This window comes from Ranitomeya imitator, chromosome 1 (genome assembly GCF_032444005.1).
Source record: "Ranitomeya imitator isolate aRanImi1 chromosome 1, aRanImi1.pri, whole genome shotgun sequence".
Classification (NCBI taxonomy): Eukaryota; Metazoa; Chordata; class Amphibia; order Anura; family Dendrobatidae; genus Ranitomeya; species Ranitomeya imitator.
The window spans coordinates 544,111,378-544,183,466 of record NC_091282.1 but is presented as its reverse complement, the minus strand read 5'-3'; the positions used below and the strand labels follow the sequence as shown (position 1 = coordinate 544,183,466).

At 43.6% G+C, this 72,089-nt stretch overlaps 1 pseudogene; it reads left to right on the top strand.

Annotated features, from left to right (window-relative positions):
- Positions 1 to 30,155: 30,155 nt before the first annotated feature.
- Positions 30,156 to 31,468, top strand: LOC138676114 (ubiquitin carboxyl-terminal hydrolase 1 pseudogene; annotated as a pseudogene).
- Positions 31,469 to 72,089: the final 40,621 nt, after the last annotated feature.

Below are 72,089 nucleotides of genomic sequence, written 5' to 3'. Positions count from 1 at the left end.
ATTGACACACTCCAGAGTGTCGGAGTGGTATGCATGGCAGTAGTCTTCTACAAAGTGTTCCTTAAATTCATCCCATAAGTCCCGAGGTTTAGCTGGAGGACCAAAAATACAAATGTAAGCAAACATGTCACGTAGCTCTGCTGGCATGTTGAGAATACTGGCATCAAGTAATGTATTTCTCCACAGACTATCATCAAATAGTAAGCCAAGAGCTAATGCCGCATCTTTGAAGGTTTCATGTGTGACTCCGTGTACAGTTTTTATGCTGTCAAAACTGGTTGCACCTTTGACATGTAACAATAACAATCTTAAATAGTAGCGTTCTTGGTCTTTCACACTGACAGTATACATTCGTCCAATCACAGAACCACCTGCTCGCTTTCTAACTTCCCAAGAACCTTCTTTCCAAACATAGTTTTCGGGAATTTCACGGTATAAATAAATATGAGCATGATGGTCGTTCTGATTAAGCTTGAAGTAGGCCATAAGTGTAGAATTTTGATGGAGCTTTTGTTTGATGTTTCCAATAGAGTCATCCTCATGAAAATAGAGTGGCTGAGAATGCGGTAGATGTACAGCAAGGCGAATGATGCTATGAGATTGTTTATGCATTGGATATGAGAATATTCGCCAAGCTGCCTCTGGTGCACTGACATATCTTGAATCCATGAATTGGTGTGTTTCATCATGTTGGATGTTAGTCTGGCAGATTTCAAGATTGGCTTTATCATGTCCTTTGTAGACGTATTTAAATAAATATTTCACAGCCTGAATGGAACCACAAACTTCGACATTTATATGGCACTTGTATTTTAATAGCAGGAACGGATTATATGGAACCACCCACGAATTATCAATCATGTTAGAATGGTGTTGAAAAGATGGGCCAAAGTGTCTGCGGTAAGTAGGATAGGCGTCCTTAGCTATGATGGTTCTTGGTTGCAAATCTTTAGGGAAACCTTTTGTACACTTCCCCAGATCCATACAGGGAGAATTTGGGTTGTGTTCTCCACACGGACCATGAATCATATGTTGGAGAACAATTTTATGGAGCTGAGGGTAGTGGGTAGGATTGGGAATTTCAGCCCACACTGTATTGTCTATGTCCTCCTCAGTCCTTAATTTGGAGTTGCTGTCCAGAATAATCAAAATGTGAGCGTGTGGAAGGCCACGTTTTTGAAATTCAATTACATGAACCATAGCGCAAACTTTCCCAAATAATCCATTGTTAATGTCTTTTAAGAGTGCTTCCAGTTTTATTTTGAAAACACGTGCCACCAAATCAGGTCTATGTTCCACACGCTGCCAAGGTTCCAAATTCTCAGTAATCTCATTCCATTTCGGATTACAGGTCATGGTGATGAATAGATCAGGACGACCATATTTAGTCACAATAGCCATGGCATCCTGGTACCGCTGCTGCATATTCCTGGGACTGCCTTCAAACGACGATGGTAAAATGACCGTTTTTCCAATGGGGATGCCCTTCTCAATGGATTTTTTCTGGAGATGTTCCTGGAGTACACAATAATCCTCTACTTTCAAATCCTTTTGGTGTTGACGGATATAATTTAGGCGATTTGCCTCGATTTTCACATAAGCATCCACTAAGTACTGCTGAGTGAGTTTGCCACCATTCAGGAGTGGATTAAACTGATTATGGACAGACAGCACATAGCAGTAATATTGCAGTTGTGTAACTCTGCGTGGACTTTGCCCTTGTTGCTTGAGGCCATCATGCCAGCCCTGGTCTCCGTAAGGGAAAAATAAAGGATAGAGTAAAGCATCTAAATTACTGTGTAGAATGCTGACCTGTTGTGTTCTTGGCGCCAAAGGATTTTTGGGGTCCGGTTGTAAATGTATTAAATATCATGATTAAATGGTGGCTCTCCATTGTCATTTTCAAATACGACAGCAACTTCATTGACAGTTGGATTATTATATCGGCGAGGGTCTTGATTCCGATCTTGTTTAAGGGCCATGATGATATTTGGCATGAGAGTGCCATTAGCTTCAGCTTTAAGATGTTCTTCATGTTCCACATCTCGTAACATTTTGTTGGCAGCAACAAAGGGATTCACATTGTCTAACTGAAGAGCAATTATACTCATCAAAGTGGGATGACATTTTTGATTTTGTTCACAGTTTAAACGTTGTTCATTCGCGGTAGCGGTATCCAAAATATACAGTTGGGCATAAGCTGGAACTTGATCATCACTGGGATGTAGAGTTACAGTACGATGATATATTTGTCCATGTATACGGAAACAGTAAGGGCCATGTCCAGGTGGAGGGGATATATTGGCACCCATGGAGGCGAAAGCAAATGAGCTGTTAATACTACGAATATTTTCCATGAGATTCTTACTGAACTCACTCTCCCCTGTCAGCAATCGTTTAAAGACCTCGGGATATTGGGGTATAGGTATATGCACTTTACTCTTGTGACAACACAGAGTAAAATTTTTATCTGCTGGTATCTCAGCATTAAAATGTAATGCTTGACAATGTTCACATAAATAGTTCATAGGACCACAGGAGTGTTCTACTATGGTACTGTCATCATTAGTAAAACCTGTAGGATGTTGAGGTACAGGTTGTGATAACGGAGCATTGGAATGTTTCTGTAAGCCAACATATATAAAGCGTGGACCTGGTAGAGGATCTTCACTGTCCACAGATTCAATCACTGAGGAGTTGGAAGGTGTATCGTGGTCAGAGTTTATTAATATGGAGGTGCAAGCGGTTTTTTTGCGCCATTCACGGCGTGCACCAGCTGCATTTGGTAATGGTTTGTTTGTTGCCTTAGAAGAGTCAGGTGTGAAGCATGTCTTATAAGCAGACTTAACAGTGTGCAGGCGACGGCGTTTATCATTTGGAGTGTAAGTAGGACAGTGTTTGCGCTTACGTGCAGATTTACCAACGGTTAAAGGAGCTTCAAGCTGCACACATTCTATGAATGGAGACAAAGAAGCTGTATTGTGGGCAGAATCTATGACTGAGGACGTGGAAATATTATGTTTGCAACGTTGAGAGCGTGCAGCAGCAGCTTTATTACTTAATCGATTAGTTTTGTCCTCAAAAGACTCATTAGTAATGCGTTTATTGCAAGCAGCATTAACAGTGTCCAGGCGCTTATGTCTGTCCTCTGTAGTCTCGTTAGCATGCTGTTTGTGCTTACGTGCGGCATCGGCGGCTTTTCGCTCAGCGTCATTGGTATACTTATTATCAGACCTGATGTTACGTGCGCCATCAGCAGCTTTGGGCTCTGTGTCATTAGTATACTTAACAGTGTCCAGGCGCTTGCATCTCTCCTCTGTACTCTTGTTAGCACGCTGTTTGCGCTTACGTGCGGCATCGGCGGCTTTTCGCTCTGCATCATTACCATACTTTATATCAGACCTGATCTTACGTGCGCCATCAGCAGCTTTGGACTCTGTGTCATTAGTATACTTAACAGTATCCAGGCGCTTGCATCTATCCTCTGTACTCTTGTTAACACGCTGTTTGCGCTTACGTGCGGCATCGACGGCTTTTCGCTCTGCATCATTACCATACTTTATATCAGACCTGATCTTACGTGCGCCATCAGCAGCTTTGGGCTCTGTGTCATTAGTATACTTAACAGTATCCAGGCACTTGCATCTATCCTCTGTACTCTTGTTAACACGCTGTTTGTGCTTACGTCCGGCATCGGCGGCTTTTCGCTCTGCATCATTACCATACTTTATATCAGACCTGATCTTACGTGCGCCATCATAAGCTTTGGACTCTGTGTCATTAGTATACTTAACAGTGTCCATGCGCTTGCATCTATCCTCTGTACTCTTGTTAGCACGCTGTTTGCGCTTACGTGCGGCATCGGCGTCTTTTTGCTCTGCATTATTAGTATACTTTCTATCAGACCTAATCTTACGTGCGCCATCAGCAGCTTTGGGCTCTGTGTCATTAGTATCCTTACTATTAGAGCTCATGTTGGCTAAGCTAAACAGCTTTAAGCGTGGTGGTGGCAAACAACAGGTTAATAAGAGGCAGTGTCAGGTAGTAGGAAAATAGCCAGTTAATAATAGGCAATAGTTCTTTGCAGGAATGCAGATATTAATAAATAGGCAGTTTATATTGCAGAGAAATTGCTGGGCAATAATGGACAATGTCCTTATGTGGCAAATAATAGAGCAATATACCCAATGTGGCAAAGAAGAGGTTAATAAACGGCAGTCTCTCAGTATAACAGTCAGTGAATAATAGGCAGTATATGGAGAAAACACCAAACAAAAGTTCAAAATTGGTGTGAAAATGTCACTGAACCACTTCACAACTAAATATATATAGTTTTGGTAAATGGTATTATCATTTTTTTGACGAAATTCGGCAGGAGCTTGAAGAGCAACGTCACTGGGCCCGCCTCCACGCAGTAGAAACTTGCTGTGAGGTAAAAATTCAAAAATCACACCAAAATGGCGGGCGGAGTGTGTCACAGTACGGCACGTTTCTGATTGGTCGCTCGCAGCAGGCGGCAACCAATCAGACACTGGACACTGTTGACGTCACTTATCTCCGGACATTAGCTCCGGACATTAGCTCCGGACATTAGCTCCGGACATTATCTCCGCACATTAGCTCCGGACATTAGCTCCGGACATTAGCTCCGGACAAAGCCACGGAAGTTGGCACAAATTGCAGGAAGTAGTATTCTAGGCAATTAATCTCCGGACATTAGCTCCGGACATTAGCTCCGGACATTAGCTCCGGACAAAGCCACGGAAGTTGGCACAAATTGCAGGAAGTAGTATTCTAGGCAATAATATATTAGATCTTATTTTCTTAGTGGTTTAAATGTTTGTAAAAGAAACAATTAATTTTGAGTGGTTTGAATTTTTTTTAACATTGTTTTTGAATTTTGAAATATTGAAATATTTGAATATTTTGAAATATTTAATGTGTTTGTATTCCTCAAGTCCTACAGGGAAGACTATGGGAACAATGTGAGAAAAAAAGCATACCGAAAACATGATGCATTAAATAGAATAAAACTACTGACCCCCAAAACATTACAGAAGTGCCAAAACTCCAAATATTTGGAATGCGTCCAATTTTTCAGTATAGAAAAATCAACTGGCAACAGTATTTTTAACATTGAAGATAAAAACACATTGAGTCCACTTTCACATGTTGAGTGGTGAGTTTTTTTTACCTCGGTATGTGTAAGCCAAAACCAGGAGTGGGTGATAAATACAGAAGTGGTGACGAGTTTCTTATACTTTTCCTCTGATTGTTCCTCTCCTGGTTTTAGCTTACAGATACTGTGGTAAAAAAAAATCACCAAATATTGAACATTGTGCACATGCTCTAAAAGTTACAACGAAAACACAAACAAAACTCTACAAAATCCTATCCTGGAACAAAAAAAAAATCTACATTGTTTATTTTCAGAATTTCCAGATCATTTTAAATTAAAAATAAAATAAGTTTGTAACGATGGTGCAGCAGCGCTAGTGAAAACAGCATAAAAAAGCAGCCAGTATAGCCCTTAACCACACAGGGCAGAGAAAAGACTCTATGAAATACAGTGATTATTATACCTGCGCTAAGACATGCATAGAAATTAAATAATAATTATTTACCTGTTAAAGGGAAGATGGTGCTGAAAGCGATATGAATATTTGTATGCAGATAAAGTTATGACATTCGGACTCTGAAACTAAGGGTAGAGAAGGAAAACGGGTGTATATATAATCCTCAGAAAAAATATGTTGCTATATGCTCGGCAAACTAACAAGCAGACCAATATAAGGAGAACTACTATAAAAAAAAAATGATTTTAAAAACAACCAGTGATATAGAGGCTTGCAGAGTTGTGCCCCCATATATAAACACACAATGATAATCCAGGAACGGTTATACGTACTATCGGGTGCACAGACACATAGGTCCGGAGAGTATCGGCAGGAGCAGCACACGTGGAGCGGTAAGATGTTAACTTGGTATTTACTTCCCTTGAGTTGTTCAGCGGTGTTCGGAGGTAATGATTCCTCGGCGCGCTGTCCCAGCCGGTGACAGCCGCCCTTGCGGCAGGAAGTAGATGAGAGCTGAGCGCTCTATTTCGTTGCAGCACAACAGCAATGGGCCACTTTTTAAATTCATCGCAACTTTTTTCTCCAACTAAAGTTAGTTTTTTTAAAAGAGTGCGCAGTATTTATCTTAACACATAATGTTTTTAAATATAAGGCGGACTACTACGCCCAGCAGTGGGGCACAGCCATGGGGACCAGGTTCGCGCCCAGTTACGCCAACCTCTATGTGGGTATGTGAGAGGAGCTCCACATCTTCCAGGGGGGTTGTCTGCGCGCGGGCCTGGCCCTATGGCTACGATTCATAGATGACATCCTCTTTATATGGGAGGGGGATGATGTCTCACTGAATCAGTTTTTAACTAATATTAATACTAATGATTTTTATCTTCAATTTTCTGCTGAACAACTCAAGGGAAGTAAATACCAAGTTAACATCTTACCGCTCCACGTGTGCTGCTCCTGCCGATACTCTCCGAACCTATGTGTCTGTGCACCCGATAGTACGTATAACCATTCCTGGATTATCATTGTGTGTTTATATATGGGGGCACAACTCTGCAAGCCTCTATATCACTGGTTGTTTTTAAAATCGTTTTGTTTTGTTTTTTTATAGTAGTTCTCCTTATATTGGTCTGCTTGTTAGTTTGCCGAGCATATAGCAACATATTTTTTCTGAGGATTATATATACACCCATTTTCCTTCTCTACCCTTAGTCTCAGAGTCCGAATGTCATAACTTTATCTGCATACGAATATTCATATCGCTTTCAGCACCAACTTCCCTTTAACAGGTAAATAGTTATTATTTAATTTCTATGCATGTCTTAGCGCAGGTATAATAATCACTGTAAAAATAAAATAAGTATTCATATGGAGTTGATATAAAAATGTCTAGCTTTTTTCAGCTGTCGGCATAAATATACTTGCTACAGGACAAAGAGAATGAGGGGTCTACTCAGTTGCAAGAACATTATACTTTTATGTAGGAAATAAAAGTTGGTTAGTTTTCTGTTAACCAGCGCTACAACAATGGTTCTCTGATATAAGGTGCTATATCTTGAAGTATTGCTACAGCTGCTGCTGTTTAAGTTCCCTGTCAGTAGGTGGTGAAGGTCCATCTCATTGTATAGCTCTCATGAAGGCCGTTTTGTCTCCATCACACCAGACAACAAGCTCTGTGTAGTCTGATCCAGCAGTGAAGAGTTGGCGTGCAATCAGTGGATGACCTAAGGCGCTGGTGGAAGGGGGTGGTGAGCCCCTAAGACATCGAGTACAAGTAAATTCACTGCACACTTAAGTTGGATGCAAGTTCTTACTGTTTTTATTTCAGAATACACACAAGTTCAGTATAGGTATAGAGGAATGGTTGTGAGTGGGACCTATAGATGTTTCGACCTCATGTTAGGGCTAGCGGAACGCACCAAGAAATTAGAAGGATGGTATAAGGTGCGTTCGCAGCCGGGGGTCCACCGTGCATAGATTGTTGCTGAGTAATGACAGACTATATGGCGGTATAATGTGGATAGACACACAGGTTAGGTTCCCCCGTTATGAAGGAAGCGAACCCTGTTGCATCACAGGGCCGCGGTACCGCACAAAGAGCGCAAGCAAGGAGTCACAGAACTCTGTACCAAGACTCAGAGAAAGAGTTCCTCTAGACCTCTTGCGCTCGACACCGCTACTGGGGTGTCAGACATTAACAGAAATAATAATTTAATGCACAAGGGTGCGTGAAGTGCCGCTCTGGCGGACACCACTAACCACCCAGACTTGGGCCAGGAAAGCGCTCTATTAGGCTACGTTCACATTAGCATTGCGCGCCGGTGCGTCGGCGACGCAACGGCGACGCAACGCTCGACGCACAAAAAACGCGCGCAAAAACGCTGCGTTTTGCGACGCGTGCGTCGTTTTTTGACGAAAATCGGACGCACGAAAAATGCAACTTGTTGCATTTTCTTGCGTCCGACGCTAGCGTCGGAAACGACGCACGTGTCGAAAAACGCAACCAAAAAAACGCACGCGTCCCCTATGTTAAACATAGGCTACGTTCACATTAGCGTTCCGCTAATGTGCGTCGCTGTTGCGTCGGCGACGCAGCGGCGACGCAGCGGCGACGCGCCCCTATGTTTAACATAGGGGACACGTGCGTTTTTTTGGTTGCGTTTTTCGACACGTGCGTCGTTTCCGACGCTAGCGTCGGACGCAAGAAAATGCAACAAGTTGCATTTTTCGTGCGTCCGATTTTCGTCAAAAAACAACGCACGCGTCGCAAAACGCAGCGTTTTTGCGCGCCTTTTTTGTGCGTCGAGCGTTGTGTCGCCGTTGCGTCGCCGACGCACCGGCGCGCAACGCTAATGTGAACGTAGCCATAGGGGCGCGTCGCCGACGCAACAGCGACGCACATTAGCGGAACGCTAATGTGAACGTAGCCTCAGCGCACCGCGCTGCACTGGCAGTCACTGCTATCAGACGCTGTATCGTGTGCTAGCTGTGCGGGATAGCACTGTCAGGCGCTAGGTAGCTTCCACCATTCGCAAACAGTCAACAACACTAGGGATGGGAATGATTTGGAGCTTTCATCCATCAACAGGCATACATCCACACACACACGTTAATAAGTTTATACTAGCGCATGGCCGTGCGACCATGCAAACCTTTTATAGCGGAAGCTCTCCAGGACCTTCCTATTGGTCCAATAGGAGCTGCTACAGGGCCTGAGCATGTGACCCCCAACCTCCAATGAGAGGTCGTCCCTTGGGCATGCTCAGAAGAAAAAAGCAGGACTTAGTCCCAGGGACGCCTGCCCGCCGCTGATCAATACTGGTTACAATGGCTGAGCCTGGAAGGACAGCAGTAACCAGCCACATCCAGCCGTACAGTATCAGCTTGAGCCAAATGCTGGGACCGACGTCTCTGCTGAGCAGGCTCCACTGTGGCTGGAGGTGAATGGGAGATCACAGCGGAGATGGTTTGAGATTCCCCCTGAGCAGCGGCGGGAACTCGACACCTAACACCTGGTCCTGGGTCTTGCTCAAAGAGACACTCTGGGTGGGAGGGGAAGAGATAGACAATATTAGAACTCCTATACAAACAACATGTACAAGTTATATACATATATACAGTAGAGACCCAAAGTTGGAGTCTATGGTAGATATAAGCAACAACAACGTAAATTTTCAGCTTTATCACATATTGGAAAATGTTTGATTAGAGGTACATTATTCTTGTGTCTTTAATACAAATAGTGATCCTGAAGGTATGTAAAAACAGCAAAAGCACAAATAGTATTAGAGGTGCTACAGTTACAAGGTGGAGTGGACCGCCGGTGTTGGCAGGGGGCCAGCTTGGGGTTGGCCAGTACAGAGAAAGAAGAAGGAGGGAGTGGGGTTACGGAAGACTGTGGGCTGGTGTAAGGCTACTTTCACACTAGCATCGGTACGGGGCCGTCGCCATGCGTCGGCCCGACGTACCGATGCAAACTGCGAAAAAAAACAACGTGGGCAGCGGATACAGTTTTACAACGCATCCGCTGCCCCATTGTAAGGTCCGGGGAGGAGGGGGCGGAGTCCCGGCCGCACATGCGCGGTTGGAAATGGACTCGACGCACCAAAAAACGTTACATGGAACTTTTTTTGTGCCGACAGTCCGCCAAAACACAAGCATCCGTCACACGACGGATGCGACGTGTGGCAATATGTCGCAATGCGTCGCTAATGAAAGTCTATGGAGAAAAACGCATCCTGCGGGCAACTTTGCAGGATGCGTTTTTAATCCAAAACGACGCATTGCGACATACGTCAAAAAACGCTAGTGTGAAAGTAGCCTTAGTAGGTGCAAATGAAAAGGAATGACCCCACTATATATGTGTGAAGAGGTCACGTCTGTAGAAAAGATAAGTTAGGCTACTTTCACAATTCCGTCTTTTCAGATCCGTTGCAATGCGTCGTTTTGGGGAAAAAACGGATCCTGCAAATGTGCCCGCAGGATCCGTTTTTTTCCCATAGACTTGTATTAGTGACGGATCGCAACGGATGGCCACACGCCACATCCGTCGTGCGACGGATCCGTCGTGTTTTGGCGGACCGTCGTCTGGAAAAAATGTTCAATGTAACGTTTTTTGTCTGCGTTGAAAAAACGTACAGCGACGGATCCTGCGACGTCCGTCGTTGTCTAGAATGGAAGCCTATGGGCGCAGGATCCGTTGCTGTCTGTCAAATGGCGGAATCCAGCAACAGATTCCGTTTTTGTACACTGAGCATGCCTGGAAGGATTTCTATTCCTTTAATTTAACCCATTTTTCCTGCAGCTGCTGCATCGACGGATCCGTCAAAAAACAGGATCCCGTGCATCCGTTTTTTACAATCTGCACAGGATCCGTCTTTTGAAAACTTTGACAGATTGTGACTGATTCTAAAAGATGGAAGTGTGAAAGTAGCCTAAGTCCTTTTAGGCTATGTGCACATGTTGCAGATTTGTTGTGGATCCGCAGCGTTTTTTCTGTGCAGAATTGCACTAAATCTGCAAAGGATTGTTCAAGCAATGTTAATCAATGGGAATCCAGATTTGGTATACACATGCTGCGGAAAATTCCTTCCTGATTCTCACAGTTTTATTTTTCGCAGCATGTCAATTCTTTATGCAGATCTGCAGTGTTTCTGCGCCCATTGACTTACATTGAGTATGTCAAATTCGCAGCCAAACAGCAGTTGTAAAAAGGATTGCCGATTTTCTGTGAATTTGCATGCCAAAAACATTGCAGAAAGGAAGGAGGAAAAGTGTGTGGGCGGAGAATATGTGTGTAGGTGGAGAATATGTGTGAGCGGAAAATATGTGCATGTCTGTCTGTGTCTGTCTGTGGGTGTCTGTCTGTGGGTGTCTGCAAGTGTCTGTGTGTGTAGCAAGGCGTCGTCTGATGGGACTACTACTCCCATCCGGCTATATCTGCTGTCACATATAGAAGTGACAGCATGAGCCCATGATGAGACAGTAGTTCCATCATCTGGCAACTGTGTTCAATTGTAAAACAAAAAAAACATTCATACTCACCAAACGCCTATTCTCCGACGCCCGTGTCTCCTGCAACAAAAATAAAATAATAAACCACCACATACTCCTTGTCCAACATAGTCCAGGTAATCCAGATTGTCCCACGATGATCTCACGTGTAGAACAGTCACATCAGGAGATATGACTGCTCTACCTGGCCTCCTGTGATACACTGACAGGAGGTGATTCCTCCCGCACTGCCGTGACATTTCACCAGAGTACATCAGCTGATCAGTTCCGGTTCTCACTTGCTGCACCGCTGCATGAGAAAATTCTCAATCAGCAGTGCCATAAGTGAGAGCACAAACTCCGGTGAACTCTCAGTGATACACTGCGGGAGAGATTATCTCCTGTCAGTGTATCACTGGAAGCTGGGTAGAGCAGTCACATCTCCCGATGTGACTGTTCTACACCTGAGATCATTGTGGGACACTCAGTAAATGAACTGTGCCGGACAGGGAGTATTTATTTTGGTTTATAATTTTATTTTTGTTGCAGGAGATCGAGGGAGTAGGGGATTAGGAGATGCAGTAAGTGTGGTAAATTAAGATTCAATAAAGGAGTCTGTGTGATTATTTAAATTAAAGGACTTTATTCTTGCCGTATCTTTATTTACCATTACCATATAACTATAGGATTAGTAATGGATAGGTGTCTTATAGAAAGCTCTCCATTACTAACCTGTGGGCTTGATGTCACCGGACAATACAAAGGTGACATCAACCCCACAAATATTATCCCACTTGCCACCGCTACAGGGCAAGTGGGAAGAGTGAGGCTAAGTGCCAGAATTGGGGCATCTATAAGATGTGCCATTTCTGGGGTAGCTGAGAGCTGATGTTTTTTAGCTTAGGGGGATGCCAATATCCATGGCCTCTTCCTACATTATTATCATCAGCCCGCAGCTGTCTGCCTAGCCTTTGCTGATCCGATTTTATAGGGGGACCCCATATCAATTTTTTTTCAGGGGTTCCCCTGTAAACTAGTTAGTAAAGGCTAAGCAAACAGCTGTGAGCTGATATTAATAGCCTGGGAACCTTTATGGCTGTTGGCTCCTTCCCAGAATATTAACATCAGCCCTCAGCCCTCAGCTTTCCCTCTGCTAGTTAAGAAAATTACGTGGAAGCTCATGCAATTTTTTTTTTTTTTTTTTAAATAAATAGATCTTTAACTCTGTATGTACCATTTCATTAATGAGGGTATCTGGCTGACACCAGTTCATTACTAAACCACGGGCTTGATAATATATATATATATATATATATATATATATATATATATATATATATATACACTGCTCAAAAAAAATAAAGGGAACACTCAAATAGCACATTATTCTGAATGAATGAAATATGAAATATTCTCATTGAATACTTTGTTCTGTACAATGTTGAATGTGCTGACATGTGCTGACAACAAAATTACACAAAAATCATCAATGGAAATCAAATTTATTAACCAATGGATGCCTGGATTTGGAATGATACTCAAAATCAAAGTGGAAAATCAAATTATAGGTTGATCCAACTTCAGTGGGAATGCCTCAAAACAAGGAAATGATGCTCCGTAGTGTGTGTGTGGCCTCCACATGCCTGTATGACATCCATACAATGCCTGGGCATGCTCCTGATGAGGCAGCGGATGGTCTCCTGAGGGATCTCCTCCCAGATCTGGACTAAAGCATCCGCCAACTCCTGGACAGTCTGTGGTGCAACATAATGTTGGTGGATGGTGCAAGACATGATGTCCCAGATGTGTTCAATCGGATTCAGGTCTGGGGAACGGGCAGGCCAGTCCATATCTTCAATGCCTTCATCTTGCAGGAACTGCTGACACAATCCAGCCACATGAGGTCTGGCATCGTCCTGCATTAGGAGGAACCCAGGGCCAACCGCACCAGCATATGGTCTCACAATGGGTCTGAGGATCTCATCTCGGTACCTAATGGCAGTGAGGCAAAAACAGGATGGTTAGTAAATTCAAAACAACAGATCCAGTTCTCTATTGAGGCCCAGGGGCATCAGAGTCTGGTGTTGGTGAATCCAGAATGATTCCCTTTGTTTTAGTAGTTTAATATGGCTACCCCCTCATTGTGGTCTGAGAGATAGTGTATGGCTCTGAAAAAGTGGAAGGGGAGAGGAAACCACGGCTTATCGCAGCGAATAGTAGATTTATGGCTGGCTATGCGATCTCTAACATGCTGCGTTGTTTCGGCAACATAGAAAAGTCCGCAATTGCACTTGATGACATATATTAAAAAGTTAGATTCTCACATAAAAGTATCCCTAACTCAGAAAAGGGAATGTGTCCATTCTCCTACTTCCTACAAACTACTAGGTGGGTAATAGTTTGGTGCTGCCTATGTCTGCTTTGAAAAGGTTGTCTTTGATGTTCCTGGGTTCTACTTAAATTGAATTTATAGCTCAAATAATAGGCAGTTAAGAATTGGTGAAAAATGGGGCCTAAGATTTTGAATAACTCACACCTGGCAGGTATTAATAGTCACGCACATTGGCTCAATGGTTATCTCTGTAGTCTTGCAATGCTTGGGTTAAAATCTCTGCAAGGAGTTTGTATGTTCTTCCTGTGTTTGCGTGGGTTTCCTCCAGGTTCTCTGGTTTCCCACACTCAGAAGACATACTGATACAGAATGTAGATTGTGAGCCCCAATGGGAATGATGATTACTGTAAAGGGCTGTGGACGTCACAGCTTGAAAACAGTCTATGTAATAAAGGTATTCACAGCTGCGCAACACCACTATAGGAAAGTGACAATAATGACAAAACACAGTCTGATTTGAATGCTAGGTGCCCTCCAAACACTTCTTAAGGTACCGTCACACTAAGCGACGCTGCAGCGATACCGACAACGATCCGGATCGCTGCAGCGTCGCTGTTTGGTCGCTGGAGAGCTGTCACACAGACAGCTCTCCAGCGACCAACAATCCCGAGGTCCCCGGTAACCAGGGTAAACATCGGGTTACTAAGCGCAGGGCTGCGCTTAGTAACCCGATGTTTACCCTGGTTACCATCGTTAAAGTAAAAAAAACAACCACTACATACTTACCTACCGCTGTCTGTCCCCGGCGCTGTGCTTCTCTGCTGGTTTACATCGGACTACTCTGGGGAACGCCATCTTCCTGGTACATGGCTACATGGGTCAAAGTGTTTCGCTGTGAATACAGCCAATTTTGCACACGTTAAAACAACAGGGATCTTCAGAGGGGGTGTTAGCAATCTTCTCCACCTTACCACCCTCTTGATCAGCATGCCACCTTCTCACTGGTGCACATAGATAACAGGGGCAGTTAGAGTTACGTTTGTGACTACAGCATAGTAAGAGGGGCTAAGCTTAAAGGAATAGAGACAGTTTCCTGTCAGAACATTAGAAAGGGCCCAGTTTGCGTAGAAAGCAGACCTAAGGTCTGATGAGTAAGCAGTGCCACATGACATGGGTATCCCTATTGTGAGAAGAGGATGAGAGAAAGCGATAGCGAGATCCTAGAGGAAAGAGGATGAGAAGTAACAAAAGGAATAAAGTGATCAATCAGAGATGGGTCCTGGGACAGGACGCCTAGAGTTTATAACGCATAGAGGTAACGGGCCTAGACAGGACAGAGTATGTAAGATGTAGCATGATGCAAAAACCTTAGACGTGCTACATCTTTTACCTCTTCTGATGGTCTGAGAGAGTTTGGAATCCGTGATTTTATCACATGTCACACTTCCTTTGTAGTGTATTATGCTGTATGCCCGTGCGGCCTTATTTATATCGGGTTGACATCACGTGAATTACGTGTTCGCATTCGCGAACACGTGAGGGATATTGAGGCCGCCAAAGATGTGGTGGACATCAGTACCCTTAAACCAATCCCCAAACATTTTCGTCTAAAACACAAATGCAATTCTAGTGGCCTACGGGCATGGGGGATTGACAAAATTCAAATGGGTATAAGAGGTGGTGATAAGAAACGCATTCTTGCTCAGAGGGAATGCCGGTGGATAGTGACACTCAACACAGTGGCACCGGCAGGCCTAAATGAGCATTTGAGTTTTAGTCCTTTTTTATGAGGGTTTTATGGGGCTTGCTCCCCTCTAACATTTATTTTAGTTCCCTGTTTTTGCGTTCCTTTTATGTATTGTGTGTTTTGTGTGTTTCTTTATTTGATTTTCTAATGGTTTATTCTCCTCTCCTTTTAGTTCATCCACGATTGTTATTAATTATCGATATTTATACTCGACGTGAGGATCGTGCTCTGAATATTAAATCATATGGAATTTTGACACCGATGTCACACACCTCATTATTATTTTCTTTTTTTGTCATTTTTGTTATTTTTATATTTTTGTTAATTTGGTTATTATTATGATTCATTTGTAATCTGCACTGTTTTTTATGTATTATAATGTTTATTACACTATGAGTATAGTATATATGTATACTGCACGAATGCACTTTATTCATCTTTGTATTGAATTAGCTTTCATGGCATGTGTGTATGCTATTTTATGGCACCATGCACTTTATTATTGTAGATAGTGTTATCAGGGCATATTAGTTTCTTACGGTCCTCGAGTCTTCTGTTTTCTTTCTTTTTTGTTCACCTTCGTTTTACCATCCCAGCGTTCTAGTGCGCATGCCCCCGGTCTGCGCTCCGGAGCATCGCGGATGGCGCTGCGTGCTGACGTGTGCGGGTCAGTGACGTCTATTGATGTCGCTTGGCCCATGACGCGGACGCACTGCGCCGGAAGTGATGTAACCACCGGCGTGCAGATCCGGACACATGCGCTGCTAGTATGAACACAGGGAGGTGAGGGTATATAACGGCTTCCTGACACACTGCACACCACCGCACCTTGAGGAAGAAAGCGAAACGTGCGTCGGTGGCGGCGGGGACACCAATCCTGACAGTACATTTATATGGGTGAGCAATTTTTCTAGTCTGGGACCTTGTCCTTTGAATGGTATGATATACTCATTGAGTGTGGAACTTACTGATTAACACATTCTGGACTTTTCTGGTCGCTTGACATGGCACTGTGGCACCTTACCCATATTTTATACTGAACATCTGTGGTCAGGATCTGTGTGTCCTGTTATTACCCGGTCCTAGTCCATTTATTTGTTGTATATTATTTCTGTATAATAAACTTTTGTTTGTATTACTTTTTGGACTTTTTACTCCATTTTTTTCATATGTTTGCTAAGATGTCTTGGAGTGTCCGCGGGGTGTATCTTTGAGACACCCATATGGGTTTTTGTCTCTGTGGCACCCCCCTATTTATGTGGTCCCAGATGGTACATGTTTATCTATATATTTTCTGTGTTTTCACAGCTACCATCAAGGAACAGATGGATTTTCGTGAAAGGGAAAAAACTTGGCTCACAGAGCTTGAAAAAGTTTTTAATGAAGGACCTGGTAGTAGTTTGGAATGTACGAATGGGGACATTAGTATGTTGACCAACAATAATAAGGACTTACTCAATAAGCGCACGCGCCTATGGTGGAACAAGGCCTTTTTAGAGAGATACTTGACTTGTGGCCTTATACCTAGAGGGCTACGAGTCCAGGTTTTTCCCTCTTTTACTATCAATGATAAAGACTTTGTTAATGAATGGGAAGGTGCAGCCACAGCTTGCTCCAAAAGATTCATGGAGCTGCTATCCAGGTCCAATGAGAAACAACTCATGGACCTTGATACCGAGATTGGCATAATTCAGGATCAAATCAATAAACTCTTTACCATAGATCAGGTATCTAAATTTAAAAATGAATTGGACGTTTGTCTTAAAAAATGGGAGACTGAAATCGTACAAAGAAAGACCAAGAAATATCAACGTGACATGGCGGATCGACAACAGGATCGTGTGTATAGGTGGCGGGGCCGTCATACCAATACCAATAGGCCTCCCGCTAGGGATAGATCCACCTCAGTCTCATCAGTCTCCTCAGTGGAGGATCCAGCTCCCGGACCTGAGAATGCTCGTACTCTCTGGGAAAGGAGGGATTATGGAAGAGAGGGCCGTTGGAACAGTGCACGTATGCACCATAAAAGGAAAAATGCTACACCACCAAGACATGATAAAAAGGCTCGCACTAATGCCCTGGAGGTAATAAACCTCTTTTCTCATGTTCTCTCTGAATCCCAGAGACAGGTCCTCGAGCTGGGTTTATCCTTCTCTCCGGTTAACAACTTTGATTTTTTCACAGCACTAAAGGACCTCCACCTGTTCGCCCGCAAGATCATCCTTAGGAAGTTACATTCCTGTTCTCCTGACTGTGAGGATTCCTCAGATACTGATATTGATACTTTACGTATCTTAGAAGAATTGGAGGATGAATCCAATCCAGGTAGGGTATCTGTTCCACCGCCCCCCATTTCTGCCAAATGCACCACCTTTCCGCCATTGTCGATTTGCCCCCAGGTCGAGATTTTCACTCATTTGGTAACACAGGACTTTAAGTCCATTAATAATCACAAAAAATGTAATAATTTAACTTTTCAGCAAAAACAAGCTCTAAATGAAATCAAAACCTGGGATGACAATGTGGTAAAACCGTCCGATAAAGGCGGCAACGTGGTGCTTTGGCCTATTGAAAAATATGAGAGGGAGGCCATGAGACATCTGCGGGATAAAGACACATATATTCAACTACCCCAGAGTCCTCTCTCTGATTTTCAGAAAAAATTGAGTACTATTTTAGATCTGGCATATGAGAGAGGCATCATCTCGAAAAAAAGTACTGGGGGGGCTGGTGGTCCAGAACCCTATAATTCCCACATTTTACCTCCTCCCCAAGATCCACAAGGATCCTGTCTCTCCACCGGGTGGTCCCATTGTGTCCGGCATGGGGGGGTTGTGTGACTCGACCTGTAAATTTATTGAATATTATTTACATCCGCAGGTCGAGACACTTCCCTCCTATGTTCAGGACACTAATGATATGCTGAGGAGACTTGATGGGTTACATGTGGACGCGGATGTGGTCATTGTCACCGCGGACGTCGAGTCTTTATACACTAACATCCGCCATGAGGATGGCGTGAGGGCATCCAGATTTTTTCTAGAGAACAGTAACCTCGATCCTGACATGCGTGAGTTGGTGTTGGAGCTTTTGTGGTTCGTGCTGACTCATAATTTTTTTGCTTTTAAGGAAAGATTTTTTCTACAAAAACGAGGGATTGCCATGGGAGCGGCATGTGCGCCATCCTATGCGAATTTATTTTGGGGGTATTGGGAGCGTGATATTTTGCTGGATGGCGCACCTGCCTCTCCCCATATTATGGGATGGTATAGGTACATTGATGATGTGCTCTTCCTATGGCAGGGTCCCATTGCTGAACTGCATGATTTTATGTCAGGACTGAACCGCAATGGCTCCAACATCCACCTCACGTATGTATACCATCATAAGGAAATTTCATTTCTTGATATTACTCTCAAAAAACAGGATGACGGTCTGATTTATACTGATCTCTATCGTAAGGAAACTTCTGTCAATGCCCTGCTACACGCCACCTCATCACATCCGCATCCCACCATTAGGTCAATACCAGTGGGGCAGTTCCTCCGAGCTCGGAGGATCTGTTCCACGGAGACCCTATTTGAGAGACAGGCTGTGGATCTTGGGGAGAGATTCTCTGATCGAGGATACAGTAGGAGGTGTATTAAACGTGGTTATGTTAGAGCTAAAAAATCCTCTAGGGATGGTCTGCTGGCGGGCAGTGGGAGAAAGAAGGGATGTGACCGAGAGAGGGAATCTGGTGAGCTGAGATTTATATCCACTTTTAATCATAGGTGGGACCTTATGAGATCAATTCTCGATCGCCACTGGTCTGTATTAAAAACTGACCCGATTTGACAAAGATGTCTCCCATCATGTCCACTCATGACAGCAAGACGTAGTAACAACTTAAAAGATATACTGGTGAAGAGTCACTATGTGGCCAAGATTCCAAACCCCTTCAACCTTCAGGCACCTAGGGTAGGTTTTCACCCTTGTGGTGATTGCCTGGCATGCAAAAACCTTAGACGTGCTACATCTTTTACCTCTTCTGATGGTCTGAGAGAGTTTGGAATCCGTGATTTTATCACATGTCACACTTCCTTTGTAGTGTATTATGCTGTATGCCCGTGCGGCCTTATTTATATCGGGTTGACATCACGTGAATTACGTGTTCGCATTCGCGAACACGTGAGGGATATTGAGGCCGCCAAAGATGTGGTGGACATCAGTACCCTTAAACCAATCCCCAAACATTTTCGTCTAAAACACAAATGCAATTCTAGTGGCCTACGGGCATGGGGGATTGACAAAATTCAAATGGGTATAAGAGGTGGTGATAAGAAACGCATTCTTGCTCAGAGGGAATGCCGGTGGATAGTGACACTCAACACAGTGGCACCGGCAGGCCTAAATGAGCATTTGAGTTTTAGTCCTTTTTTATGAGGGGTGGGCTTGCTCCCCTCTAACATTTATTTTAGTTCCCTGTTTTTGCGTTCCTTTTATGTATTGTGTGTTTTGTGTGTTTCTTTATTTGATTTTCTAATGGTTTATTCTCCTCTCCTTTTAGTTCATCCACGATTGTTATTAATTATCGATATTTATACTCGAAGTGAGGATCGTGCTCTGAATATTAAATCATATGGAATTTTGACACCGATGTCACACACCTCATTATTATTATTTTTTCTTTTTTTGTCATTTTTGTTATTTTTATATTTTTGTTAATTTGGTTATTATTATGATTCATTTGTAATCTGCACTGTTTTTTATGTATTATAATGTTTATTACACTATGAGTATAGTATATATGTATACTGCACGAATGCACTTTATTCATCTTTGTATTGAATTAGCTTTCATGGCATGTGTGTATGCTATTTTATGGCACCATGCACTTTATTATTGTAGATAGTGTTATCAGGGCATATTAGTTTCTTAAGGTCCTCGAGTCTTCTGTTTTCTTTCTTTTTTGTTCACCTTCATTTTACCATCCCAGCGTTCTAGTGCGCATGCCCCCAGTCTGCGCTCCGGAGCATCGCGGATGGCGCTGCGTGCTGACGTGTGCGGGTCAGTGACGTCTATTGATGTCGCTTGGCCCATGATGCGGACGCACTGCGCCGGAAGTGATGTAACCACCGGCGTGCAGATCCGGACACATGCGCCGCTTGTATGAACACAGGGAGGTGAGGGTATATAACGGCTTCCTGACACACTGCACACCACCGCACCTTGAGGAAGAAAGCGAAACGTGCGTCGGTGGCGGCGGGGACACCAATCCTGACAGTACATTTATATGGGTGAGCAATTTTTCTAGTCTGGGACCTTGTCCTTTGAATGGTATGATATACTCATTGAGTGTGGTACTTACTGATTAACACATTCTGGACTTTTCTGGTCGCTTGACATGGCACTGAGGCACCTTACCCATATTTTATACTGAACATCTGTGGTCAGGATCTATGTGTCCTGTTATTACCCAGTCCTAGTCCATTTATTTGTTGTATATTATTTCTGTATAATAAACTTTTGTTTTGTGTAATGAGGAAAAAAATTTAAATACCAGAATTAAGTTTTTTTTGGCCGCCACAACACTGTTAAATAAGAGGCAATCAATATATCATATCTTCTTCATAAAAAGTCTTAATAAAAACATCAGCTCAGTGTGTAAAAACAACAAGCCCTCACACAGCCCCCTTGATAGAGCAACATTTTTTTATTTATTTTTTGCAAATTTATGAATTTTTATTTGCCATTTCCAAAAAATTGATACAAGTTTGGTATCTCAGTAATTGTACTATCCTTGAGAATTATATTGCTTGCTCATTTTTACCATATAGTGAACATGATAAAAAAATTAAAAAAAAACTATTTTGTGGCACTTAGAATATTTTTCTCACTTTCCTGTTTATCATATGATCACACGATATAATGAATAGTCACTGAAAAGTGTGACTCATACTGCAAAAATAAGCCCTCATACGGCTATGTGGACAGAAAAATAAAAACGTTATGGCTCTTGGAAGAAGAGGAAAAGACCAAAACGCAAAAACAGAAAATAGCCATGAAAGGAACGGGTTAAAATAATTTCATATTGTTTAATAGCTTCCTACTGAGGCAATGAATCTGATTCTGTTGAGGGAGGATCTAAATTGATCCTTCACGGCTGACTCAGTGATTTCTACATTAATCTACAGGGCGTTGCCAGCAACTGAAAATGACCAGACGGAGACGTGTGCCTCTGTATGGGGGATCGAGCAGATCTCTGGGCCCCCGTTTATTGCGTATCACTCTTCATAGTCATAGAAATTATACTTCAACCAATCAGCATAAGAACACGCTCACAATTCTTAACCTATAAGAATGCAGGAAAAACTTAACCAATGAGGATACAGAAAAAACGGAAACTACAGATATGGTCATGTCTTCTTGGCATAAAAAAGACATACTAACAGGTGCCTCAGTCTTGTATAGCGATACACCCCCGAGTCCCCTCCCTGGCTCGAGTTAGAACAGTCAAGGTCTTTATACCAATTATGAACCATAGCCTAGTTGAATAACAGACGTATGAAAAACAAGATAAAATTACTTCATGGCAACTGTAACCTTTTACCTAATTAAATAACAGAATTTATCTTTAACCAACAAGAAAATGGAGTCAAAGCACAAAATGGAGAATCTTTCTTAATTTGTTCCTTCACAATTCCTCTCAATTACTGATAGAGTGTTATATTGAAATTTTTTAATTTCTTGAATTAAATGAAGACCATCAATCTCAAGACCGACAGGGTCGTGGTTTCCTACTTACTTATAAATGTCAACACACCAGTACAAAATTCCCACCAAGACCCTGATTGATTTTGATAAATGTTTACATTTCGAAAAACCCTTTAAGCAACCAGTGAACATTTCCTCAGACTTGTGGAACACATTTGTTTGGAGGTTAATATCACTTGACAAAAATTACTTGTTTTGCCAAAAAAGCAGTTTTAATTACTCTTAAAAAAGAACATGACAGCAAAATAGAAACAATTGCTTTTCTGTCAAAAAACAACATATTGCATAAGATTTGGGTAGTTTATTCCCCTGTCATTGAAACAGATGGCACTCTAAACACTGCCTGTATAACTCCCTCTTGCAAGAGAACAGACGTGTGCGTTGGTGTGGGAGGTTTACTCGATAACATGCATTTAACTGCCAGGCATTACTGGTGAAGCTATTCTGTCTTATCACTTGACTTGCTTTACACAACTCGGCTGTAGAAAATAAGGATAACATTCAAAGTAACAGTGATTGTTTATCCTTTCTAAATTACTGTTGACCCATAAATAACCATACATTATGAATGCTCTATATATTGGAGCTCAGCAGTTATATACAAAATAACTTTAAAACTCAGAATAAAGAAGTTAAAGGGAGCCTGTCATATAAAAAAATGTTATTAACCTGCAGATATGGGGTTAATCTGCAGGTTAATAGCTTTCTCCTACCGGGGGAGGGAATTACCGTAGCTTTATTCCTCATGGCAGGCTCCAGATTTCAGTTGTAGGGGTGTGACCAGCCTGATTTCAGTTACTTCTCAGAGCATATGCTGAGCTGGCTGTCAGTCAGTGCCGCAGTGCGGTTACAGCCGCTGATCACTACATACTGAGAGATGACTGAAGCAGCAGCAGTCACGCCCCTATGAGGGAAAGTCTGAGGCTGCCAGGAGGAATAAAGTTAATTTCCTCCCGGCAGCGGGACTCTACATGCGGATGCCATACAACACAAATCAAGAACAGAAAAAAATTCACAAATTCACATGATTTTCACAGCAAAAATAGATTGTATTGAGAGAAATATCTTTTTGTGGATACTTCTACTCTTGGATTACTCCATACCATTCATCTATTTATTGTATAGTTTTGTATAGTTTCTTATGAAGTTCAGGAAACATCAGAAGAGCCTTAGCAATATCAAAAATTACAATACCTAAATTGGCTTCAATATCTTTTGATATTTTTTATACATGTATTTATTATTACATCTATTATTCCCATGACATTATCAATAACATTCATGCATTTTATTGAAGCCTAGGGAATCTGTCATTGTTTATGTGTTTATGGCATTAAGACATATCTTGTCAACGGGGCATTCAATGTCTCTGTTGTATGAGGCACAAACACATGGAAGTAGCAAATGCTCAAGCATCTGAGCTCTAATTGTCAACTATAATTATACTTGTCTTTCCATGGAAGATACAAGAATATTCCAACTGCGTAATTAGGGCCAATAAAATATATTCACTAGCTGTAGCTGCTCATATTTGGATGCGCCAGAAGTTAAAGGACATCATAAAAAGTTACAACACCTCACTACAAGATGTCATCATTTTATCATCAATGGACGTTTGACCTTTTGAGATGTAAATGGAGCTGCACAGTGGTTCCTTACATAGGTAGTGGCCGGGGGCATTGTTGTGTAGGAGAACTTGCAAAGGGACATAGAATTGTTCAGAGTCTTATAGACTATAACATAATGGCATATTTTAGTCATTAAAATGCTAACCACCTCTGTTTACCTATGACATGGACATCTCTCGCATGCGACTATGCTCCTGATACAACGAAAAGGGGTCAGATCATGGGTCTTGTCCTTTGACTTCAAAAATGGTCCGCAGTATGAGGATGGAGTCAGTAAGAGACAGATACGAGATGAGGGACCAGAATCCTTGTCACACAACAGCTAGGCATAATTCTTGATGGTTACAAGTCAATGTTTGGCCACTAAGCGTGGTAATTACACAATGATGGGAACAATCAGTCTCAGGACAAGCAGGCCGGCATAGTCAAATGATGTAAGTGAGTTTAGGATCTCTGAACAGAAAAAAGCCTGAAGATTAAATCATTTTAATAGCACACTGAAAATTGTGTACTTGCTCAAGTAACCATAGACATTCATTGGCTTAACATTTAAATTTAACTCTCTCTCCCCACTCTCTCTCTGCAATGGACTTTCCCCAAAACTTTGAACATTGCAACGGACTTCCAGGAGAAGTCTGTGTTCAGCATTTAGCTCCAGAAATTAACTGCCCTATACAAACCCAAAACTTTTCACTCATCTCTACTAAGCAAAGGTGACTATTTGGACAGTTGGTTACCTGGCATCTTCTCCTCATCTGCTGCCCTGGAATGACACATGAGGCATCAGAGACTTGTGAGTCACTGGCAGCAGGCATCTAGAAGGCATCAGAAACTGACCTTTCGACTAGTCACCTATGAGGCTTTTACAGCTAGTCTTTCTCTGAAACGCTGTAGCTTGTGCTTGGTTCATGCTGCCCATGGATTAGGCAGCATGTTTCAGCTGTTAGGTTCCCTTTAATATACACACCATCTCAATTTCTGTAAGATATAATTGCGAAGAAGGTTAATAGCACGGTGGCTCAGTGGATAGCACAACAGCCTTGCAGCACTGGAGTCCTGGGTTCTAATCCCACCTTGGACAACATCTGCAAAGAGTTTGTATGTTCTCCCCGTGTTTGCGTGGGTTTCCTCCGGGTACTCCGGTTTCCTCCCACATTCCAAAGACATACTGATAGGGAATTTAGATTGTGAGCCCCATCAGGGACAGTGATGATAATGTGTGAAAACTGTAAAGCGCTGCGGAATATGTCAGCGCTATATAAAAATAAAGATTATTATTATTAAAATCTCAACTACATGCCTTTTCATGTAAACCACAGTGGATCTCACCTGCACATTTCCATCCCATTTGGACATACACTGAAAGATCAACCTACAGATTAGTCATTGATATGACACAGCTATGGGTCAGCCCAAAAGGTGCTTTCAAAGAGAACTTGAAATGTTTTAATAGGCACTTCTAGAATTGAATGTTATACTTGTAGGGTTGTGATTCACCAAAGGTTTTTCATGCACGGCCAATTACATACTACATACGGTCATACTTAAATCCCACTGCTTTTTCAAGGATAAAAAGAATTGCAAAAAAAAAAGAATGAAAATGGAGAACTCACCTGGTACTTAGATCACTAACAAGGACCCTGTTCCTAGCCTTGTATGAACCAATGGAAATGGATTGAAATTGTTTCTGAGAGAATTATGCTGCCGGGTTCTAATTTAGCCTTTGTATGAAATTCAGCAGCAAGCCAGATCTATGTCTATTCACTGATTCCAGGTGACAGAATGCAAAAACAGTGAAAAAGTATAAAAAATAACAATGGCAACTTATATTTTCCAACAGTAAGATATCCTCATAAACTAAGAAATAGCAGAAGTAAATTCAAATTGTAAACCTGTATTCTACTTTATTATGTTGTATACAAATTTATAATATTGTTGTCCCTCTGGCAAACAAAAAACATCCTGAGCCTTTTAGTGCCATGAACGCTGATGCCAGCCTATATAGTAGGGTTGTCTGTAAAATCATGAAGGTGAATCCAGGGAGCTTATATGCTCACCATTGCAGCTTGTGTAAAAGGCACTTTGGGGGCTTAAGGTACCGTCACACTGAACGATATCGCTAGCGATCCGTGACGTTGCAGCGTCCTGGCTAGCGATTTCGTTCAGTTTGACACGCAGCAGCGATCAGGATCCTGCTGTGATGTCGTTGGTCACTGCAGAAAGTCCAGAACTTTATTTCGTCGCTGGACTCCCTGCAGACATCGCTGAATCGGCGTGTGTGACGCCGATTCAGCGATGTCTTCACTGGTAACCAGGGTAAACATCGGGTTACTAAGCGCAGGGCCGCGCTTAGTAACCCGATGTTTACCCTGGTTACCAGCGTAAAAGTAAAAAAAACAAACACTACATACTTACCTTCCGCTGTGACGTCACCGCTGTGCTTTCCAGCTGCTGTGCTCACAGTCAGTGCAGGAAAGCACAGCGCCGGAGGACAGACAGCGGAAGGTAAGTATGTAGTGTTTGGTTTTTTTACTTTTACGATGGTAAGCAGGGTAAACATCGGGTTACTAAGCGCGGCCCTGCGCTTAGTAACCCAATGTTTACCCTGGTTACCGGCATCGTTGGTCGCTGGAGAGCTGTCTGTGTGACAGCTCTCCAGCGACCAAACAGCGACGCTGCAGCGATCGACATCGTTGTCGGTATCGCTGCAGCGTCGCTGAGTGTGAAGGTACCTTTATAGATAAAGTTATCATGTGAAGCTTTACAATCAGCATTTTCTATACACCCTCTAATGTTTTTATTACCATCTATAATTGTATTTTTTTATTAAAGAAGAAGCATTTGCATTGATTCTTCTTGTTCTAGCCAGTGGCAGCAACTTTTGCACTCATTATACCTAGAGTCCCCACATAACCATCTAATATATAATTGCCTAGAATACTACTTCCTGCAATTTGTGCCAACTTCCGTGGCTTTGTCCGGAGCTAATGTCCGGAGCTAATGTCCGGAGCTAATGTCCGGAGCTAATGTCCGGAGCTAATGTCCGGAGATTAATTGCCTAGAATACTACTTACTGCAATTTGTGCCAACTTCCGTGGCTTTGTCCGGAGCTAATGTCCGGAGCTAATGTCCGGAGCTAATGTGCGGAGATAATGTCCGGAGCTAATGTCCGGAGCTAATGTCCGGAGCTAATGTTCGGAGATAAGTGACGTCAACAGTGTCCAGTGTCTGATTGGTTGCCGCCTGCTGCGAGCGACCAATCAGAAACGTGCCGTACTGTGACACACTCCGCCCGCCATTTTGGTGTGATTTTTGAATTTTTACCTCACAGCAAGTTTCTACTGCGTGGAGGCGGGCCCAGTGACGTTGCTCTTCAAGCTCCTGCCGAATTTCGTCAAAAAAATGATAATACCATTTACCAAAACTATATATATTTAGTTGTGAAGTGGTTCAGTGACATTTTCACACCAATTTTGAACTTTTGTTTGGTGTTTTCTCCATATACTGCCTATTATTCACTGACTGTTATACTGAGAGACTGCCGTTTATTAACCTCTTTTTTGCCACATTGGGTATATTGCTCTATTATTTGCCACATAAGGACATTGTCCATTATTGCCCAGCAATTTCTCTGCAATATAAACTGCCTATTTATTAATATCTGCATTCCTGCAAAGAACTATTGCCTATTATTAACTGGCTATTTTCCTGCTACCTGACACTGCCTCTTATTAACCTGTTGTTTGCCACCACCACGCTTAAAGCTGTTTAGCTTAGCCAACATGAGCTCTAATAGTAAGGATACTAATGACACAGAGCCCAAAGCTGCTGATGGCGCACGTAAGATTAGGTCTGATAGAAAGTATACTAATAATGCAGAGCAAAAAGACGCCGATGCCGCACGTAAGCGCAAACAGCGTGCTAACAAGAGTACAGAGGATAGATGCAAGCGCATGGACACTGTTAAGTATACTAATGACACAGAGTCCAAAGCTTATGATGGCGCACGTAAGATCAGGTCTGATATAAAGTATGGTAATGATGCAGAGCGAAAAGCCGCCGATGCCGGACGTAAGCGCAAACAGCGTGTTAACAAGAGTACAGAGGATAGATGCAAGTGCCTGGATACTGTTAAGTAAACTAATGACACAGAGCCCAAAGCTGCTGATGGCGCACGTAAGATCAGGTCTGATATAAAGTATGGTAATGATGCAGATCGAAAAGCCGTCGATGCCGCACGTAAGCGCAAACAGCGTGTTAACAAGAGTACAGAGGATAGATGCAAGCGCCTGGATACTGTTAAGTATACTAATGACACAGAGTCCAAAGCTGCTGATGGCGCACGTAAGATCAGGTCTTATATAAAGTATGGTAATGATGCAGAGCGAAAAGCCGCCGATGCCGCACGTAAGCGCAAACAGCGTGCTAACAAGAGTACAGAGGAGAGATGCAAGCGCCTGGACACTGTTAAGTATACTAATGACACAGAGCCCAAAGCTGCTGATGGCGCACGTAACATCAGGTCTGATAATAAGTATACCAATGACGCTGAGCGAAAAGCCGCCGATGCCGCACGTAAGCACAAACAGCGTGCTAATGAGACTACAGAGGACAGACATAAGCGCCTGGACACTGTTAATGCTGCTTGCAATAAACGCATTACTAATGAGTCTTTTGAGGACAAAACTAATCGATTAAGTAATAAAGCTGCTGCTGCACGCTCTCAACGTTGCAAACATAATATTTCCACGTCCTCAGTCATAGATTCTGCCCACAATACAGCTTCTTTGTCTCCATTCATAGAATTTGTGCAGCTTGAAGCTCCTTTAACCGTTGGTAAATCTGCACGTAAGCGCAAACACTGTCCTACTTACACTCCAAATGATAAACGCCGTCGCCTGCACACTGTTAAGTCTGCTTATAAGACATGCTTCACACCTGACTCTTCTAAGGCAACAAACAAACCATTACCAAATGCAGCTGGTGCACGCCGTGAATGGCGCAAAAAAAACGCTTGCACCTCCATATTAATAAACTCTGACCACGATACACCTTCCAACTCCTCAGTGATTGAATCTGTGGACAGTGAAGATCCTCTACCAGGTCCACGCTTTATATATGTTGGCTTACAGAAACATTCCAATGCTCCGTTATCACAACCTGTACCTCAACATCCTACAGGTTTTACTAATGATGACAGTACCATAGTAGAACACTCCTGTGGTCCTATGAACTATTTATGTGAACATTGTCAAGCATTACATTTTAATGCTGAGATACCAGCAGATAAAAATTTTACTCTGTGTTGTCACAAGAGTAAAGTGCATATACCTATACCCCAATATCCCGAGGTCTTTAAACGATTGCTGACAGGGGAGAGTAAGTTCAGTAAGAATCTCATGGAAAATATTCGTAGTATTAACAGCTCATTTGCTTTCGCCTCCATGGGTGCCAATATATCCCCTCCACCTGGACATGGCCCTTACTGTTTCCGTATACATGGACAAATATATCATCGTACTGGAACTCTACATCCCAGTGATGATCAAGTTCCAGCTTATGCCCAACTGTATATTTTGGATACCGCTACCGCGAATGAACAACGTTTAAACTGTGAACAAAATCAAAAATGTCATCCCACTTTGATGAGTATAATTGCTCTTCAGTTAGACAATGTGAATCCCTTTGTTGCTGCCTACAAAATGTTACGAGATGTGGAACATGAAGAACATCTTAAAGCTGAAGCTAATGGCACTCTCATGCCAAATATCATCATGGCCCTTAAACAAGATCGGAATCAAGACCCTCGCCGATATAATAATCCAACTGTCAATGAAGTTGCTGTCGTATTTGAAAATGACAATGGAGAGCCACCATTTAGTCGTGATATTTTAGTGCAGCCATTTTTTGTTCTTTCTTACTATTATTTATTAATTGTATTATTCTTACATTTGAATAAATAAAGTATATATGGATTCTAGACTCCCGATTCTTTAGAATCGGGCTGCCATCTAGTTATCTATATTCCCCAATAGCTGAGACCATAAAAGTCAGGAAACTGATAGTTCTCATCAATTACATAGGTCTTGAGGTTTAGGGGGCTTGCACTGCTACATGGCCATGGTGTGACAGAAGATGCAGGATCACCTCGCTGGCAAGCAAATGTGGTACATATAAGTGTCGACACTTTTTAGTTAGAAGATGGGGGTTCGCGCTGAGACAAGTTCATTTGCAATGAAGTAGCATCACTAGAACAGGCATAAGTGCTGCACAGGAGTCCAGATCGCAGCACTGGGAATGCAAAAGTTTAGGAACTATTTTTTATAACTGACAGTGGGAGCATTGGAGAAAACATGTTAGATATAATGGTTTGAGTGTGTATTCTGGTTAATGCACAGTAGTGATGTTGCTTGGTTGCCCTGCGGTGCAGCGCTGAAGTGACACAGTCTGTGGATGGCACAAAATTTGGACTCCCTACACATTCCCCATGCCGAATGCACTGTGAAATGATCAGCGCCTGCTAGCACACTGCGAGTATGTGCCCGGAGCTGCTTATGTTATGAGCTTGTCATCAGCTATTGCTGCCATTTATTCTGGGAGTACGTGATGGTGAATGACGTCAGCACGTCGGGTTAGGCGGGCGGCTCCGGCCTGTGGAGCTCCAGGATTGTGATTTTTGGACTGATTTTCCCGCCTGAGTGACCGGGAAGATGTGCTGAGGCGGCGGCGGCGGCGGCGGCTCCCGGCACGGCAGGTGACCCCTATCATAGCGCCGTCTCCAGGCTCTTGTGGAAATCACAGTAGGAAAATGCCAGGGGTTACTCAGTGTGAAAGTCAGACGGTGCTGGCCAAAGCCAGCCCCACCAAAAGGAGCCGCCTGTCTCTGCGCTTCTTCCAGAAAAAAGAGGCAAAAAGGGCTTTGGACTTTGCTGAAACGCCACAACCTGAAGAGGAAAATGTAGAGGAAAAGGAGCCTGGAGCCTGTGATCAGGTGGTACCTGCTACCCAGATGTATCCACCCGTCTGCTGTGTGAAGAACGAAAGCTTGGTTCCTTTTGTAGGGTTCAGCAATCTTGGGAACACCTGCTACCTTAACAGTATACTTCAGGTTTTATGCTACTGTCCTGGGTTCAAAAGTGGTGTGAACCAACTATGTGATGTTATATCTAAGACGAGGGGGAAGGAAGGCAAAGAACATGCCGAAAAAAATAAAGAGTGTGAGAAAGACAACTTGCCCGCAAGTTACGAGGTTATCTGCAGTTTGAGTTCCTTGATTCATTCGACAGAGCTCCTACAAGTCAGCTATCTATTAAATGCAGAGAATTACAATACCGAGCTTTCTGCACAACCCAAGAGGCTTCTGAACACGCTGAGGGAACTCAATCCGATGTATGAGGGGTTTCTACAGCATGACGCACAGGAAGTGTTGCAGTGAATTTTGGGAAACATTCAGGAGGCATGTCAGGACCTCAAAAAAGAGCTAAGTCTCCATGTGAGTGAAGCGGTGGCCCTGCAAGCCGATGACAAGGACACGGGCAGTTGTGAGACCGGAGCTGGGGCTCCTGACAGATCTAATGCTGAATCTGAGGATCTAAAGGTTGAAAACGGCAAACGAAAGAGCGATAATGAGGTTGGAAACGCGAAGAAAAAAACAAAGTTAACGAAGGAGCCAGCGCCTCAAGAGCAAAGACTGACCAGATCAAAAAGGAAATCTGTAGTGGAAAAGCAGGACGATAAAGGAGCCAGTACTAAAGTCAGCGCTGACTCAGCTCCCAACACTCAGCACAAAAAATCCAGATTAGGATTGAGCTGGTTAAAGTCCGGTAAACAGCCAAGTATTTTATCAAAGTTCAAGAGTCTAAGTAAAATGGACAGTTCATCAAAAAGTTCCCCCACATTTATTCTGCCCGCAGCATTCCGATTTCAGTCACTGTGACTCACAGTCACTCTTTCATGGCGATTGGTTTAGGGTTAGGGATAGACTTATGCTAGATTCCCACATCTATGGGTGTGGTACCATCCAAGAGGAGTGGACTGTTTTTTTCTCATCCCTATTTTTCACTGAAGCTGATAGAAACACAATACTGTATCAGTTAAAAACAGGAGAAACTCGGATGGATCTCGACTGTAGTCCATGTTTCATCTCTGTCTCACAGATTCCCATAGACTTTAATGGCCGAGTCTGATCTGTAAAATTTGATTAGAATAGGGCATTCTCTAAGTCTCATGGACCAAATAAATAGATCTATTTTTAAAAGCAAATATCCAAATCCTATACATGTGGAGGATGCACGTTGTCTCAATTTCTTGAGCACCCCTTTTAAATAGGCAATAAATTACACATATGGTTTAATATGGTTTAAAAGAGATGCCCATTTTTGCCTCACTGGCACAGACACTACATGGAAGTCCAGATTTCAGCACTAGGCATACTAGCACATGGTTTAGTAGTAAAGATTGGCAAACCCGAACAGTAAAATTTGTCATCTGTACCAAACACCTACTGTTCGGGCATGGACACTAAACATGGACTTCATCAGGAAGTCCATATTACTACTCGGGTTCGGCTGTCTGAACACCGGGTGTTTGTTATGCTGTCATATTATTATTATTATTATTTATTGTTATAGCGCCATTTATTCCATGGCGCTTTACATGTGAGGAGGGGTATACATAATAAAAACAAGTACAATAATCTTAAACAATACAAGTCATAACTGGTACAGGAGGAGAGAGGACACTGCCCGCGAAGGCTCACAATCTACAAGGGATGGGTGAGGATACAGTAGGCGAGGCATATGCATGACAGCACAGCAAATACCGCTTCTGATTGGCAGTGAAATCATCCCTGCCGGTCAGAGAGCTGCAGTTCCCACACTATCAAAAGACAGCGTGAGCGCTGAGCTGTGATCGGAGGTATAAAGTTTACCTCCGGTCACTGGTGCCAGCAGATGGGACTACAGATCTCATCATCCCACACCTGCTGCCGCTAATAACAGTGAGAGCAGGAGCGGCTGATGGGAGTTTTCATTAGCCGGCTCCTGCAGTGTAAATAAATAATTTATTTTTAAAAATGGCGTGGATTCTCCTGTATTTTTGATAACCAGCCAGGCAAAATTCACAGAAGATAACTGCAACACTCAGCTGTCAGCTTCAACAAAGCTGGGTATCAACATTATAGGGGTCCCCACATCGTATTTTTTAATTATTTAAATAAATAATTTTAAAAAACAGTGTGGGGCCCCCCTCATTTTTGACAACTAGCCTTGCTAAAAGTAGAGAGCTGAGGGATGGTATTCTCAGTCTGGTAAAGTACCATGGATATTGCCCTCTCAGCCTAAATAAAAGCAGTCGGCAGCTGCCCAGAAAAGGCACATCTATTATATGCGCCAATTCTGGCGCTTTGCCCGGCTCTTCCCACTTGCCCTGTAGTCGTTGCAAGTGGGGGTTTTGTGGAGTTGATGTCACCTTTGTATTGTCAGGTGACATCAAGCCCACGGCTTAGTAATGGAGAGGCGTCAAGAAGACACTAACTAGTGATGAGCAAGTATTCTTGTTCCTCGGGTGAACTCTGAGTATTTATCACTGCTCGTAGATTTAGTTTTCATCGTTGCAACTGAATACATGTGGGGGTTGCCTGATTGCTAGGGAATCGAGTGAATGGGGTCCGGGTCGGGGCCGGGTACTGTTCTGGTACCTGAACCTGAACTTTGTAACTGTTCAGCCGAACCCACTGGACCCGAACATCCAGGTGTCCGCCCATCTGTATTTAGTAGCTGGTTTTTTTTTTCGAATGTAGGGTATGCTGGCTGAGCCAGCTGGATTAATTTTTCTATGCATCTGGGTTGGTTACTAAAAAGGAGCGAATGTATTTGGAAAACATTCACCAATCTCTAATTAGCAAATTCAGATTCGTGTTCGCTTTCACGAGCATTTTTACTCAAAGTTGGGAAAAGTCAGTCACACTTCGGTAAGTCATCGTGTTTCCACTAATGCTTTTGTTAAAACTTTGGCTACAATAGTGGTGCTGTAAGATCAGCGGTGGGGCAGGGGAACAATGAGGGGTGGCATGTGTTTAGCTCAGAGGAGCATGTGGAGAGGTTACAGCAGCGTCGCACGCTTTTTTTCTTCTTTCCTTAACTTTATATGTGTTGATTCCGGCAACCAATCAGGGTGCAGAAACCATCTACAACGTCATGACACAACATCTTCTGTGATTGCTTGCCGAAGTCACATGTCCCTGGCCATATAAAAAGCGAACATCTTGTTTTGCTGGCACCATTTGCTCATTGTCACAGTGCAGAGAGGTCGCTCATGTGCTAGTGTTTGTGCTGAAAGTGAACTTGACTTGTATGAAATCGATCTTCCAGCATCAAAGTAGATTGTGCAAAAACTGTGTGGCAGTCTCTGGAAGCCCCATTAGCTAATCCAAATTGTTTGTGCTAACACTGTGTTTAAGTGGCATATTTAAAGGACAGATTTCCACTTAAAAATTGTTCGACCGAATATAGTGTTGCAGATTGAAGGGCCAATTAGCTACTCCAAACTGTTTGTGCTAAAACTGTGTTTCAGTGCCAAATCAGAAGGCCAGATTTCCACTTAAAAATTGTTAGGCTGAATATAGTGGTGACATGCAAAGGAAACCTAGAAGGCTTCTACAAAAATAAACAAACATCATACAATGATGTCGAAGCCAAATATCTAGGATGTGCAGGACACATTAAAGGTACCTTCACACTGAGCAACTTCACACCAAAACGACAACGATCCGTGATGTTGCAGCGTCCTGGATAGCGATCTCGTTGTGTTTGACACGCAGCAGCGATCAGGATCCTGCTGTGACATCGCTGGTCGTAGCTGAAAGTCCAGAACTTTATTTGGTCATCAGGTCGGCGTGATTCGTCATGTTTGACAGCAAAAGCAACGATGCCTGCAATGTTTTTTCACAGAGCTAACAACCAGGGAGAACGATAAGTACGTCACGGGATCGCTCCTGCATCGTTCTGGAGTTGCTGTGTTTGACATCTCTACAGCGACCTAACAACGACGCTCTAGCGATCTAGTTTAGGTCGGATCGTTGTCTATATCGCTGGAGCATCGCTAAATGTGACAGTACCTTAAGACTAAAGCACCACAAAAGGAAAACAGTGTACTAGTCCAAGATAATAATAAAATATAAATTTTATTAGATAAATATAAATATACACGGTCCATAAATGACAACAGAGGCTAAAATCAGCAAACACATGAAAACTGCCTAATGGAGACTAGAGCGGAACAGGCATATCACTACTCACAATAATAACTACAAAGTTGCCCAGAGAGAAACTCCTATTGCATCGGAAGTACAAAATAGTATTCAGATCCCATATAGACATGAGCAACAAAGTAAGGAGATAGGGGATACACATAATATTACATACCTAGTGGTAATGAGCAGTGAACGCTGCACCTCGCCGTCACCACCCTCCCGACGCGCGTTTCGGATCAACCTTCCTCAAGGGGGTTGATTCGGGAGCTGGGATCTCGTACCTCTGACTTAGAAGATAAAATGGACTCTGCTCTAACCAATCTTGCCACCCAGGAAAAAGATATGGAGTCGCTCCAGGAGGAGATATATACCCTCAACAACAAACTAGAGGATTTTGAGAATTGAGCCCGCAGAAGCAATATCAGAATTAGAGGCCTGCCGGAGTCCATTACAGACCTCCAGTCAACGGCCACAGCTCTGTTCCAAGAACTTCTACCTGGCATCTTAAAGCTACATTATTATAAAACTAAAGATCAATTTCTCCAAGCTGCAAGAAATTCTACATCTTTGGTTTTCCAGGGGCACTCCCACGAACTGTTCCCGGACCTGGCCCCTACTACTATTGCGAAAGGACGGGCAATGAGACCATACTTGGAAGTTTTACGTTCCAAAAACATTAAGTATCGTTGGGGATTCCCCTTTAAGCTGATATTTACCCACAGTGTGAGATGGTTCACATGGTCCTTTCCCCGGAGGGCGCGGGCCGCTGCCTCACCGAGCTACAGCTTATGAATCCCCCCTCACCTGCCCCACAACTATCATCGTCATTGCCGCGGTCGGGAGACAGACGATCTGAGCTGCAGACCTCATCGGGCCCCCCTTGAGACACAATGATTACTATAGCTCCTCCTGGAGCTTTGATCCACACCTAGGCAATTCAAACTGCAGCCTCAGAATCCTTTGGTGTCAATATTGTCTTTTGTCTGTTTTATAGCAGACAGATAAGTTTGTGTTAATGCTATTGATGCATACTAATGTTTTTTCACTTCACAGTTTAGAATTATTTTCCAGTTTCTTTTCTATGATTCTTCAGCGCCTTTGGCCTCTATTGGACGTTTACTTGGAATCCAGATTTGATTTGTTATTTTATCAGCTATGAGTGCCTAAGAAGGTCTATTTTTCTTATAATGCACTGTTGTTTATTTGTGTTATAAGGTTATTGATACTAACTTTATGCCTTGTTTTGTTTTGGTATTCCATTATAGCTGTAAGTTCTTTCTTAATAACCACCCCTACAGGGCTGGCACAGTTCGCAGCCTACATGTAGACCCGATATATTGCTAGGCATTATTGGCGCTCCATATATCCAGCTTTCCCCATCTACCCCACCCTTCCTTCACACTTAATTACTAGGTCTACTCTAAATTGCGTTGTCCCTGAATTGTCCTTATGTCCCTACAGTGTCCCTATACACTACTGCTTAGCATGTTGTGCTTGGCTAATGTTACGGTTTCCCCTGTTACCCTTATATCCCAGTTATACCCGACCACCCACTCCTCCTGCCCCATTCCCCACCCGAGTAAACACTATCTATCTTGCCTGAACCAAGAGGACTCTTTCATTTTCAACCCCAAACCATGAAAGATGGCTACCATAGGCGAACCCCACATCTCTTTATCATGCCACTAACTATCATTTCACACAATGTACGCGGTTTTAATTCTCCACACAAACGGACCAAGGCCTTTCGCTATTATAGGTCTCAACGGGCTGACGTGGTCTGTCTCCAAGAGACACACTTCTCGGCCAGTTCTTATCCTAAGTTCTTATCTGCTTCCTACCCATTATATTATTTAGCTACTGCCCCAAATAAGACTAAAGGTGTTGCCATTTGCTTTAAGAGGTCCGTCCCTTTTGTCTTTAAATCTTTAGTAGCCGATAAAGAAGGTCGTTACTTGATAGTTACAGGCACCATTTCGGACGAACTGGTAACCATCGTTTCGTACTATGCCCCTAATACCCATCAAACCGCCTTTTTCTCTCAATTATGTGAATTAATCACCGAGCATGCCCAAGGAGCTATGGTACTGTGCGGCGATTCTAACTGTATACTCAAACCCCATTTGGATAGGTCAACAATTACAAAATCCCTTACTATTCCATCGCCTCTTCCGTCGGCGGACTTGTCCTCCCTTAATAAACTCCTCTCCCAATACCTGTGGGTGGACCTGTGGAGGGACTTGCACCCCCCACAGAGAGATTATACGTATTTTTCCCCGCGACACTTAGGCCATACCAGAATAGACCACATATTTGCCCATCCATCCTTCATTCCTAACATCTCTAATGTCTCCATCCTTTCCACCCCATGGTCTGATCATTCCTCAATCTTGCTTATATGTTCCGCGCTCCACCCTAAACCGCAATCATATAATTGGATCCTGAATGACTCTCTGCTCTCCTACCCTGATATCAATTTGAAATTAAAAGGTCACCTAGAAGAGTATTTTTCTTGAAATCTTCAATCAGTTTCTTCCCCTATTTCTTTGTGGGAAGCGCATAAGGCAGTATTGAGAGGCCTCTGTATTCAAGTGGCCTCCCGCAGGAAAAAAGAGAGATGTGCGAAGATGGCTGAATTGGAGGACAGGGTATCAGTGCTTGAGACTCAATTAAAGAATTCGCCATCCCCTGACATATATAGAAATCTCACCCACGCCCGAACTGAACTTGACCTCTATCTATCTGAAAATGCTGACCAAACCTTACGCTGGTCCCAACAACGGTTTTATGCCCTCAATAATAAAAACAACTCCAATTTAGCACGTCGGTTAAAATGCCTACCCCAACCCCGTCCCCAAGTACGATAACGTACCCCCTCAGGAATCACGTCCAACCCGCTGAAGATCACGCAATTGTTTCAGCAGAAATTAAAACAATTATATAGCGCCACTTCAACTGTCGATTCAGGGGAGCTGGAAGCTTTCTTGGACTCCGTCCCACTCCCGGCTCTTGGCCCAAGTTTGATTGATTCGCTGAACCAACCTATTTCCTCTAACGACATAGAGTTAGCTATCCAACAATTGAAAGTCAATAAAAAGCCCGGCCCGGACGGCTTTACAGCCCTATATTATAAAAAATATGCCCCACTTCTGATATAGCTCCCCTTCTGCATATGTACGATACAACGGCTTCTCCTCCCCGTGCTTCCCTATTCATAGAGGCACTCGCCAAGGCTGCCCCTTATCACCTATATTATTTCTTTTAGCATTTGAACCCTTGGCGATACACCTTCAACTCAATTCATCCATCCAGGGAGTCACTATAGCATCAGTCCCCCATAAACTTTTCTTGTTTGCTGACGACATGCTGCTCCTCCTAACATCTCCTCGGTCATCCCTCCCAGCCTTACTTCAAACTCTTAATAACTTTGAAAACATTTCAGGTCTACAAATTAATCCCTCTAAATCCTGTCCCATGAACATCACTCTCCCTTCCTCCACTATCACATTGCTAAAACAAGATTTCCCGTTTCAGTGGACCTCTAACCATTTGGACTACTTAGGAGTGAAACTTACTTCAGAGTATGGCTCATTATACGCAGCTAATTATCCTCATATGCTCCGTAAAATTCGATCAATACTCCAGTCATGGGGCAAACTTAAACTCTCCTGGCTTGGCAGAGTTCGCGTACTAAAGATGACTATACTCCCTAAATTACTTTATCTATTTCGGGTCCTCCCAGTCTTGGTCCCCACACAATACCTTAAATAGCTCAGCGAGCGATTAATACCTTTGTTTGGAGGGGGGTCTCCCTAGGGTTAATAGAGCCACCCTTTACCGCCATCGTCTAAAAGGGGATTGGGGGTCCCAAACCTCTCGAAATGTTATCAAGCAGCCCAACTTGGTCAACTGACGTTGTACCACGCCTATTCTGAACCCCCCCTATGGCTAGCTCTAGAGGCCTCAGAACTCCACTTGAGTACCCTAGATACGTTGCTCTGGACTCTCCCAACACACTGGAGAGAAATCACTAACCCCATCATGGTTCACTCTCTCAGAATCTGGGACTCATTAAAATACTCCTCCCATTTAATATCTTCATTCCTACCCTTCGCCTCCTTGTGGGGTAATGCCCAGTTCCCCCCGGGAGTGGATTCCCTTAGGGACTTCCGACTATGGGTCGCGGCGGGAATAACGAGAGTTCACCATCTCATCAACGTGGATGGACTTATCCCATTTTCTGCTTTGAGTGAAAAATACCATCTCCCACCAAGAGAAATATTTCGATACTTGCAACTTAAAAATTTTGTTCAATCTCTACTAAGAATCTCTGCCCCCCCTATTCCTTCACCCCCTTTGAACAGAGATGCCACCAAAACCCACATGCTCCAGGTATCATATCCCTTCTTTACTCACACATCAACTCTCCAACTCACAGGCAGTGCCTGGGCTACACCTCTCGCTGTGAGTCTGATATTGGTTCAACCCTGACGGACTCAGAATGAACCCAGATTTTGTTTTCCTCCACTGGAGGCTTGCTTAACACCCTCATGCTAGAGACCAATTACAAAGTACTTACAAGATGGTACTTGACCCCAGCTAGAGTGGCGAAGGCAGTCGCTAACTACTCTCCAAACTGTTTTCGGGGATGTAACTCTATAGGAGATATGCTTCATATCTGGTGGCTATGCCCAACGGCTCGAAGGTTTTGGACCAGGGTATACTACTTGATTCTCTCAATAACAAATATCAATCTTAGGAAAAAACCCTGGGAAGCCCTACTAAACAAGCGTATCCCCAATATTTCTAAATATTCCCAAGCCCTTATCACGTTTATATTCTTAGCAGCCAAACAAACTATAGCCTCGGCTTGGAAAAAACCTGGCTTGGATTTGTTGGGAGTTAAATCTCGTCTATCATGGTACATGATAAATGAAAAATTGTCAGCTATACTCACTGACAAAGTAGAGAGATTTGAACTTACTTGGCTCCCCTGGGCGGAATACGCCAGCCACACCCCTTTTGCTATTCCAGTATCTCGACTATCTAACCGTAGTCCTCAGGGTTCTGATTAAAATTACCCAAATGGGTATGGATTAATTATAACCTCTTCTCGGATCCCCCTTCCCTTCCCCCTCCCCTAACCCTTGTCCCCCATTTGTGCGTGTTTTTGTCGCTGTTACACTCGTCCTTTGATATGACTCGTCTTAAGTTTATTGCCAGTTATCAGAACATAAATGAAGGACTGTTACCCCCTTGTTATGATGCAATGTACTATATGATAATACTAAAGTTTCTTCTTTTCCTGTATCATATATGCAAACTTCAATATAAATTTATGGTTTAAAAAAATTTGCAAAAAATACTCAGTAGAGGCAAAAATTGCAATAATTTGACAACTACATGCATGAACCGGCGCATGCATGTGTCAAATGTAAAATACAGTCTGTATAGAGTCTTGTGCGTGGGTGCCAGGAAACACAGAAGACACAGGCTTGTTTAAGTAGTTCTTGTATTACTTCATACAAGTAAGGGTTAACACTAGGGTTGAGCGACTTTTCTTTTTATAGGATCGGGTCGGGTTTCACGAAACCCGACTTTTTCAAAAGTCGGGTCGAGTGAAATCGGCCGATCCTATAGAAAAGTCGGGGTCGGGGTCGGCCGAAACAAGAAACCCAATGCAGTGCATTGGGTTTCTAATGGTTCCCAGGGTCTGAAGGAGAGGAAACTCTCCTTCAGGCCCTGGGATCCATATTTAAGTGTAAAATAAATAATCAAAATAAAAAATATTGATATACTTACCCTCGGACGCGCCCTGGTTCTCACCGGCAGCCTTCCTTCCTAAGAATGAGCTCCTGAAGGACCTTCGATGACGTCGCGGCTTGTGATTGGTCGCGTGAGCGGTCACATGGGCGTCACGCGACCAATCACAAGCCGCAACGTCATCTAAGGTCCTTCAGGCACTGATTCTTAGGAAGGAAGGCTGCGGGTTAGAACCAGGGCGCGTCCAAGGGTGAGTATATACCTATTAGGAATATACTCACCCTTGGACGCGCCCTCGGACGCTTCCTTCCTAAGAATCAGCGCCTGAAGGACCTTAGATGATGTCGCGGCTTGTGATTGGTCGCGTGACGCCCAAGTGACCGCTCACGCGACCAATCACAAGCTGCGACGTCATCGAAGGCCCTTCAGGCGCTCATTCTTAGGAAGGAAGGCTGCCGGTGAGAACCAAGGCGCGTCCGAGGGTGAGTATATCAATATTTTTTTTTTTTATTCTTTATTTTACACTTAAATATGAATTCCGATACCGATTCCCGATATCTTAAACATATCGGAACTCGGTATCGGAATTCCGATTCCAGATCAGAAGATCGCCGACCTCATGGCCGACCCCACACAGGGGTCGGGTCGGGTTTCATGAAACCCGACTTTGCCAAAAGTCGGCGACTTCTGAATCTGGCCGACCCGTTTCGCTCAACCCTAGTTAACACAGTTGCAGGCAGGATACAAGACAGGCAGGAATAAACCTTAAGTCCATCTAGTCACAGAAACAGGTTAAACGTTCTCTCTCTACTTCCCTTGCCAATGTTGAGGGTAAGCTGAGGGATTCCTGAGTCCACACATGTCCAAGGATCTGAAGTAGAAAGTGGTTAGGATAATAAGTCCAAGTCTTGGGGAATTCTGCCAAAAGTTTTGGGGATCATCAAGATGTCTTCAGGGAAAACTGAGACGAGCCATTATGATCTTATTGCTCAGCAGTGGTATTCGTCTTTGCCATACATGCCATTTTTGCCCAGTCTCTTTCTTATGGTGGAGTTATGAACACTGACCTTAACTGAGGCAACGAAGGCATGCAGTTCCTTGGATGTTGTGGAGTTTTTTGTTTTTTTACCTCTTGGATGTGTCGTCGCTGCACTCTTGGGATAATTTTGGTCAGCTGACCACTTTTGGGCAGGTTCACCATTGTTCCATGTTTTCGTCAATTGTGGATAATGGCTCTCACTGTGGTTCATTGGAGTCCCAAAGCTTGAGAAATTACTTTATAACCTTTTCCAGACTGATAGATCTCAGTGACTTTGTTTCTCATTTATTCCAGAATTTCTTTGGATCGCGGCATGATGTCTAGCTTTTGAGGATATGTTGGTCTACTTCACTTTGTCAGGCAGGTCCTATTTAAGTGGTTTCTTGATTGATAATAGGTGTGGCAGTAATTAGGCCAGTTGTGGCTGGAGAATTTCAACTCACATATGATAAACTACAGTTAATTTATGTTTTGTGGGAGGGCAATACCTTTTTCACACAAGGCCCTGTAGGTTTTTCCCATAATAATTAAAACCTTCATTTAAAAATTGCATTTTGTGTTTACTTGTCTTATCTTTGTTTATTATTTAAACTTGTTTGTTCATCTGAAACATTTATGTGTGACAAACATGCAAAAGAATAAGAAATCAGGAAGAGGGCTAACATGATTTCACACAGCTGTATTTGTACATTGTAATAAGATCGCCCCTAGGCCTAACTTGTCTTGGTATTGCAGTTCACCCATTCCTTTAATAACATTGGTCGTTCTTCCCATAACCCACTGTAGTTCAGCTATGTTCTTATACTCTGGGGACTGAAACCATACACAGAATTCCAACTGTTGCCAGTCTTGTATAGAAAAAAACACCAAATGATATCCCTAACAGGGTCATGAAGGAACCACAACTAAAACTACCAAAAACAAACCTTCACAAAAGGAACCCAAAAATAAAGACAAAAGTATATAAATTTTATTGAGTAAACACAAATATAGAGTAAAAACAGGGCAGTAGCCACCAGTGCAGCAGCAATGGTGGGACTCACTCAGGGACAACGTCAAAAAGGTGCATAGCAGCAATAGTATGGAAATGACAAATAAATAAGTGGATAATGATGTCCAGCTGTACATAAAATATAAATAGATACACGTGGAATATACAATTAAATAAGAAATTAATAAAGGTAAGTTGTTCCATATAAGTAATAGTGTACAGTAACGATCCACAATGTATACATGAGAATAAATACACTAAAATGAACGGCTAGCACACCACATATGTAAACATAGCACTAGTAAAAGGTATATTTACCGTGAGGAAGAACCCGGGGACCCACCACACCCGACGCGCGTTTCGCAATGAAATGCTTCGTCCATTGCGAAACGCACACTATTACGTACACTATTACTTATATGGAACAACTTACCTTTATTAATTTCTTATTTAATTGTATATTCCACGTGTATCTATTTATATTTTATGTACAGCTGGACATCATTATCCACTTATTTATTTGTCATTTCCATACTATTGCTGCTATGCACCTTTTTGACGTTGTCCCTGAGTGAGTCCCACCATTGCTGCTGCACTGGTGGCTACTGCCCTGTTTTTACTCTATATTTGTGTTTACTCAATAAAATTTATATACTTTTGTCTTTATTTTTGGGTTCCTTTTGTGAAGGTTTGTTTTTGGTAGTTTCAGTCTTGTATAGAGGCAAAACTATGTGCTTGTCATGGGCACCAATGCCTCTATTAACCCATTAGTGACAGGGCCAATTTGGTAATTAATGACAGCCAATTTTTACAATTCTGACCACTGCCACTTTATGAGGTTATAGCTCTGGAACGCTCCAATGTATCACACTGATTCTAAGACTGTTTATTCGTCACACAAAATAGTTAATAAATAACATTTTCCACATGTCTACTTTAAATCAGCACAATTTTGGAAACTTTTTTTTGTTAGGACGTTATAAGGGTTAAAATTTGACCAGTGATTTCCCATTTTTCCAACAAACTTTACAAAACCATTTTTTTAGGGACCACCTCACATTTGAAGTGAGTTTGGGGGGTCAATATAACAGAAAATACCCAAAAGTGACACTGTTCTAAAAACTGCATTCCTCAAGGTGCGCAAAACCACATTCAATAAGTTTATTAACCCTTCAGGTGCTTCACGAGAACTAAAGCAATGTGGAAGGAAAAAATTAACATTTCACTTTTTTCACAAAAAAATTTATTTAGACCCAAACTTTTTTATTTTCACAAGAAAATGGACCACAAAACTTGTTGTGCAATTTCTTCTGAGTACACCAATACCCCATATGTGGGGGAAAGCCACTGTTTGGGTGCATGGAACCCCTCCAATTTTAACTCCAACCCTAACCCCAACACACCCCTAACCCCAACTGACCCCTAATCCTAATCCCAACCCTAACCCTAACCACAAACTTAACCCTAACACACTCCTAACCTTACTCCCAACCCTAACCGTAATCCCAACATAACCACAACACTAACCCTAGCACAATCCTAACATTAGCCCAACCCTAACCCTAGCCTCAACTCTAACTTTAGCCCATCCCTAACTTCACCCCAACCCTAACTTTAGCCCAACTCTTTTAACCCAACTCTAACCCTAATGGAAAAATGGAAATAAATACTTTTTTTTTTTTTCGTTTTATTACTTTCACTTATCTAAGGGGGTGATAAAGAGGGATTTGATTTACTATTTTTTTATTTTGTTCACTGTGATAGGGTCTATCACAGTGATCAAAATGAACCAATGAGAAAAATTTCCTATTGTTGCTGGGTGCTGGCCAGCAGATCTCTGTGAGCGCATTGTGCATGCGCCCCACCTTTTTCTCTCGGAAGAAGATGCCGGCGGCTCGATGAACTTCACCGGGGGGGTTGCAGGGACAACGGATGTATCGGGGAGGATCAGGAGACCTCACATCAGAGGATAGAGAAATTAAATGGAAAATATTTTTTTTTGCGCACGCCGTTATTCCGTTAATAACGGTGATCACAACACTGGGGTCGGTAAAAACCGACCTGATAAAACAACATTTGCATTTGCAGTATATATTTTGCTGATTTGTTTAAAAAAAACAGAACTCAATAAAAACGATGTTTGAAAAAAAAAAAAAAACGACCTGAATCATGTTCTCTGGGGTCTCAGTTACCCCCAGTAGCCAAGACCCCAGAGAAATTCCAACTCTGGGGAGCGCTAAACACTTATTTCTCAGCGCCATTAAAAAATGGCACTGAGGCATAAGTACCCTTAATTGCAGCTGTTAAAAGGCGTATAGACAGTCATTAAGGAGTTAATGCATTGATTTGATTTGAATTGGCAGTAGCAGGTAGTGGTCACTGAGGATGAGTTTACTATCCCCCAATGGTGTAGTAGGGGATTAATAAGCAATATGATATAAGCAAACATAAAAATAACTTTCTTTTCAACAAAAAGCTAATAAAAAATATCTCTTAATAGTTCTTATAAATGGTTGCATCTTTTTTTCTTGTTTATGGTAATCAGCATGTAGGCTGACTTTCTGTCAGCCCTTTATAAAAGCAATCTTGTCAGGATGTTTGGCATTTGAAAAAATCAGTGGGCAAAATAAATGATGCAAAAGCATATCAACTTAACAAATTGGCATTTATAGACTAGTGGGCAAAAGGAATGATGCAGAATCATTAAAAATAGAACAAATAAAGCCTGCATTAAAGAGAGACTTCTGTCACAACAGGATATTTTCTATAAAATTGAATATTCATGCAAGACATTTCAGCAGTACCATGTGATTAACCCTTCCCCATCTTGGCTTTTTCTCATTTTTCACTTTCGGTTTTTAAATCCCCTTCCCCAAGATATATATAATTTTTCTTTTTATTTGATATAACTGTATAAAGTTTTGTATTTTGGGGAATGAGTAATTCTTTTGACTGACACTATTTAATTTACCTTTGTCATGGGGCTGCCTCGACAGAGTGGGACCAGAAGATCGTGGCGTCTGGTTACACGTGCATCTGTGCTGGTTAGAACAGCTTCACCTTCTAATTACCAGTTTACGTTCTCCTTGCTCTGTTCTCGCAAGGGTTAAAGAGTCCTGTTTGTCTCCTGAAGCTCTCTGTCCTGAGCTGTTTCAGCTGTTCTGAGTTCATCACTAAACTCTGGTTTAAATACTCCCCTGTATGTGTCAGCTATTGCCAGTGATAGCTTGTAACTACCTGGTTTGAAACTGCAGGAGTTTTCTGAGAAACTAGCAGCTATTGGAAGTTGTTTCAGGAGATATCTGCAGTTGTCTTGAGTGTTCGTCTCCCAATCTCCATTACCATTTGGTTTGCCTCACCCTCCCTTTCCTTATTTCTCACTCGATTGTTTGAGAGTGTTTTTGAATGATTGCGGTTTTCTTTTATCCCTGGACCCTGTCTGCTTCCCCTCTGTGTCGTTACTGTAGAGCAGGACTAGCGTTCCTTCTGTCCTACTCACTAAGCAGGGTGGTATTTAGGGTAAGACCGGGATAGGAACGTGATCGCTGGGGTGAAAGGACCCATCTAGACAGCGTCGGACTGGGGTGTCTGGGGCCCACCAGAGGAATGGACTCTAGGGGCCCACCCTACAGCTATATGCAAATATCTGTCATTATAGTGGAGCATCGGCTGTAAAACACCGGCGGCTGCTGCACATCTACCGTGTGCCCCAATAACTGGGATGTATAATTACGGTAGTTTACATTAATGGGGTTCTTGGTTAAAACAAATTATCACTGATCCATGGGCTCCACAGGATAGGTGATCGCTTAGATCCGACCATTAGAAACTGCACCGATCGGAGGAATGGGGAAGTTTTATCCCTGACACTTTTATCATTATTTTAAAATGTAGCGGCAGGTGGGATGTCTGACCGCAGCTCCATTCATTCTCTTTGGGGCTTCCAGAAAAAAACAAGTGCAGCCACTGAGGGAATGAATGGATCAGTGATCTAGTCGGACATGCCACTCCAGTCTAATGGGGATAAAAAGTTCCACATTTTGCTGAATGGGTCCAAGCAGTCAGACCCCCACCAATCAATACGTTATCACTTATCCTGTGGAGAGGTGATTACTTTTTTTCCACAGGAAACCCCCTGTAAGTGCATCTCCGCCGCTGTGTACAAAGCATTAAAACTCTAATGGAAATAAAGAATCTTCTCCTAATTAATCCACTATACGAAGACCAATACCACCACATACAGGAAGAAATACCACCACACCATGACCAGACCACACCACATAGTGACCGAATAATACTACATACAGGGGACAAATACCACCGCACCATGTCAAGACCACATATTACCACCACTTGGTGACCAAATAGCACATACAAGGGACAAATACCACAACACCATTTCCAGACCACATATTACCACCACATAGTGACTGAATACTACAATACTGATCAGTAATAAAAAGCAAAAAAAAAAAAACAATACTATCACCATAAGTGCCAGTATTCACAGGAGATCTGTACTTAGTATGCAGTGTCTGTGTAGAGGTAATACAGAGATCACTGGTGGTATTATACACAGGAGCTCTGTATATAATGTATAGGTAATACAGTGATCACTGGTGACATTGTACACAGGACCTCTGTATATAGTATACAGTGTATAGTGTCAGTGTATAGGTAACACTGACTCACCAGTGACGTCTCTAGGTGAAGTCCTTCATCTTTCATCCAGCACAGACCGCCATCATTTCTTCCAGCCAGGACTCGTTTCTGCAGGAAATAACACAGTTATCTCGAGCTCCGCTTGCAGAACACATTACTTAATTTTTCACAACTTCTAAATTACACCACATGGAGAAAAAAAGGCGATATAGTGTCACTCTGCACAGTAACAGGACCGCCTTCCCCCCATTTAAATCAGTATACTCAAAAAATAAAATAAATACATCACTGCAGTAATAATATCCCTTAATTAGCCCCTATGGTAATAATATCCCCCATCCTGGCCCCGTTTATCTCATTCCTGGCTCCAGCCATATGTTCTCGCATCCTGCCCTCATGAGTATCCATTCTACACCATATGATCTCCCCATCCTGCCCCATCTGTCTCCATCGTATCCATCCTGCCCCATGATCCAATCCTGCCCGTCTTTCATTCAGCCCCGTGTCTCCAATCATGCCCCGTATCTACATTCTGCCCATGCCTCCAGTCCTGCCCCCAGTGTGTCCAGCAATCTGCCCCAGTGTGTCCAGCATATTACCCCCAGTGTGTCCAGCAATCTTCCCCAATATGTCCAGCATTGCCCCCAAACAGTGTGTCCAGCAATCTTCCCCAGTATTTCAAGCATATTGCCCCAGTGTGTCCAGCATTTCCCCCAGTGTGTCCAGCAATCTGCCCCAGTATGTCCAGCATATTGCCCCAGTGTGTCCAGCATTGCCCCCAGTGTGTCCAGCAATCTGCCCCAGTGTGTCCAGCAATCTGCCCCAGTGTGTCCAGCATTGCCCCAGTGTGTCCAGCATTGCCCCAGTGTCTCCAGCATATTACCCCCAGTGTGTCCAGCAATCTGCCCCAGTATGTCCAGCATTGCCCCAGTATGTCCAGCATTGCCCTAGTGTGTCCAGCATTGCCCCAGTGTGTCCAACAATCTGCCCCAGTGTCTCCAGCATATTACCCCCAGTGTGTCCAGCAATCTGCCCCAGTGTGTCCAGCATTGCCCCAGTGTGTCCAGCAATCTGCCCCAGTGTGTTCAGTAATCTGCCCCAGCGTGTCCAGCATTGCCCCAGTGTGCCCAACATTGCCCCAGTGTGTCCAGCATTGCCCCAGTGTGTCCAGCATTGCCCCAGTGTGCCCAGCATTGCCCCAGTGTGTCCAGCAATCTGCCCCAGTATGTCCAGCACTGCCCCAGTATGTCCAGCACTGCCCCCAGTGTGTCCAGCAATCTGCCCCAGTGTGTCCAGCATTGCCCCAGTGTGTCCATCATTGCCCCAGTGTGTCCAGCACTGCCCCCAGTGTGTCCAGCACTGCCCCCAGTGTGTCCAGCAATCTGCCCCAGCGTGTTCAGCATTGCCCCAGTGTGTCCAGCAATCTGCCCCACTGGGGCAGTAAGGTCCTTACTGACTGGCTGCAATCATCAACAAAAATGTGACGTCCCTCAGCTCCTCAGCCTCCGATCATAGTAGTGCAGACAGTGCACGCCTGTGCTGCTGGGGCAGGAGGACAGACGACCAATCACAGCACAGCTCATTGAGGTGTGCTATGACCTGTGTGACTGTGAGGTCACACAAAGAAAACTAATGCTGATTGGCTGCTCCTGTCTGCATCTGTCAGCCAATCAGCATTAGAACACCCTTAGTCCAGACTCCAGAGTTTTAATGAAGAAGAGGTGGAGTCGAGGGCGGGCAAAGTAACAAGGAGCAGGTCGGTGATGACCCGTGCTGCAGACTCAGTGCAGTGCGTGCTCCCTGTCTTCTCCTCTCTGACTCACACAGTCAGCTGTTTTCTCCGACTGTGCTGTGTGCTGGCTGAAGTCAGTGAGGTCGGCACTCGCACCACGCTGTGCACGAGCCGCTCTTATCAAGAAAACAGACTCGGCGTCGCAGTCGGCAGCAGTGCGAGATGATCATGTGAAGGAGCTAGCAGCTGCCGTGCGGCTGCTTGCACAGCAGCACTTCACATTCTTTCGTACAGCCTGTGCGCCGGGGCCGGGCTGCTGGCTATAGAAGAAATAAACTGTGCACCGCATGATGCAGGGCAGGGACAAATGAAGGAGGCAGGGGCGGGGCCCACCGGAGGATTCTCCGGTGTCCCGGTGCCCCAGTCCGAGCCTGCATCTAGAGATGCTAGGGAACTCAGGGTTGTGTGATACAGAGCAAGTATCAAGGGTGCCCCTTGAATCCTTCCATAGTGGCAGAGGTTCCTCTCACTCCTGTTCCACCATGCCTTGTCTTGCTATGGGTAGAAGCCTGACATATAATACACTGAAACATGAGAAAGAAAAGTGTTTATGAAATGGTAAAAAAATGTTGCTGAGCTGACCAATATAACCACCATTCTTTTTCATAACAGTCATAATCATAAGCCTTCCATTTATGGAGGTCTACCAGTTTCTTAATCTGTTGATGATCAACTTTTTGGGCAGCACTAACCAAAGCCTCCCAGACATTGTTCAGAGAGGTATAAGGTTGATCCCTAAAAATGTAAATTTCCTGTTTAAGAAGGGCCTCAATAGGGTTTAGGTCATGTGAGGAAGAAATCATGTCATTATTCTTTCATCTTTAAGGTCTTTAAGCTAGCTGTTATGATCTGGTGGCCTAGGAGCAGCATGTGACGTACTCTGGAGAAGTTGGTACCTGTACTGACCGCAGACCCTGAACTTAGCACCGCAACTAGAAGTAGCCGTGGGATGTACCTAACACTCCCTAGACACCTCGACGCAGCCTAAGGACTAACTTCCCCTAAAGATAGAAACGGGAAAACTATCTTGCCTCAGAGAAAATCCCCAAAGGATAGACAGACCCCCACAAATATTGACTGTTAGAGGAGAGGGAAATTACATATGCAGACTGAAATCAGGATTTAGCAAAGGAGGCCTTTCTAGCTAAAAAGAAAGAATAGGACAGAGTACTATGCGGTCAGTATTAAAACACTAGAAAATATCCACCACAGAAAATACAAATCTCCACATCTGACTAAAGACATGGAGGGTATATCTGCATCTCCAGAGATACAGCTTGGCTGCAAAAAATCCTTACACAGACAAAGCTGGACAAGACAAAACATGAAAATGCACAGAACTATAAGGCCCACAGCATGTGGACAGCAAAAACAAAGCCAGAACTTATCTTTGATGAAAAGAACAGCAAAACAGGAGAGACAAGTCAGGGATGTGAATCCTCCAAAAACAATGGACAACTGGCACTGACTAAAGGATAAAGCAAGGCTAAATAGCCCAGTCCAAATTGCAATAAGTGGACACACCTGATAAATGCTGCGATCCAAAGACAGCAGCACTACCACTCATAACCACCGGAGGGAGCCCAAGAGCAGAATTCACAACAGTACCCCCCCTTGAGGAGGGGGTCACCGAACCCTCACCAGAGCCCCCAGGCCGATCAGGACGAGCCAAATGAAAGGCACGAACCAAATCGTCAGCATGAACATTGGAGGCAACAACCCAAGAATTATCCTCCTGGCCATAACCCTTCCATTTGACAAGATACTGAAGCTTCCGCCTCAAAAAACGAGAATCCAAAATTTTCTCAACCACATACTCCAACTCCCCATCAATCAACACCGGGGCCGGAGGATCAACAGAGGGAACAACGGGCACCACATACTTCCGCAACAAAGATCTCTGGAAAACATTATGGATGGAAAAAGAGGCTGGAAGGGCCAAACGAAAAGACACCGAATTGATAATCTCAGAAATCCTATAAGGACCAATAAACCGAGGCTTGAACTTAGGGGAAGAAACCTTCATAGGAACATGACGGGAAGACAACCAGACCAAATCCCCAACCCGAAGCCGGGAACCAACACACCGACGACGGTTAGCAAAACGCTGAGCCTCCTCCTGAGACAACACCAAATTGTCCACCACATGAGCCCAAATTTGCTGCAGCCTGTCAACCACAGAATCCACACCAGGACAATCAGAAGGCTCAACCTGCCCTGAAGAAAAACGAGGATGAAAACCAAAATTACAAAAAAAAAGGCGAAACCAAGGTAGCAGAACTAGCCCGATTATTAAGGGCAAACTCGGCCAATGGCAAGAAAGCCACCCAATCATCCTGATCAGCAGACACAAAGCATCTCAAATAAGTTTCCAAAGTCTGATTAGTTCGCTCGGTTTGGCCATTTGTCTGAGGATGAAATGCGGAAGAAAAAGACAAATCAATGCACAGCCTAGCACAAAAGGCCCGCCAAAACCTAGAAACAAACTGGGAACCTCTATCGGACACAATATTCTCCGGAATGCCATGCAAACTGTTATGGACCTGGTGGTTAGGAGCACCAGGAACGACCTGATGGTTAAAATCACACAAGACAAGCTCTGGGAAGTGGGAACTCTGCTGACCGCAACCCCTAATCCTATCACACAACTAGAAATAGCCGTGGAGCGTACCTAACACGGCCTAGACGCCTCTTCACAGCCTAAGAGCTAACTAGCCCTAGAAATAGAAAATAAAGCCTACCTTGCCTCAGAGAAATTCCCCAAAGGAAAAAGCAGCCCCCCCACATATATTGACTGTGAGTAAAGATGAAAGTCACAAACACAGAAATGAAACAGGTTTCAGCAAAGAGAGGCCCGACTTACTAAACAGACTGAGGATAGGAAAGGTAACTTTGCGGTCAGCACAAAAAAATACAAAAAGACCACGCAGAGTGTGCAAAAAGACCTCCGCACCGACTCACGGTGCGGAGGTGCCACTCTGCATCCCAGAGCTTCCAGCTAGCAAAACAAAATCATGATAGCAAGCTGGACCAGAAAACAATGAACAAATAATAACTAGCAGGGACTTAGCTTCTGCTGGAGTAGGCAGGTCACCAGAAAGATCCAAGAGCGAACTGAACCAGTACAAGAACATTGACAGCTGGCATGGAGTAACGATCTGAGTGGAGTTAAATAGAGCAGCCAGCCAACGAATAAACTCCGTCACCTTTGGAAGGAACCTCAGAAGCAGCAGCACCACTCACAGCCACCAGAGGGAGTCCATGGACAGAACTCGCCGAAGTACCATTCATGACCACAGGAGGGAGTTCGATAACAGAATTCACAACAGTACCCCCCCTTGAGGAGGGGTCACCGAACCCTCACCTGAGCCCCCAGGCCGATCAGGACGAGCCAAATGAAAGGCACGAACTAGATCGGCAGCATGAACATCACAGGCAAAAACCCAGGAATTATCTTCCTGACCATAACTGTTGTGAATTCTGTTGTCGAACTCCCTCCTGTGGTCGTGAATGGTACTTCGGCGAGATCTGTCCATGGACTCACTCTGGTGGCTGTGAGTGAAGCTGCTGCTTCTGAGGTTCCTTACACAGGTGACGTGGTTTATCCTTTGGTTGGCTGCTCTATTTAACTCCACTCAGATCGTTACTCCATGCCAGCTGTCAATGTTCCTGCATTGATTCAGTTCGCTCTTGGATCTTTCTGGTGACCTGTCTTCTCCAGCAGAAGCTAAGTTCCTAAGTTATTATTTGTTCATTGTTTCCTTGTCCAGCTGGTTATCATGATTTTGCCTTGCTAGCTGGAAGCTCTGAGATGCAGAGTGGCATTTCCGCACCGTTAGTCGGTGCGGAGGTCTTTTTGCACACTCTGCGTGGTCTTTTGTAGTTTTTGTGCTGACCGCAAAGATACCTTTCCTATCCTCTGTCTGTTTAGTAAGTCTGGCCTCCCTTTGCTGAAACCTGTTTCATTTCTGCGTTTGTGACTTTCATCTTTACTCACAGTCAATATATGTGGGGGGCTGCCTTTTCCTTTGGGGAATTTCTCTGAGGCAAGGTAGGCTTTATTTTCTATCTCTAGGGCTAGCTAGCTCTTAGGCTGTGAAGAGGCGTCTAGGGAGAGTCAGGAATGCTCCACGGCTATTTCTAGTTGTGGTGATAGGATTAGGGCCTGCGGTCAGCAGAGCTCCCACATCCCAGAGCTTGTCCTGTGTGAGTTTAACTATCAGGTCGTGCCGGGTGCTCCTACCCACCAGGTCCATAACAGTACAGCTGGCCCAAAGTATTAATGCATCTCAATAGAGGGATAAGAGAAGTTCTGAGACCATTTTTTTTTCTTTGCACTGTTTTTTGTCTTTCTTTTCCCCTAAACCTTTGGGTGGTTCAGGACACAGGTGTAGATATGGACATTCAAGGTCTGTCCTCTTGTGTGGATCATCTCACTGCAAGGGTACAAAACATTCAAGATTTTGTGGTTCAGAATCCTATGTTAGAGCCTAGAATTCCTATTCCTGATTTATTTTCTGGGGATAGATCTAAGTTCTTGAATTTCAAAAATAATTGTAATTTGTTTCTAGCTTTGAAACCCCGCTCCTCTGGTGACCCCGTTCAACAAGTAAAAATCATTATTTCTTTGTTGCATGGTGACCCTCAAGACTGGGCATTTTCCCTTGCGCCAGGAGATCCTGCATTGCGTGATGTTGATGCGTTTTTTCTGGCGCTTGGATTGCTTTATTATGAACCAAATTCAGTGGATCAGGCAGAGAAAATCTTGCTGGCTTTGTGTCAGGGTCAGGATGAAGCGGAGGTGTACTGTCAGAAGTTTAGAAAGTGGTCTGTGCTTACTCAGTGGAATGAGTGTGCCCTGGCGGCAATTTTCAGAAAGGGTCTTTCTGAAGCCCTTAAGGATGTCATGGTGGGATTTCCCACGCCTGCTGGTCTGAATGAGTCTATGTCCTTGGCCATTCAGATCGATCGGCGCTTGCGTGAGCGCAAAGCTGTGCACCATCTGGCAGTATTCTCTGAGCATAGGCCTGAGCCTATGCAGTGTGATAGGACTTTGACCAGAGCTGAACGGCAAGAACACAGACGTCGGAATGGGCTGTGTTTTTACTGTGGTGAATCCACTCATGCTATCTCCGATTGTCCTAAGTGCACTAAGCGGTTCGCTAGGTCTGCCACCATTGGTACGGTACAGTCTAAATTTCTTTTGTCCGTTACTCTGATTTGCTCTCTGTCGTCCTATTCTGTTATGGCATTTGTGGATTCAGGCGCTGCCCTGAATTTGATGGACTTGGAGTTTGCCAGGCGCTGTGGTTTTTTCTTGGAGCCCTTGCAGTATCCTATTCCATTGAGAGGAATTGATGCTACGCCTTTGGCCAAGAATAAGCCTCAGTACTGGACTCAATTGACCATGTGCATGGCTCCTGCACATCAGGAGGATATTCGCTTTTTGGTGTTGCATAATCTGCATGATGTGGTCGTTTTGGGGTTGCCATGGCTACAGGTCCATAATCCAGTGTTGGATTGGAAATCTATGTCTGTGTCCGGCTAGGGTTGTCAAGGGGTACATGGTGATGTTCCATTGTTGTCAATTTCGCCTTCCACTCCTTCTGAAGTCCCTGAGTTTTTATCAGATTACCGGGATGTATTTGAAGAGCCCAAATCCGGTGCCCTACCTCCTCATAGGGATTGCGATTGTGCTATTAATTTGATTCCTGGTAGTAAGTTTCCTAAGGGCCTTCTGTTTAATTTATCTGTGCCAGAGCACGCCGCTGTGCCGAGTTATATAAAGGAATCCTTGGAGAAGGGTCATATTCGCCCGTCGTTGTCACCATTGGGAGCAGGGTTCTTTTTTGTGGCCAAGAAGGATGGCTCTTTGAGACCTTGTATTGATTACCGCCTTCTTAATAAGATCACAGTCAAATTTCAGTATCCTTTGCCGCTGCTGTCTGATTTGTTTGCTCGGATTAAGGGGGCTAGTTGGCTCACCAAGATAGATCTTCGAGGGGCGTATAATCTTGTGCGAATTAAACAGGGCGATGAATGGAAAACAGCATTTAATACGCCCGAGGGCCATTTTGAGTACCTGGTTATGCCATTCGGGCTTTCTAATGCTCCATCTGTGTTTCAGTCCTTTATGCATGACATCTTCCGAGAGTACCTGGATAGATTCATGATTGTATATTTGGATGACATTTTGGTCTTTTCGGATGATTGGGAATCTCATGTGAAGCAGGTCAGAATGGTGTTCCAGGTCCTTCGTGCGAATTCCTTGTTTGTGAAGGGGTCAAAGTGTCTCTTTGGAGTTCAGAAGGTTTCATTTTTGGGTTTCATTTTTTCCCCTTCTACTATCGAGATGGACCCTGTTAAAGTTCAGGCCATTTGTGATTGGACTAAGCCGACATCTGTGAAGAGCCTGCAGAAGTTCCTGGGTTTTGCTAATTTTTACCGTCGCTTCATCGCTAATTTTTCTAGTATTGCTAAAGCATTGACCGATTTGACCAAGAAGGTTGCTGATGTGGTCAATTGGTCCTCTGCGGCTGTAGAGGCTTTTCAGGAGTTGAAGCGTCGTTTTTCTTCTGCCCCTGTGTTGTGCCAGCCAGATGTTTCGCTCCCGTTTCAGGTCGAGGTTGATGCTTCTGAGATTGGAGCAGGGGCTGTTTTGTCGCAAAGAAGTTCTGATGGCTCGGTGATGAAACCATGTGCCTTCTTTTCTAGAAAATTCTCGCCTGCTGAGCGCAATTATGATGTTGGCAATCGAGAATTGTTGGCCATGAAGTGGGCATTCGAGGAGTGGCGACATTGGCTTGAAGGAGCTAAATATCGCGTGGTGGTCTTGACGGATCACAAGAATTTGACTTATCTCGAGTCTGCCAAACGGTTGAATCCTAGACAGGCTCGATGGTCGCTCTTTTTCTCCCGTTTTGATTTTGTGGTTTCATACCTTCCGGGATCTAAGAATGTGAAGGCTGATGCCCTGTCAAGGAGTTTTGTGCCTGACTCTCCGGGTGTTCCGGAGCCGGCGGGTATTCTTAAAGAGGGGGTAATTTTGTCTGCCATCTCCCCTGATTTGCGGCGCGTGCTGCAGAAGTTTCAGGCTGATAGACCTGACCGTTGTCCTACGGAGAAACTGTTTCTCCCTGATAGATGGACTAGTAGAGTTATCTCTGAGGTTCATTGTTCGGTGTTGGCTGGTCATCCTGGAATCTTTGGTACCAGAGATTTGGTGGCTAGATCCTTTTGGTGGCCTTCTTTGTCACGGGATGTGCATTCTTTTGTGCAGTCCTGTGGGACTTGTGCTCGGGCTAAGCCCTGCTGTTCTCGTGCCAGTGGGTTGCTTTTGCCTTTGCCGGTCCCGAAGAGGCCCTGGACGCATATTTCCATGGATTTTATTTCTGATCTCCCTGTCTCTCAAAGGATGTCGGTCATTTGGGTGGTTTGTGATCGCTTCTCTAAGATGGTCCATTTGGTACCCTTGTCTAAATTGCCTTCCTCCTCTGATTTGGTGCCATTGTTTTTCCAGCATGTGGTTCGTTTGCATGGCATTCCAGAGAACATCGTCTCGGACAGAGGTTCCCAGTTTGTTTCGAGGTTTTGGCGGTCCTTTTGTGCTAAGATGGGCATTGATTTGTCTTTTTCTTCGGCTTTCCATCCTCAGACTAATGGCCAAACCGAACGAACTAATCAGACTTTGGAAACATATCTGAGATGCTTTGTTTCTGCTGATCAGGATGATTGGGTGTCCTTCTTGCCTTTGGCTGAGTTCGCCCTTAATAATCGGGCCAACTCGGCTACTTTAGTTTCTCCTTTTTTCTGTAATTCTGGTTTCCATCCTCGTTTCTCTTCAGGGCAGGTTGAGCCTTCGGACTGTCCTGGTGTGGATACGGTGGTGGACAGGTTGCAGCAGATTTGGACTCATGTGACAGCAGATTTGGACTCATGTGATGGACAATTTGACATTGTCCCAGGAGAAGGCTCAACGTTTCGCTAACCACCGGCGCTGTGTTGGTCTCCGACTTCGTGTTGGGGATTTGGTTTGGTTGTCATCTCGTCATGTTCCTATGAAGGTTTTCTCTCCTAAGTTTAAGCCTCGTTTCATTGGGCCATATCAGATTTCTGAAGTTCTAAATCCTGTGTCATTTCGTTTGGACCTTCCAGCTTCTTTTGCCATTCATAATGTGTTCCATAGGTTGTTGTTGCGGAGATATGTGGCGCCTATGGTTCCCTCCGTTGATCCTCCTGCGGTGTTGGTCGAGGGGGAGTTGGAGTTTGTGGTGGAGAAGATTTTGGATTCTCGTGTTTCGAGATGGAAACTCCAGTACCTGGTCAAGTGGAAGGGTTATGGTCAGGAAGATAATTCCTGGGTTTTTGCCTCTGATGTTCATGCTGCCGATCTAGTTCGTGCCTTTCATTTAGCTCATCCTGATCGGCCTGGGGGCTCTGGTGAGGGTTCGGTGACCCCTCCTCAAGGGGGGGTACTGTTGTGAATTCTGTTGTCGAACTCCCTCCTGTGGTCGTGAATGGTACTTTGGCGAGTTCTGTCCATGGACTCCCTCTGGTGGCTGTGAGTGAAGCTGCTGCTTCTGAGGTTCCTTACACAGGTGACGTGGTTTATCCTTTGGTTGGCTGCTCTATTTTACTCCACTCAGATCGTTACTCCATGCCAGCTGTCAATGTTCCTGCATTGGTTCAGTTCGCTCTTGGATCTTTCTGGTGACCTGTCTTCTCCAGCAGAAGCTAAGTTCCTGATAGTTATTATTTGTTCATTGTTTCCTTGTCCAGCTGGTTATCATGATTTTGTCTTGCTAGCTGGAAGCTCTGGGATGCAGAGTGGCATCTCCGCACCGTTAGTCGGTGCGGAGGTCTTTTTGCACACTCTGCGTGGTCTTTTGTAGTTTTTTGTGCTGACCGCAAAGATACCTTTCCTATCCTCTGTCTGTTTAGTAAGTCTGGCCTCCCTTTGCTGAAACTTGTTTCATTTCTGCGTTTGTGACTTTCATCTTTACTCACAGTCAATATATGTGGGGGGCTGCCTTTTCCTTTGGGGAATTTCTCTGAGGCAAGGTAGGCTTTATTTTCTATCTCTAGGGCTAGCTAGCTCTTAGGCTGTGAAGAGGCGTCTAGGGAGAGTCAGGAATGCTCCACTGCTATTTCTAGTTGTGGTGATAGGATTAGGGCCTGCGGTCAGCAGAGCTCCCACATCCCAGAGCTTGTCCTGTGTGAGTTTAACTATCAGGTCGTGCCGGGTGCTCCTAACCACCAGGTCCATAACACATAACCCTTCCACTTGACCAGGTACTGGAGTTTCCGTCTCGAAATACGAGAATCCAAAATCTTCTCCACCACATACTCCAACTCCCGCTCGACCAACACCGGGGCAGGAGGATCAACGGAGGGAACCATAGGCGCCACATATCTCCGCAATAACGACCTATGGAACACATTATGGATGGCAAAAGAAGCTGGAAGGGCCAAACGAAATGACACAGGATTGAGAACTTCAGAAATCTTATACGGACCAATGAAACGAGGCTTAAACTTAGGAGAGGAAACCTTCATAGGAACATGACGAGACGACAACCAAACCAAATCCCCAACACGAAGTCGGGGACCAACACAGCGCCGGCGGTTAGCGAAACGTTGAGCCTTCTCCTGGGACAATGTCAAATTGTCCACCACATGAGTCCAAATCTGCTGCAACCTGTCCACCACCGTATCCACACCAGGACAGTCCGAAGACTCAACCTGCCCCTAAGAGAAACGAGGATGGAAACCAGAATTACAGAAAAAGGGCGAAACCAAAGTAGCCGAGCTGGCCCGATTATTAAGGGCAAACTCAGCCAAAGGCAAGAAGGACACCCAACCATCCTGATCAGCAGAAACAAAGCATCTCAGATATTTTTCCAAAGTCTGATTTGTTCGTTCGGTTTGGCCATTTGTGTGAGGATGGAAAGCCGAAGAGAAAGACAAATCAATGCCCATCTTAGCACAAAAGGACCGCCAAAACCTCGAAACGAACTGGGAACCTCTGTCCGAAACGATGTTCTCCGGAATGCCATGCAAACGAACCACATGCTGGAAAAACAATGGCACCAAATCAGAAGAGGAAGGCAATTTAGACAAGGGTACCAAATGGACCATCTTAGAGAAGCGATCACAAACCACCCAAATGACCGACATCCTTTGAGAGACAGGGAGATCAGAAATAAAATCCATGGAAATATGCGTCCAGGGCCTCTTCGGGACCGGCAAGGGCAAAAGCAACCCACTGGCACGAGAACAGCAGGGCTTAGCCCGAGCACAAGTCCCACAGGACTGCACAAAAGAACGCACATCCCGTGACAAAGAAGGCCACCAAAAGGATCTAGCCACCAAATCTCTGGTACCAAAGATTCCCGGATGACCCGCTAACACCGAACAATGAACCTCAGAGATAACTCTACTAGTCCATCTATCAGGGACAAACAGTTTCTCCGCTGGACAACGGTCAGGTCTATCAGCCTGAAATTTCTGCAGCAAACGCCGCAAATCAGGGGAGATGGTAGACAAAATTACCCCCTCTTTGAGAATACCCGCCGGCTTAGGAACATCCGGAGAGTCAGGCACAAAACTCCTTGACAGGACATCAGCCTTCACATTCTTAGAGTCCGGAAGGTACGAAACCACAAAATCGAAACGGGAGAAAAACAGCGACCATCGAGCCTGTCTAGGATTCAACTGTTTGGCAGACTCGAGATAAGTCAAATTCTTGTGTCGCCACTCCTCGAATGCCCACTTCATGGCCAACAACTCTCAATTGCCAACATCATAATTGCGCTCAGCAGGCGAAAATTTTCTAGAAAAGAAGGCACATGGTTTCATCACCGAGCAATCAGAACTTCTTTGCGACAAAACAGCCCCTGCTCCAATCTCAGAAGCATCAACCTCGACCTGAAACGAAAGTGAAACATCTGGCTGGCACAACACAGGGGCAGAAGAAAAACGACGCTTCAACTCCTGAAAAGCCTCTACAGCCGCAGAGGACCAATTGACCACATCAGCACCTTTCTTGGTCAAATCAGTCAACGGTTTAGCAACACTGGAAAAATTAGCGATGAAGCGACGGTAAAAATTAGCAAAGCCCAGAAACTTCTGCAGGCTCTTCACAGATGTCGGCTGAATCCAATCATAAATGGCCTGAACTTTAACAGGGTCCATCTCGATAGTAGAAGGTGAAAAAATGAAACCCAAAAATGAAACCTTCTGAACTCCAAAGAGATATTTCGACCCCTTCACAAACAAGGAATTCGCACGAAGGACCTGGAACACCATTCTGACCTGCTTCACATGAGACTCCCAATCATCCGAAAAGACCAAAATATCATCCAAATATACAATCATGAATCTATCCAGGTACTCTCGGAAGATGTCATGCATAAAGGACTGAAACACAGATGGAGCATTAGAAAGCCCGAATGGCATAACCAGGTACTCAAAATGGCCCTCGGGCGTATTAAATGCTGTTTTCCATTCATCGCCCTGTTTAATTCGCACAAGATTATACGCCCCTCGAAGATCTATCTTGGTGAACCAACTAGCCCCCTTAATCCGAGCAAACAAATCAGACAGCAGCAGCAAAGGGTACTGAAATTTGACTGTTATCTTATTAAGAAGGCGGTAATCAACACAAGGTCTCAAAGAGCCATCCTTCTTGGCCACAAAAAAGAACCCTGCTCCCAACGGTGATGACGACGGGCGAATATGACCTTTCTCCAAGGATTCTTTTGTATAACTCCGCATAGCGGCGTGCTCTGGCACAGATAAATTAAACAGTCGGCCCTTAGGAAACTTACTACCAGGAATCAAATTAACAGCACAATCGCAATCCCTATGAGGAGGTAGGGCACCGGATTTGGGCTCTTCAAATACATCCCGGTAATCTGACAAAAACTCAGGGACTTCAGAAGGAGTGGAAAACGAAATTGACAGCAATGGAACATCACCATGTATCCCCTGACAACCCCAGCCGGACACAGACATAGATTTCCAATCCAAAACTGGATTATGGACCTGTAGCCATGGCAACCTCAAAACGACCACATCATGCAGATTATGCAACACCAAAAAGCGAATATCCTCCTGATGTGCAGGAGCCATGCACATGGTCAATTGAGTCCAGTACTGAGGCTTATTCTTGGCCAAAGGCGTAGCATCAATTCCTCTCAATGGAATAGGATGCTGCAAGGGCTCCAAGAAAAAACCACAGCGCCTGGCAAACTCCAAGTCCATCAAATTCAGGGCAGCGCCTGAATCCACAAATGCCATAACAGAATAGGACGACAGAGAGCAAATCAGAGTAACGGACAAAAGAAATTTAGACTGTACCGTACCAATGTTGGCAGACCTAGCGAACCGCCTAGTGCGCTTAGGACAATCGGAGATAGCATGAGTGGAATCACCACAGCAAAAACACAGCCCATTCCGACGTCTGTGTTCTTGCCGTTGAACTCTGGTCAAAGTCCTATCACACTGAATAGGCTCAGGCCTATGCTCAGAGAATACCGCCAAATGGTGCACAGCTTTGCGCTCACGCATGCGCCGATCGATCTGAATGGCCAAGGACATAGACTCATTCAGACCAGCAGGCGTGGGAAATCCCACCATGACATCCTTAAGGGCTTCAGAAAGACCCTTTCTGAAAATTGCCGCCAGGGCACACTCATTCCACTGAGTAAGCACAGACCACTTTCTAAACTTCTGACAGTACACCTCCGCTTCATCCTGACCCTGACACAAAGCCAGCAAGATTTTCTCTGCCTGATCCACTGAATTAGGTTCATCATAAAGCAGTCCGAGCGCCAGAAAAAAACGCATCAACATCACGCAATGCAGGATCTCCTGGCGCAAGGGAAAATGCCCAGTCTTGAGGGTCACCACGCAACAAAGAAATAATGATTTTTACTTGTTGAACAGGGTCACCAGAGGAGCGGGATTTCAAAGCTAGAAACAATTTACAATTATTTTTGAAATTCAGGAACTTAGATTTATCCCCAGAAAACAAATCAGGAATTGGAATTCTAGGCTCTAACATCGGATTCTGAACCACAAAATCTTGAATGTTTTGTACCCTTGCAGTGAGATGATCTACACAAGAGGACAGACCTTGAATGTCCATATCTACACCTGTGTCCTGAACCACCCAAAAATTAAGGGGAAAAGAAAGACAAAACACACTGCAAAGAAAAAAAAATGGTCTCAGAACTTCTCTTATCCCTCTATTGAGATGCATTAATACTTCGGGCCAGCTGTACTGTTATGGACCTGGTGGTTAGGAGCACCAGGAACGACCTGATGGTTAAACTCACACAAGACAAGCTCTGGGAAGTGGGAACTCTGCTGACCGCAACCCCTAATCCTATCACACAACTAGAAATAGCCGTGGAGCGTACCTAACACGGCCTAGACGCCTCTTCACAGCCTAAGCGCTAACTAGCCCTAGAAATAGAAAATAAAGCCTACCTTGCCTCAGAGAAATTCCCCAAAGGAAAAGGCAGCCCCCAACATATATTGACTGTGAGTAAAGATGAAAGTCACAAACACAGAAATGAAACAGGTTTCAGCAAAGAGAGGCCCGACTTACTAAACAGACTGAGGATAGGAAAGGTAACTTTGCGGTCAGCACAAAAAACTACAAAAAGACCACGCAGAGTGTGCAAAAAGACCTCTGCACCGACTCACGGTGCGGAGGTGCCACTCTGCATCCCAGAGCTTCCAGCTAGCAAAACAAAATCATGATAGCAAGCTGGACCAGAAAACAATGAACAAATAATAACTAGCAGGGACTTATCTTCTGTTGGAGTAGACAGGTCACCAGAAAGATCCAAGAGCGAACTGAACCAGTACAAGAACATTGACAGCTGGCATGGATTAACGATCTGAGTGAAGTTAAATAGAGCAGCCAGCCAACAAATAAACTCCGTCACCTGTGGAAGGAACCTCAGAAGCAGCAGATCCACTCACAGCCACCAGAGGGAGTCCATGGACAGAACTCGCCGAAGTACCATTCATGACCACAGGAGGGAGTTCGATAACAGAATTCACAACAGCAAATGAACCACATGCTGAAAGAACAATGGAACCAAATCAGAAGAGGAAGGCAATTTAGGCAAAGGTACCAAATGAACAATCTTAGAAAACCGATCACAAACCACCCAGATAACCGACATTCTCTGGGAAACCGGAAGATCTGAAATAAAATCCATAGAAATATGCGTCCAAGGCCTCTCAGGGACCGGCAAAGGCAGAAGCAACCCACTATCACGGGAGCAACAAGGCTTGGCCCGCGCACAAGTCCCACAGGACTGCACAAAAGAACGCACATCCCGCGATAAAGAAGGCCACCAGAAGGACCTACCAACCAAATCTCTGGTACCAAAAATCCCAGGATGGCCAGCCAACACAGAACAATGAACCTCAGAAATCACTTTACTAGTCTATCTATCAGGAACAAACAGTTTTCCCACTGGACAACGGTCAGGTTTATCAGCCTGAAATTCCTGAAGAACCCGTCGTAAATCAGGGGAGATGGCAGAAAGAATCACCCCTTCCTTCAGAATGCCGACCGGCTCAAGGACCCCAGGAGAATCAGGCAAAAAATTCCTAGAGAGGGCATCAGCCTTAACATTCTTAGAACCCGGAAGATACGAGACCACAAAATCAAAACGGGAGAAAAACAGGGACCATCGAGCCTGTCTAGGGTTCAGTCGTTTGGCAGACTCGAGGTAAATCAGATTTTTATGATCGGTCAGGACCACAATACGGTGCTTGGCCCCCTCAAGCCAATGTCGCCACTCCTCAAATGCCCACTTCATGGCCAACAACTCCCGATTGCCGACATCATAATTGCGTTCTGCAGGCGAAAACTTCCGAGAAAAGAAGGCACGCGGTTTAATCAAGGAACCATCAGAATTCCTCTGAGACAAAACGGATCCTGCCCCAATCTCAGACGCGTCAACCTCAACCTGAAACGGAAGAGAAACATCCGGCTGACACAACACAGGGGTAGAAGTAAATCGGCGTTTAAGCTCCTGAAAGACAGAAACAGCCACGGAGGACCAATTCGTCACATAAGCGCCTTTCTTCGTTAAATCGGTCAGAGGTTTAACCACACTGGAGAAGTTGGCAATGAAACGACGATAAAAATTAGTAAAGCCCAAGAATTTCTGAAGGCTCTTCACAAATGTGGGCTGAATCCAATCATGAATGGCCTGAACCTTAACCAGATCCATTTCTATAGATGAGGGAGAAAAAATGAAGTCCAAAAAAGAAACCTTCTGCACTCCAAAGAGGCACTTAGACCCCTTCACAAATAAAGTATTATCACGGAGGATCTGAAATACCATCCTGACCTGTTTCACATGAGACTCCCAATCTTCGGAAAAAATCAAAATATCATCCAAATATACAATCATGAATTTATCAAGATAACGCCGAAAGATATCATGCATGAAGGACTGGAACACAGATGGGGCATTAGAGAGTCCGAATGGCATCACAAGGTATTCAAAATGGCCTTCGGGCATATTAAATGCAGTTTTCCATTCGTCACCCTGCTTAATACGAACAAGATTATATGCCCCTCGAAGGTCAATCTTAGTAAACCAACTAGCCCCCTTAATCCTAGCAAACAAATCAGTAAGCAAAGGCAAAGGGTATTGAAATTTGACCGTGATCTTATTCAAGAGGCGATAATCAATACAGGGTCTCAAGGAGCCATCATTCTTGGCAACAAAACAAAAAAAACTACTCCCAATGGTGAAGAAGATGGCCGAATATGCCCCTTCTCCAAAGACTCCTTAATATAGCTCCGCATGGCGGCATGTTCTGGCACAGACAGGTTGAAAAGTCGGCCCTTAGGGAACTTACAACCTGGAATCAAGTCAATAGCACAATCACAGTCCCTATGCGGTGGAAGGGAACTGGATTTGGGCTCATCGAATACATCCTGGAAATCTGACAAAAACTCAGGAATTTCAGAAGAGGGGGAAGAGGAAATTGACATCAAAGGAACGTGACCATGAACCCCCTGACAACCCCAACTAGTCACAGACATAGATTTCCAATCTAACACCGGATTATGTACCTGTAACCATGGAAAACCCAGCACGATAGCATCATGCAAATTATGCAACACCAGAAAATGACAATCTTCCTGATGGGCTGGCGCCATGCACATGGTCAGCTGTGTCCAAAACAGGTTTATTTTTAGCCAAGGGTGTAGCATCAATGCCCCTTAAACGAATAGGGTTCTGCAAAGGCTGCATGGGGAAACCACAACGTCTGGCAAATTCTAAGTCCATTAAGTTCAGAGCGGCGCCTGAATCCACAAATGCCATGACAGAAAATGACGATAATGAGCAGATCAAGGTCACAGATAACAGACATTTAGGTTGTACAGTACTGATGGTAACAGAACTAGCGATTCCCTTTGTACGCTTAGGGCAATCAGAAATAACATGAGCAGAAACGCCGCAGTAAAAACACAACCTATTCTGACGCCTGAATCTTTGTCGTTCAGCTCAAGACAAAATCCTATCACACTGCATAGGCTCAGGGCTCCGCTCGGAGGACAACGCCACAGCGTGCACAACTCTGCGCTCGCGCAAGCGCCGATCAATCTGAATGGCCAGAGACATAGAATCACTCAGACCAGCAGGCGTGGGGAACCCCACCATAACATCTTTAACAGATTCAGAAAGACCCTTTCTGAAAATTGCCACCAAGGCATCCTCATTCCATTTAGTCAATACAGACCATTTTCTAAATTTCTGGCAATACGATTCTGCCGCTTCTTGACCCTGACACAGGGCCAACAAGGTCTTCTCTGCATGATCCACTGAATTAGGTTCATCATACAATAACCCTAGCGCCTGAAAAAAGGTGTCTACATTAAGCAAATCAGGATTCCCAGATTCCAGGGAAAATGTCCAATCGTGAGGATCACCACGCAGCAGGGAAATAACAATTTTAACCTGCTGAATGGGATCACCAGAAGAACGGGGTTTCAGAGCAAAAAACAGTTTACAGTTATTTTTAAAGCTCAAAAATTTGGACCTCTCCCCAAAAAACAAATCAGGAGCTGGAATTCTAGGCTCTAAAACCGGAGTCTGAACGATATAATCGGAAATACCCTGTACTCTAGCAGCAAGTTGGTCCACACGAGAAACTAATTCCTGAACCTCCATGCCAGCGCCTAACTCCTGAGCCACCCAGAGGAAAAGAGGGAAGGAAAGACAAAACAGACTACAGAAAAAAAAATTGCTCAGCACTTTCCTTCCCTTCTTCTGAGATGCGTTTAACTCATTTTTGGCCAGTTGTACTGTTATGATCTGGTGGCCTAGGAGCAGCATGTGACGTACTCTGGAGAAGGTGGTAACTGTACTGACTGCAGACCCTGAACTTAGCACCGCAACTAGAAGTAGCCGTGGGATGTACCTAACACTCCCTAGACACCTCGACACAGCCTAAGGACTAACTTCCCCTAAAGATAGAAACGGGAAAACTATCTTGCCTCAGAGAAAATCCCCAAAGGATAGACAGACCCCCACAAATATTGACTGTTAGAGGAGAGGGAAATGACATACGCAGACTGAAATCAGGATTTAGCAAAGGAGGCCTTTCTAGCTAAAAAGAAAGAATAGGACAGAGTACTATGCGGTCAGTATTAAAACACTAGAAAATATCCACCACAGAAAATACAAATCTCCACATCTGACTAAAGACATGGAGGGTATATCTGCTTCTCCAGAGATACAGCTTGGCTGCAAAAAATCCTTACACAGACAAAGCTGGACAAGACAAAACATGAAAATGCACAGAACTATAAGGCCCACAGCATGTGGACAGCAAAAACAAAGCCAGAACTTATCTTTGATGAAAAGAACAGCAAAACAGGAGAGACCAGTCAGGGATGTGAATCCTCCAAAAACAATGGACAACTGGCACTGACTAAAGGATAAAGCAAGGCTAAATAGCCCAGTCCAAATTGCAATAAGTGGACACACCTGATAAATGCTGCGATCCAAAGACAGCAGCACTACCACTCATAACCACCGGAGGGAGCCCAAGAGCAGAATTCACAACAGCTAGCCAAGCAGTTGAGACTTTGATACATATGATGGAGGCGCCTCCTGATGAAGAAACAAACGATACACGGGTGGCAAGCTGGGGTCTTATTAAGCAAGTTTTCATTCAATACCTACTTTTGCACTTTAGTCCATTTGGACTGCTGTCTTTGCACCTTTTCTGCACTATTCAGCACTTTACCATGGTACACAAATTCAGTGATATATATTTATGTGTAGTTATCATGTCTTTTACTTGAATACTGTTATGTAGCACTGGTTATAGCAAATTTTTGAGTGACTAACTACACTTTATTAATAACATTTATTCATGGTGTTCTGTTTTTTTGCACATTAAAAAGTGGCCCTTAATATTATAATTATATTTTTTGCTGGTCGTGATTTATATGTATTTATAATTCCCATATAGTCCTGCTTCAGCAGTGTCATTCTGTTTTTTATTAATTTATTTGCATTTCATGTTATTAAAATTCATATTTTGGTATAAAATACTCCTTTTTCTCTATGCTTTAATTAGCTGCTAGGGGTTGTGTATAACTATTGTTTATTGAGTTGTGCCTCTAAGTATTCCATTGTTGTGGGAATTTCTAGTGTTAGAGGCTACTATGTGGTGCCTGTAAAAAAGTATGTAAAAAAAAACACTGTTGGATTTCTAAGTGCAGAGTCAAAGCTTTTCTGACCTATTAAAAAAGCAATAAAATTGTGGATTCACATCTATTTCACAGATGCATTAAATATGAGAACATGCATAAAAGAAATGCAACAAACCCACAATTAGAGAAGATTGTTCTTGCGTTGTGTGGTGTGGACACCTGCAGAAAATGTGCAGCAAATATGCAATACAAAAAATGTAACATTTTACACTATGTGTGAACATGGCCTCAGCGCTACATGTTTATTACATTTTGGGGGGCTTTATAGAGAAGAAATATCAATCACACCATTTTTTACACCATTTACCAATCCCCATATATAATCTGACTAGATGGTGGCCCGATTCTAACGCATCGGGTATTCTAGAATATGTATGAATGTATATAGCAGCCACATAGTATATAGCACAGGCCACGTAGTATATAGGAGCCATGTAGTATATAGCAGACAAATACTACGTGTGTCTGTACTATATACTATGTGGCTGCTATATACATACATATTGTAGAATACCCAATGCGTTAATAGAGGCCACGCAATATATAACAGTGGCCACGCAGTATATAGCAGCCATGCAGTATATAACACAGGCGACGTAGTATATAACACAGGCCACGCAGTATATAAAACTGGCCATGTAATATATAGCACAGCCCACGCAGTATATAGCAGCCACGCAGTATATATCACAGGCGACGTAGTATATAACACAGGCCACGCAGTATATAACACTGGCCACGTAATATATAGCACAGCCTACGCAGTATATAGCAGCCACGCAGTATATAACACAGGCGACGTAGTATATAACACAGGCCACGCAGTATATAACACTGGCCACATAATATATAGCACAGCCCACGCAGTATATAGCAGCCACGTAGTATATAACACTGCCCATGCAGTATATAGCAGCCACGTAGTATATAACACTGCCCATGCAGTATATAAAAGTGGCCACGTAATATATAGCACAGCCCACGCAGTACATAACACTGCTTATGTAGTATATAGCAGCCACGCGGTATCTAACACAGCCCACGTAGTATACAGCAGTGTGGGCACCATATCCCTGTTAAAAATATAATTAAAATAAAAAATAGTTATATACTCTCCCCATTGGATGCAGCGAAGCTCCGGCGATACGCGTGCGGCTGCCGCCATCTTCCGTTCCCAGGATGCATTGCGAAATTACCCAGATGACTTAGCGGTCTCGCGAGACCGCTAAGTCTTCTGGGTAATTTCGCAATGCATCGCCAGGAACGGAAGATGGCGGCAGGCGCATGCGGCTCGGCGGACTACAAAGGGTGAGAATAGCAGGCTTTTTTTTATTATTATTTTTAACATTACATTTTTTTAATATTGATGCCGCATAGGCAGCATCAATAGTAAAAAGTTGGGGACACAAAGGGTTAATAGCAGCGCTTACGGAGTGCGTTACCCGCTGCATAACGCGGTCCGTTACCGCCAGCATTAACCCTGTGTGAGCGGTGACTGGAGGGGAGTATGCGGGCGCTGACTGCGGGGAGTAAGGAGTGGCCATTTTTTTCCGGACTATGCCCGTCGCTGATTGGTCGTGGCTGTTTTGCCGCGACCAATCAGTGACTTGGATTTCCACGACAGACAGAGGCCGCGACCAATGAATATCCATGACAGACAGAAAGACAGACAGAAAGACGGAAGTGACCCTTAGACAATTATATAGTAGATAGCTGTGTTTTGTGGGTCGTTACAATTACAGGGACACCAAATATGGCAATTTTATTTCCTTATTTTTGATGTGAATTATTTTAAAAAAGAAACACAGTAAAAACATTTATGCACTGTAATTGTTTTTCAGCATTTTTTGCCAATTAAAATACACTGATAACTGATACACTGATATATACAATATACCTGTATGTCTCAGTATAATCTGCCTGTGGGGTTAGTAACTGCAATACAGATCAAGTACCATATACTAAATTCTCCCAGTAACATTAACCAGACATTGTGGCTCAATAGCTTTAGCTCCTGCCTGCAATTATAGAGGATGTCGGGTCGAGGGAGACAAAAAGAAAAATTTACATTTTTATAACCGATTTTGATTATTTTTAATAGAATTATAGGAACAAAAAACAGTGTCTTTATTCATCTCTGTAGAATACAAATACATAGAAATACACTGCTGTATATAATGTATCTCTATGTACATGTATAATCTGCTTCTGACTGACTGCAATACAGCTCAAGATTACCAAATTCTCCTATCTACATCATTGTGGGCTGTGGCTCATCACTAGAGCTGCGACCATGAGGTTGTCAGTTTGAGTCTTGGGGAGAAAAGATAAGAAGGGAATAGTTTAAAATATGCACTGGGCAGAGAGATGCGGCCCTGCCCAAGAGAAGGAGGTATGGAGTGATGAAGTTATCATAGAGAGGTGGGATGAGTAGTCGGGACAAACCCCTGATATGGAGGGACAGTCCAGCTGAATCCGGGATAGTTGAGAGCTTTGGGTAACCAGGTTTACTAGGAAGAGAGTACCTGTAAGGATGTAAGGAGATTTAGCTCTATTTGTTCAAGAGCAGATTCATCCGATGAAAACGTAAGTTGGCGCGAAGAGCAGTTCTAATGGAAAAGGAGAAATGCCATGGTCTCTAGAGCTTAACTGTACAGTATTCCATGGCTACAGAAGGAAACTCAAAAGTAGGTCACTGTTAGCAAAGTTATAGAGTACTATGGCAACCAAATTTGTATAGTTTTTTTTTTTGTTTTACTGCTATTATATCATAAAACCAATATTTTTTATGTTGCCATATTCTCAAAGCCATACATTTTTACGTTTTGTTGAAACAACAAGATGACTTGTTTTTTGAGGATGAGATGACATTCTGATCGGGATCATTGTGGAGTGAATAGAACTTTTGATCGCTTTTTATTTCATTTTTTTAGGGGGATCCCAAATCAACAAGAAACAGCAATTCTGCATTTTTTTTATTTTAATTTTTTAAAGTGTTCCCCTCAAGATAAAAAGGCTATGTTAACTCTACTTTGGGTGTTAATACAATTTTGACAAGACCAAATATATATTTTCCTATGTTTAACTACTTTTGCACAATAAACTCACTTTAAAATTGTTCTTTAAAAGCCATAACTTTATTTTTCTGCCAGGTTTCCAAGATCCATAATTTTTTAACTTTTCTGCCAACAGAGCTGTGTTATGGCTTGTTTTTTTTGCAGGACAAGCTGTAATTTCCAGTGTTATTATTGTGCAACTTTTTAGTTGGTTTTTATTTCATGTTATCCATGTGGAGGTGACCAAAATCAGCAATTCTTGCATATTTTCTTTTCTTTTTTTAGTGGTATTCATCGCTCAGTAAAAATACACTGTATGCTACTTGTGGTATGTGGATCGATACACTTTGAATCCATATGTAAATAGTTTTACCTCTTGTGTATAATAAATTTACCTTTAAAAAATTGTGTTGCCAAATTCAACGTTAATAATTTCTTAAAACAAATAGTTTTTTGTCAGCAGAGCTGTATTAGACGTTCCGACGAGATTTAGCTAAGGTTTTTACGTTGCTTATTAAAAAATATAACCACATGTAACATATTTTACTTAATAGGTGGTGGAGAAATGGTGCAGGGAATCTGCAACTTGAAAAACACAGTCGGCACACAGCCTTAGATATTGTTTTTTGGAGGTCAAATTGGCATTTTTTTAATGATGCTGAATGCCGATTATGCATATATTTTTCAATTTTTCCTTATTTCCTTATTTTTTACTTAAACTTTTTGTTTTTGCTTTCAATTTTTTTTTATTTGCATATAGTTTAACTTTTACCCACTATGAGACTTAAACATCCAGATATCCAATTGTTAGTATAATACACTGCAATATATCTGTATTGCAGTGGATTATACCTGTTGGTTTTACAGTAACATATAGCCTATAAGGATATGTTTCCACAATGAGCATTTAGTGAGTTTTTGATGTTGCGGATTTTCTGCAACTATTACGTAAAATAGGTTAACTGCATTTTTTTAAAATACACAACGTAAAAAACTCAACAAAAGCTCATCATGGGAACATAGCCTTATACCTTGCATCTAGTAGGACCTAATGGGCTTCTGTAGATGGTAGAAGCATAGACCACGGTTTGACCCATGGCTCCACTGTAAACCATCAACACTTTATAATAACTATTGCCCACAATAGCTAGAGGGTAAAATGACTACAATCAATGTCAACACCAATTGTGGCTTTTGTGACAATGTGTCAGATATAATATACATCTGAGAC